This window comes from Papaver somniferum, chromosome 8 (assembly GCF_003573695.1).
Source record: "Papaver somniferum cultivar HN1 chromosome 8, ASM357369v1, whole genome shotgun sequence".
NCBI lineage: Eukaryota > Viridiplantae > Streptophyta > Magnoliopsida > Ranunculales > Papaveraceae > Papaver > Papaver somniferum.
In genome coordinates this window covers 25460268-25532356 of record NC_039365.1, presented here as the reverse complement: position 1 = coordinate 25532356, position 72089 = coordinate 25460268, and the positions used below count along the sequence as shown (strand labels likewise).

Genomic DNA, 72089 nt, shown 5'->3' with positions numbered 1-72089 from the left:
CCAATCCTGCTGAGAGAGAGTGGTACACTCCTCAGAATTTTAACAGTTCTTTTGGGGATTATGTCAACAGCAGAAACCGTAAGCCGTGGAGTGTTAGTCTTCGTAATATTGCTGCTCCCCGTGGTGAAATTCGTCTTTTGAGTGAGGTGAGTGATGCCAAGCTGAAGTATGTTCCTGGTACTGAGGGATCTGCTAAACAGAAACTCTTTCCTTCTCGTGAAAGGATTAAGCGTGACCATGATTATGAATGGCATCCTACTGTTATTGAGGTAGTTGGTCCTTGGGCTTATGGTTGGATTCCGGGTCCGCGCGGTTGGCGTCCTTCTGAAAACAGTAAGCCTCGTGAAACTCCTCCTGCTCGTTATGGAGATTTCTGTCCTTAGCGTCCGAATTTCGCGGGCATGAATTTTCCTTACGCTCTTGATGTCGTTGATGGAGATGAGGAGGAGGGTTCTGGTGCTACCCATCCAACGAAGAGTGCTGCTGCTGCCAAGGTATAGTTTCTTCTTATATTCTCTATTCTATTTGACCCCTTTTACTTGCTTGAAATAATTTTCATTTTTGAAGTGAGGGAAAAAATGAGCCTTTGTGGGGATGTGTACTGGTTTGTAGGTGTCGAAGAAGAAGAAAATTGGACCCAAACAATCTTCTACTGTGGTTAACGGTGAGGCTGAGGTTTGTGAGGAGGTTACGAGTCCTGTAAACGAAGGGTATGCTGAGGATGAAGAAATGTCCGATGGAGAAGAGCGTACCGACACTTCTCACCCTGATGACGAAGGTGGTAATGGTGAAGAAGAAATTGTCGCGGGTGGTGATGGTGAAGAAGGAATTGCCGCAGGTGGTGATGGTGAGTCTGAGGGTAATATTACCGTTGGTGGTATTGGCGGGGGTGGATCTGCCCCTGTTGGCGATAATATTGTTGGTGTGGGTACTCTGCCCGTTATTCCCCTGAATTTTCTTTCGGTAGGATATATTCCGCGGGGGAATCCTTTGATGTGAATGCTGCCATGGGTCTTGCTGAAGACTTCTCATTGCTTTCCCCAAATGATGATTGGGATGTTCTTGGGGATATTGGTAAAGAAGATGCCACCGGTCAGCAGGCTGAAAACGCCGATGGTCATACTGAGGCTGGTGATGTCGAGACTTGCGCGAGTGAGGGGAGAACAGCCAAGGGGAAGTCTGCGATTGAATGTCCTTCAGAGGATTTCCCTTACTCGCTAATGCCTGAAGGCGAAGATGCCATTTTGGCTTGGGTTAAGAAGAAAAATCTGATGTTCGTCCCCAGGGAGCTGAACTGTGTCAAAGACGTTAATATCACAAGGCTTTTACCCACGGGGGTAATTAGGCTTGTCGTATTGACGCGCATTCATATATCCTATAGATGCAATAATACGAAAAATGGTAAGATAGGGTCAACGGGTCAATACGCGAAAACGTAAAGACGTCCTGCGACTCTATCGCACGGCCAATATAATATCCTGAGGGAAAAATAAGTCCTATTAACAGGAAATGCTGATTAAGACCTCTACTTAGGGAGGCTCAATAATACCTCACTAACAAACACCAAGAGACCTAAATAAATGTCCACGTGATTTTACCTCTTAAAGATTCATATTCGCATAAAAACATTTTCTTTAGTAAGTGGACTATATTCGCACGGATAACACAGTGCATGGATTCGCATATACACTGTTTTTGTATTTATAAACCTTGTCTTATATTCGCGTAAGCTATGTTTTGTACTCACATAAAACCTATCTTTCTTACATGAGCTTTTCTCTTTTAACGAATGTTTCGTGAAAAATGATTATCTAGCATGCTAATAATAGAGGCAAATATGGAAAGTGCAAAACGAAAGTATTATTCGCATATCTAGAAAATAACTTTGCATGGAAACAAATTTGTTTCTCTTTTAATGTGCAGCAAAAAATAGATAGAAAGAAATCCAAACAAACACAAAGACAAAAAGAAATTAAGAGTCATTCTGGGGAACTTCATCATACGAGCCAACAACTTCAGTGTCAGCCTCAGCAGCGGGAGTGGTACTTGGAACAGAGGTCTTTGAAGGAGCTTCAATGTGAGGAGTGGCTTGAACTTCAATAAAGGGAATCGCTTCAGAATTTGATGCATTAGGAAGATCATTACCAACTTCATCATCCTAGGGTTTCTCTCCAGGAAGAAAGATTTCTTCGTCACAGCTATTGTAATCATAATCACTATCAGGTTCGGGAATGGCCTCATTGTCAGAGACATAAATAGGTTGCACTTCTTCTCGAGGAAGCGAGTTTGCAATACATATATCATCCGCGAAAGCTTTAGCCTTGAGGTGAGCTTTGCGTGCGACATCCTTTTGAGCATTCTTAACATAAACCCTCATCATATTCTCAAGGTATATGCATCTTCGTCCCCCCCTATCACGCGAGGCCGAAAGTGTGGAGGAGAGATTCTGAAGATCATTGTGAGCTTTGGCAAAGTCAAACCTTAATTTCTGAATCATGAGTTAGTTGGACTTATCAGAAACTGCAAGCACAAAGAATACCAAAACCAATTCAGAAATAATGAAATCGCATGAGGCCTACAATATTCAAGGGAAGCTAAGAGATTAAGTGAGGCAGTCAGCTTGACGTGACTACCTTCTATCTGAGAAAACAAATATCGAGACAAAGCGAGACCACTATTTTTCATACTCTCCAAATGTTTATCAAAATAATCACCTATCATGCCTTTAATACGGGAGCGAATTTTCTTCTCATCTTGAGCGAGAGAGGCGTTTTTCTTCTTTAAAATTTCATGCGAACTGATCAATCGAGTGTGTTGTTCACGAATCTTATTCTTTTCTACAATCATCTTTACCTTGCTATTGACAATCTTATCATTCTCAAATGACAACTTCTTCACATCTATGTCATATTGGTTCCGTAGAACATGAAGGGAATCCTCTTGCTCAGTACAGGTTCGCCGAAGAGCAAGATGTTGCTGAGTAAAATTCGCCTTCTCGCTCAAGAGTGTTTGTTTTTACTCCGTAAGGGTGCGATTTTCCTCTAATAGAGTTTGATTCCTTAAGTCAGCATTATACAACAACCCAGAAAGATTGGATACTTTGGAGTTTAGGAAGTCGTTTTGGGTACTAAGACCATGGTTCTCATTTCTTAAGTTATCTATTTGATCTAGCAAGTACGAGTGGTTATTAATCAATTGATTTAATTGATGTTGCAATTATTTATTCTCCACACAAGCGTCCTCAGCAGAATGCTGATACTCAAATATTTCCATAACTCGCATTTGGTTTAAATTTTTATATTCGTGCGAGCAAAGACAAAGAAGGAAAAATACATGCGAAGAGACACATATAACAAAACTCAAAGGAGGAATGAAAAAGGGAAAAATCACAGAACAATTGTGAAGCAAAAAGGCGTACCTCTAAGCTCTTGATTCTTGTTGTGAAGTTTCTCGGCTAAGACCTCTCCAGCATGAACATCATCTTTCAACTTGGCATTCTGGCGAGCAAGCTCTTGAATGGAAGCACTAGATTCTGAAAAACCGTCGGCTTGAATAAGGAGGCGCCGAGTCTCCAAGCAATCAAAAGAAGCATTGACAGATGGGTCCAGCTGAGTGAAGATATCGTTCCTAGTCAACTTGTTTGGAAGAGAACCGCTCAATATCTTGACGAGAGATTCGCACATGCAAAGTTGAGAGGGATCATTGGAAGCTGAACGCACGAGCTGAATAATATCCAGGAGAGGTCTCGTACCCGAACCAATGACACCGGAGGCACCTTCCTCAGGAGTAGTAATATTCGCCTGAGATGAAGCAGTTGTGCGAAGAGGAGAGGTAGTTAATATTGTACTCATGGAAGGAACAGCTGAGGAAACTCTCAAAGAAGAAGAGATAAAATAATCCATGGATATGGGGATGGTCGAAGAGACATAGAGGGGCATATCTTGCAATGATGCAATAACTTCCTCAGTAGAAAATGTGATAGATTTAGTAGTAGGGCCCAATTCCAGGGAGGCAGAGGTCATTTCTGAAAAACAAGAGAGATTCGGAGAGGCTAAAAGGATAAGGTCTTTACAAGGGTTCTGAATGAAATTATCAAAATAAGCAGCAGGTAACGAGCATGCGAAAATCTCTGCCTGAAAGAAGTAATAGATGGTGAAGAGGTGGTAATGTTCGCTTGATCAGGAGCAGTCACATTCGCTTGAGTAACAGGGCCAGTCCCCCCAGAGGACCCCTGTTGTACGGAGCTGGGTTTCCTTTTGAAACTCGGAAGAGCCATGCGAGTATCAATAGTAGGAGGTTGTTTGCTTTTTCTAGACTTCTTCTCTTTCTCTCTCGCATCATCCTGCGAATAACAACGCATATAAGAAACAGAGGCAACAATATTGCTTAAAGGAGTAGAGTGTTTCTTAATACCTTGTCATGCGAATGCTTCCTCCTGAGAGACTTGTCATCTTTGGACCTCGAAGAGGATTTAGAGTTTTGAACGGTGAAACGAGCTCCAGAGGAGGAAGTTTTGCTGCAACAACACCAGTGTGGGAAGTATCAATAACAACAGCGGAACAATAATGGTGGTATAGGAAGAACAACAACAGTAGAACAATAATGGTGATACAGGAAGAACAACAGCAGCAGAATAACAATGGTGGTGATCAGTTACAAACAAAAATAAAGAGCATAATAGAAGATATAAAGCAAACATGTGGGAAAAACCCATGGAAGATTCAGATGAGACGAAAATTCGAAAGGATTTTGTGAAGAAGAAAAGACTAAAGGAATAGAAATTTATCTCTCTTGAAAAGATTAAATAGGAAAGAAGATGACCGGCTGTACCAGGTGGAAGAGGAGTCGTGTCGGTAAAAAGTGAGAAAATGAGAACGTGTGAACGGTTATGCTAAAAACCCGGAAACCTGTCGGCCAAAGGGGTATGAAAAGTTAATAAAGTGCGGCAAATCACATGAAAGGTGCAAAGAGGATTATAAGAGAATTTTCTCTCATCGCTCTTTCCATAATAAAGACCGCTAAGAGAAGAGGAAAAATGTAAGGGTTAAATATCGCACTCGTAGATAGTATGCGAAGGGATACTATTATAAGGGGGCGAATGTACTCGCACATACTATATCTTAGATGACGGAATCAATGATGTCATGAAGTCAGGAGTAAAGTATGAAGACTGTACGAAGTTAAGGGGGTCGTGCGAGAAGATCCAATATAAACGTCCGAAGACATCGCACGTCAGATCCGAGAATAGGAGCTTTATTAGCTGTCCTCCACTATGTAAAACTCCTATATATAGGCCAACTACCACTGTGTAAAGGGGGAGATCTTTTTGAGAGTGGAGTTAGAACTTTAAGAGAGAAAAAATTGTTTACCCCCAAATTAAGGATTTTACTTTACTTCTTTGTATTGATTTCTAAACTTAATAAAATTCTTGTAAGTGTTCTTCACAATGATTTAAGTTTACTGTATAGATTATCTAAGGGGTGTAGTAGTAGGATTCTCTGCTACTACGGGAAAGGCAGGTTTGTCATACCTATCTTCATTCGGTTATAAGTTTTAGCAAAATGTATGTACGAACAAAAGATCGAAACTGAATAAAATCCCGGAGTACAATTTTGCAGTAAATCTGCGAATATTATCTAAAGTCTTGGTTCAAATTTCTAATTTTTAACGTACATAATGTAAATGTAAATGCAAATACAATAACAATTTCAATACACTAGTACGGCAACTCGCCACGCTCACAACGGGAACAGTCACTTGTAAAAATAAGGTCGACTGTCCGTGGGGCATTCTTCTGTGATTTAAAAACCTTGAAAATCTTAAAAACTAACTCCTCCGGTTAAAGGGAGATTCCTTTTTTCCTTCCATATGCACCATCTTTTCACTAGCGAAAATTTATAGAAGACTTATAAGTCATTCCTGTGTTCCAGTTAGAAGGTGTTACATATGAAGCTGTAATGATTTTTTTAGTACTATAAGATTGAAGCCTAAACGAAAGAGATTGTCCTCCCAATTCTGCAAATGCTTGGTGTGATACACCCCAGTTATGGGTCATACTCATCCATCTGCCTGATCTACTTCTACGCACCCACATTTTTGATATATCTCCTCCTCCACCAACGTTCATAACGAAAACTAATAACCAGTATCCATTTCCTTGGAGCTTGAATCGGATTCCTCCACGTTTCATACATGGCACTCTGCAAAACAGTAACATAACCGTGTTAACTGAGCCAATGTTATAGGAAATACGCAACGGTGAACTGCTAAGATTTCAAATACTAATGCGCCCATATAAGTGTACCTGCGGTATATAACGGGGAGAATGCCGCCTGTCAATTGTGCGAATTTCATAAAAGCGGGTTTGTTCAAGTCGAAATGGGCACCATTATCGCTTGCGCTTGCCCAGCTTGGAGGGCCACGATCTGTGCCAGTAACAGTTATATATGGAGTATCTTTGTAGCACCATTTGGAATTAATACACTTTATCTGATAACATGTTCCACAAGCAAAGCCATTGTTAAACAAAACGGGGCTCAATGCTGCCGTGTTACTCCCATATCCACTGTTAAACAAGTTCTCAAACCCACAAGCTCCACCTGCAATGTTGGGGAAAAAAAAAACGTATAAATATGTTGCTGCTGTGATTTAGATGCAATTGCACAGACATGACAAGCAAAATATGACTCAGTTTCCTACCCATTGTTCCACTTGCAGTTCCATCACCGTAATATGTAACATGTGCATGTTTCCATGTGGTGGGACGGAAGTGAGCGACTGAACCATAAGATGCAGCTAGGGTAACAGTTGATTCCATGGTCATCAAACTGAAAACGATGATGATAGATAAAAAATTGATCAAGTTCCTCGTGTGGAAAGCGAATGAGAAAGCCATGATTAAGTTTTGAGAAAAGATGTTGGAAACTTGAGGATCCTGTAGTGAAGTAGTTTTGATGTGAATTGACTTGCAAATATGGTCTTTATATACAGCTCCGGTGTATACATTTTGGGCTGACTTAAACATACGTGAAGGCAAGGTATTATGCCTTAGTGATACCCACGTATCCTGGTCCATTGTAGATAATTTTGTAACCGTTTCCGTCCGTGGGGCCATGGATACACATATTGGTGATAACTAAGATGGCCAAAACCGATTAAAGACGGCCCAAACCGATTAAATTTTCTTATTCCAATTGTTTTGAAAAGTATTTTCATTTTGATAAATTAACGGTAGTTGACAATTACATGACGTTGTATTTTTTTTTCTAATAAAACATATCATCAATCGACAACAAAAGAGCCCACTTTGGGTTGGTTGAAGACGTGAAGACAACTAAATTGACTTTTCCGGTGTAAATGTTCTAAGTGAGAGCCCACTTTCTAATAATAACATTCGAAAATGTTTTAAACGGATCTTGGAAGAACAGGATCCTGCATCAATAGCATTTTGGCTCACATTGCAAAGTTTAATTAGATCTCATTTTAGTTTTGTAGTATCAGGTCAACAATATTGAGGCCTCGAGGTAGATTTTGGTCACTTGTCAAATTCAACGCTGCTAATGGGATATTATTTTACTTGAGGGTGTACCAATATACATATAGAATTAGATAGTAATTGCCTTGGGATTGGTACAATCCAAAACAAAATGGAGGTGTAAATTGGGTTGTGCCAGCACAAGCACAACCCAACACATCATGCTAAAATTTGAGTCCAGCACAGCCCAACACGTGATTTAGCCCAGCACGTTAGTTTCATGGGTTGTGCTGGGTTAGCCTAATCGGCACAGTAGCACAGCACGCGGCACGGATAAGCACGTGGCCCAACCCAGCACAACACGTGAAGAAAGCACGTCATAGCATGCACAAGTACACCATATAACAAGGCATAATACATCACATTTTTGTGTATATTTCACAAAAGAGTCATTATTCTAGCTAGTTTTTAACATTTTATGTTGGCTTATTTTTATAACAACACATATAATACCTAAATGTTTGGAAAATATATTTATAATATCGATGTTATACTGTCATTACCTATATTTGACTAGAACATTAATTTACATGGCAATGATCCAATTTTATATTTGATGGGCTATTTTGTTTTATTGAATAAACTTGTTAATTTACTTGAAACAATTTCAAATGATATATTGTTTATTTAAATTCTCGTGATAATATCCGACTTAATGTGATTTCAAATTGTTTATAACACGTGTGCCAGCACCGCACAACATGTTTATTCGTGTGTTGTGCCCATGGGCTGTGCTGTGCGTAGCTTTTGACTAGTAAAACACGACACAACACAACATGTTTAAATCATTGGCACAACACGGCACGGCATATGACACGTAAAACACGCGACTTCGTGTGCCGGGATGTGCCGGGCTGGCATGTTTTACATATCTACAAAATGGTACCCATTAGCAGCCTTTGTCAAATTGATGTCGTTGAAAAATTCTTATATCACGAGACTGATTTTGGTTTTTTTTTTTGTTTTTTTCTTTCTCGAAAAAAGAGGTTTCCCTCATTTCATTAAAGACAAGGATCCTTGTTATCCACTGAAGGAGTTTCTGATAACGGTTACATGTTCATTCCAGCTTTGAAAGTTCAGATAGGTTAATAAAGCATCTAGGCTAATGCCTTTCCAATATGATTTTGGTCACAGTGCGTCTATTACACTTCTTATCAGTGAAACTAAATAATCGAAGTATGTGCATCTTGAGGAGTTGAGATGTTTTTCTCGATGTAATACTTGGTTTGCGCGTATATTTCATCTAAACAAACAAGACTATCTATACCAAGCCTAATGCTTGTTTTATTTAATATTAAAAACAGTTTTATCTTATTTGAATTGGTACACCTTAAATTTCATGTCCCCTATTAGCAATCTATGAAATTGATATAATTTTAAAAATTTATAATCGATTTTTATCATTTATGCTAGAATCTTGTTATATCGGACTTTACGGCTGTTTTGCAGGAATTTTATATTACAGAAAACTTAAATTGGAGGTTAAACTATTATTTTATATATCTAGTTTCAAAGAAGGAGGAATCAAGCTCACCAAAGTACTTTAGATTGGACGTCCTCGAAAATGTGTACAAGATTATATCTGAATTGCTCCCTGAAAGGTTGACAATGGTAATGCTCAATTTTGTTTCTGACTTTCAAATTGCTTTCGTTAAAAAGAAACATATACTAGTTGGGGTACTTGTTGCTAGTGAGTATCTGAAGACAAGATTAAAGAAAAAAAAGGCATGATTATTGTGCAAAATAGATACAGACAAGGCATTCGATAATGCCAGGTGGAATTCTCTCTTCAAAATTGAATGCAATTTCGGCAGAAAATAGAGGATGTGGATAAAATGGTGTACAATTACTTCAAACCAATCTCTACCGGTGAATAAGAACTCTTCTCAAAAATTCAAACCAACCAAAGGTCTGAGGCACGAAGATCCTTTTTTTCCCTTTCTATTTTTCTTAGTTGCTAAAATTCGCACTTTAGAGACTGAATGAAGAATTTAGAGTATCACCTATGGAGCATTGCTATCACATCTGCAATTTTTAGGTGATACAATAATTTTCCTAAATGCATATGTTAAAGGAATAAGATCTCTGATGGTGATTTTCATGATATTTGAAGCTCTCAGCCTCTCACTGGTCTTAGACTGAATTTGGAGAAGAGTGCAATGACTAGTATAGGTATATGTCAGGAAATTAATATGCCATCTGGGTTGTAAACAGATTGCTTCCAATCAAGTACCTAGGATTACCACTTGGAGATACACCAAAATCTGTGTGGAAATAAGTTCAAGAGATAATGGAACAAAAGCTATCACAATGAAAAGTAAATACTTAACAAAGGCTGGGAGAATAACCTTAATAATGACACAAGAGGCACTACCATCATAATATATGTCACATCTGATTTTGTTTGTGTAAGTTGAGAAGAAGATGATAGGAATAATGAGAAGTTTTTTCTAGGAAACAATTCTCCAATCATAATATATGTCACAGCTGATTTCGATCAGTTTTATAGGTATTTTGTGGTTGTTATATTCGCTTTAGTTCTCTACCTTGTCAATCTTCAGTCATAATTGTTTTTTTTTTTTTGAAAGGATACTTTTTCCTTCCCTGGTTGAGCTTTGTACCATGTATTCTTTCGGCGGTTTCCTGTCGAGTTCAATAAAACTTCATTTTACTAATAAAAAAAAAGGTTTCTCTAGGAAACAAAAGGAAATAAATTGATGATGTGATGGGTATCATGGGGAAAAATCCGCAAACCAAAAAAAGAAATGTGGAATGGGAACTAATCAAGAACTTGAAAAAAAAGAAAAACAAAGTCTTTCTCTCCAAATGGATATGGAGATAATCAAAAGAGAAGAAACCGTTATGGAGAAGAATAGTGCGGAAAATGACTAGCTAGTAAGAATGAGAAAACATTGAATCCTGTGGATATGAATATTCCACAAAGAAAAAGGACTACACGAACGGAATTTTAAAAACCAAACAAGAGATGAAGGAACATGTCAGTGACAGTGGGTATTGGAAAGAGTTTGTATTTCTGGCATGACAATTGGGTGAAAAGATCTCTTTCCAAAAATTTACAAAAAAAGACAGGTACTAAATAGAATACTCTTGATAAGTGTGTAGACTGGAAGGGTAATTGGGAGTCAAAATATAGGTTTTTACTTTTATCTGAAGCCAATAACAATTATTTTAAGTTGATGAGGAAAATCACATAACCACCATAATTTACAGCTGATGAAGACAAAATCGTATATTTTGGTGTATCAGATGGTAAATTTTCAAATAAAATATGTTATCACAAGTATAAAAACGAATCAACTGGAAGTATTGGTTTTTACGCATAGTTCATATGGCATAAAGACGTCCCACCAAATGTAAATCAGTTCTATTATGGTCTTCTTTTCACAATTCATTATCAACTCTAAAGAACCTTCAGCATAGAAATATCTCGATATTGGATACATGTTTCGGTTATTTGGTACATAGGAGGAATACAGTCACCACATTTATTTCATTGCGATTATATGAGAAAATTCTGGTTTTATTTCATCCAATCATTTAAGATCTCTTTACCCTTGTAAGACAATCTGCTACAAAATTTTCTGGCCCGGAAACAAGATGATTTGGTGGGAGAAAATGCAAGGATTCGGAGATTATTACTGTATGAAGCCATTTGGATGATTTGGAAAGAAATGAATGCATGTGTATTTTCTGGGAAGAAAGACTGAGTGAGTATTTGATCACGAGGCTAAAGTTTTCACAGTCTTGTGATCTTTGAACTCGTACCTTTTCGAATCAATTCATGTTCCAGTTGAAATGACGAGGGTACAAGTACACCACAATCTTTTTGATATCAACTTATAATTCTGATACCTTGTGTGATCTAATATAGAAGGAGACTGCCAAAAAGATGGCGACAACAACATATACACTTTGTATATAATATAAGTCTGAAACTGAAACTTAAACTATACGGATCAACCCCGGTGTTTGGATTACGTTACAAGTGCAATCACTTTATTAAAACTAAAACGATAATTATAATGCGAAAAGTGAAGTAAAATCACACAACAAGTAAACTACCCCTAGTTAAGACTTCAAGCACTCAACTCCTTTGGATCGTATTCCGAAACAGTAAAGAAATACTTTGTTCGGTAACCACTTTTCCAATCTCAAGAAGTAAATCAGATATTATATTATTGAGTTCAACAAAGCTTCTTCTGTTTAATCTAATAAACTCCCCTGTTAGAAAAGATCTACCAAGATCTAGATTATCGAGATACTTTGGCTATACAAAATATTAGATTCAGATGCTGAAGAATACCACCAAATTATAGTTTTTCGATCTACTACGACTAGTCAATCAATTGTCTATCAAATATTTAAAAAAAAGAAAGAAAGACCTACTCGGATCCCAACTGATCAAGTTTATGCACGAAGTTAAATCACAAAGATAGGAAACAATTAGAAATCTTCTTGTCTTCAAATCTTCATGTCTTCTTCTGTATCTGTACAACAAAACTTGATTCCAACTTATGATCAATCACACATAGAACGGAGTCTATTAACAATAGATGATCACAAGTCACTGTCAAATCTAAAAAACAGATCTAAACAACTGTTAATCCTTTGATCTAGCTTGAGTGACCTTATGTCAGAAAAGAAGGCTCTCAAGAATAATCAAACTAGGTGCAATCAAGGTTTAACAACCGTTAGTCAATCAAATCAATAATCGAAAATTAAAATGACAATGTAAATTCTAGCTTCCCTCCAACTCAACTATCTAGACGCTTCTTGATCCCACAGAAGTCTTTAAACTAGCGGACGTAAGAAATTTCGCCTAATTAGGTTACTCTCCTCTCCAAGATTGTATTACAAGTAATATTATAAGCCGGATACAGTAGTGACTAATATGAAGTGCCTTCCTCATGATGAATTTGTAAGAAGAAAAAATTCACTATTTTTAGACCAAGGTAGTTTGGACAAAAAGGAATTTTCATAACCAAAAATATTCTCAATATACGCAATAAACACCTATTTTCGGTTTTGTATGATTCCAACCAATATCCAACTGTCAATACCGAAATCCCTTCTGGATTACAACTCAATATTAGCTAGCATAAAAGATACTTAATTAATATATCTTCCAGAGATATGTTTTTCTTGTTGGAAGAACAAAACATATATATTCGAAAATCTTAAAGAATCAAACATTTCTGTTTGGGATCTCACCTTGAGTGTCAACGAATATCTTTGAAAAATAAAAGATAATATTTATACACATGCTCAAATTACTCACAATGTCGACATATTGAACTTTCCTATTTTGCAAACCCAACTTCCAAAATCACACAAACCCTAAAGAGTAGGTGAGCTCGGAAATAGGTTTTGCCATGGGGATTGGTCCTACTAGAGATCCCTAAAGCATAGGGCTCGATCTTGCTATAGATCCTCAATAGGAACCCGACCACCAATCCATTGATTTCTTTCAACTATGGAACAACTCGTAAGTGTCTCATGTAATCAAACATAGTATCTTGGGCATGAAATCAATCTTAAGTTCATTACACAATCTAGTAACAAGTTACAAAGATTATGTTTATGTCTCAATCACGAATTCCAAAAGATAAAGTGTTATACTTCATAATTCAGTCTACCATAGTTGTAGCACAACTTGTATGTTCTTCCTTGACATTTCGGTCACTATAAGATAATTAAGTCTCTAATACTAGATTTTCATATATATATATGTATATATATATATATATATAACTTCGCATGTTATATTTTTAATCTAAATGACTTGAAGGTAACGTATGTAGAAATAGAATTAAGTCAAGTCTTGTATTACTAACCTCAAGTTGAAGATGATATCTTCGTTGATGTCGACATGTCTTCAGAATCTTCGAGTATACTTATATGTCTCAACATTTCTAGACTTTATAGTCTAATTAACGAAGTTGACTCTAGTAATCTTATCAAGTGACTTTGAGTTTTGATACTAAAATATGAAAACCATCCTTGACATACCAATGCTTGGGGGGTTTAACCGAGCAATGCTATAACACCAGTATATCCTATATAACTGGTTGTTATTGTATTGTACCTTTTTGTAACTGCCTCAGGTGATAACTACTTTTACCCTCTTTTTAAATGAATTTAGCTTTTCCGGTACTAAATATAAAAAGAAAATTATTCACTTTAAAAGTTGAAAGGTTACAAATCTATACCATATATTTGAAAAGGATGAAATTGGAATGACGATCAATATATATACTAAATTACTACCTAATATCTTTTTTAACTCTGGTCAGCTAAGTTGACAAAATATGATCCATAAGTAAATAGTAAAAGGTTAAATTGATTCATATTTATTTTGTTTGAGACCCATCGTAAAAGTTAGAATATAGATATTTCGAAGTAATTCAAAGAGCCCTTATCTAACTACTTTTTAATATTGAATGGCATAGTTTCTATTTACTAATTAGTGTCAGTTAATTGTGTTAGTTGCTTCTTAATTGTGCTAGTTAAGAAATTAACTAATGGTAATAAATATCGAAAACATGAAAGATTTGATTCTCCTTAACAACGTCAAACTAGAATCAGTGGATATGATGGCACGCGTATGCGGATTCTAGTTTGATGTTGGAGAACATCATAAATCGATGGATATTGGTTGATATATAGGCGGATTGTAACCTAAAATCCATCCAGGAAAGAAAAGGTTAACAATTTGATATGAGTGTTTCTATCGACCAACCATAATTTAAAATCTAACATAATAAATTGGCATTTTCTTAACCAGGTATAAGTCGATATGATGTCACAAAGAACGATCGTACCCTAAAGAACCAAACCAAAAACTAAGCCTCTAAACCCACACAATTTGGGATAGGCTTGAAACAAAACCCACCATAGAAACCAAGTTGAATATGTCATGCTTCTGATACGTGGATCGTTGACTTCCACGCACTTCTGTCCAATGATAGCTCTTCGGAAGTTTCGACCCTTGAAGTCCCATTTCACTACTTCCTCTCATGTCAAATTTGGTCGACCTTTACCTCTTTTTGTACCTACTACATGTTTTATGATTCTTGTGCATATTGGTTCCTTGGGAGGCCTTCGTCGGAGATGTTCATACCATCTCAGACGATATTGAATAAGCTTTTCCTCACTCGGTTCCACCCCAAGTTTATTGTTTATATTCATCCTTAATTCGATCTCGTCTCGTCTGGCCACAGGTCCACCACAATATACACATTTTTATTGTATGTATCTCTCGAATGTGTTGACTTTCCAATATTCAGTGTCTTACCACATCGTCGGTCTATCGTCCTAAAGAACTTACCTTTGAACTTTTGCGAAACTTTTATGTGACATGGAATACCAATTGCTTGTCGCAATGTTTTCCACCCCACCCAAATCTTGTGTCTAAAATCCTCGTCAATTTCACCATCACCTTGAAACATACATCCCAAATTTCACAATGAGTTTTTCATACGGAAAATGGGTCATTTGTCCAAATATTTTTTAAACATGGTTCTAATGGACGAGTAAAAATTTGTATGGGTGAAATGGACACCAAAAAAATAGCAAGGATGAAACTGAATTCATCCTGGCTTAAACTTAAAAAATAGCGAGGATGAAACTGGATGCATCCTGATGTAAATTAAAAATAAGAAAAAGTATTTCAAAATGGGTAGAATGAAACTGTTCACATCCTTCCTATTTTTACATTTTTGTCCATTTAAACAGTATCAAAACCTAGATGTCCTTTTCACCCAGAAATTATTGATTTTGGTCTTTTTAACCAATTTTGTCTTTTTCCTATGCATTAATATCCCGTCTAAATAGATATCCTCGTCTTCAGACCTAACATCACTGGATTCGCATTTCATGTACTCAGTTTTACTCATATCAAGTCTCAAGTCCTTCGATTACAATATCCGTCTCCAAAAATCCAATTACCCATCGACCCCAGTCCTACTCTCGTCAATTAGCGCCACATCATCGGCAAAAATTATGCACCAATGAAACGCTCGTTGTATGCCCCTCGTAAATTGATTCATCATTTTATGATGATGGATGAATTTTACATTGGCTCGCCAAGCCTAACACAGTAACACTACCTTCTTTTTTATCCTGACTGAGGACATGCTGTGCAAGAAAATGCTACATAGGCTAGTTAATTCTTGGCGCTTTTCACGCTCTGGGTCGTTTATTTTCGGCATATGTATAGAGGGAGTTAGAAATCTCCTTGACCGAGCATTATTGCAGAGGAGATATCTCCCCTCTTTTCTTACCATTGAGCTTGCATTCATGTATTCCTAGGTTGGGGCCATCTCGATATGTAAGCAATAAAGGAACCAAACGGTTCTTTCCTGAAGGAAAACATGGAATGTGACCGAATAGGCAATTGGGTGTTCCTACACATATTATCCATCAAGCAACAACCGTCCCGATTATAACTAGCAACTCAAAGGCAATTAAGGCAACGAAAGCACGAGCACCAGAAACAACATAAAACCTTTTGCATTTCTTTTAACCAAAATCAGTCGACATGAAATTTTCACATCGAGCGATTATGTATTAAACTACTTTAACCACGAAAAACATGAAACCAGAATCGACCGAGGTGTATGTGCATACCAGCGGATTGTTAGGAATCGGCTTATATGAACATTCATGTCTATCGATTCAAATCCACAAAACAAAATTTTTGGTAATATTTCAATTTTGAATGTAGGAATCAATCAAAAACCAAATTAAATGGAATAGGTTAATCGGAAAGTAGTATGAGAGCGAAATCAGGATATATTTGAGTTCAGTTCTTAAGTATTAATAGTGGGAGTAATTTAGTAATTTTATCCTTTTTAAACACCTCTTACCCTCTACAAGTGTTCTTAAGAGTTTGACGATTTAATTAATCCGTTCCGTCTAATTGAAAATGCTTAAAACCTTCGATCACTCTGTCATCTAGATTTTGAAATTCCATGATTTTGGGTTTTTCACTAGAGTGAGGTGCCAAAAGACCTTGCTCTTGGGTCTTCAGCCTAATTTCCTAGCCACAATGAGGACTTGCTTTGTAAAGAAATATATTTAGATCCCAAGGACAAGGGATGTATGGGAGAAATATTGCACAAGACATAAATCAGCTTCGCCCCAGATAAGACAGCTCCAAATAAGAAGTTATTACGATAATCAAAGATCAAAGAGAATAATATAAGTGCGACAATGAAGAAAGAGTATGAAGAAACAATCATGAAATGAAGACATAGCAAAGATCGATTCAAAAGGAGTTGTGTGAAAGACAGAGCAAATAGCGCGAAGGATAGCGACATCTTCCCAAAGCCTGGTGAATAAGACAAACTGAAATAAGATCATTTAACTAAGATCTTGCATGTGAACCTTAGTTGTCTTCTACTAATATATTTTCCTATATAAGGGTTCAAAAATGATAGAGAAAGAGATCAGTGAAGAGAAAAGTGCTAAGAAAATCATCAAGAGAACCAAGATAAAACTATTAGAACTTAGCATTCATCTTATATTTTTCCATTGTTGTGTATAAGTTCATATTGTGATCATTGTAAGAACTACATAAATTCAATACAAATTGTTTGTGAAGATCATATGAGCATCAAAGTGGTGAATAATACCATTAATATTTAATTTGATACACATGACTTAAGTTTTGTGTTTTTATCATTACAACGGGTGTAGTTGTGGGATTTTCCGCAACTACATTTTGGCACTAGAAACAGGGAGGATTTATCCTCACCTGCTAGTTACCAGCTAGAAAACATCATCTTTCGAAATTTGTTTGTTGTCTACCATCATTCTTTGTCCATCATGAAAACCTGATAGTTGAGTATTTGAAGTCATCATTGTTATTATCATCATCGTTTCTCTACGTAGCTTTCATTTCTTCCGACCCATCATGAAGTTTTGATAAAGCATCAACATTATCTTATTTGGAAATTTTCTATCGAAAAAAAACTTTTACTCCTCAAAGTACCGAGCAATACTCCATCGGATATCTTTCTTAAGATTCATTCTCAGTAACCGAAAACCAAACCAAAGTTCGTTCACCTACACTCTTCGCTAACAGAATGGTGTGAACCGCCTCAAGAGAAGGACATGTCATCGTTAAACGGAGAAGTAACAGAGTGGCAAACAAAGGAGGAACAAGAGATGAAGTTGAAACTTCAGCTGCTGGAGAAAGAAGAGGCTTAGAGCGACAGAACTGTAATCTCGGCTTACTCTCCATCATAGAAACATGCCAGCGGAACAACGATGTTGTCGCCCAAGATCCAACACAACAAAATAACAACGAGAGAGAGTCATCTATGAAGAAGGCGCTGTACACACCACTGACAGCGAAACAATGGAGGAGGAGAATCAAGCGATACAAAATAGAGGCGAAAATCCAAGAAATGAGGACCATTTGACCATTCAGCGGTTAAGAGGACGTCTCACACAACATAGGCGAATTGAAAGAGAACTGAGGCAAGGACTCGAACGAAGCATAGCAAGAGACGCGGAGCTAGCAGAAGAACATGCAAACTTGGAATGACAAAATGCCTTGTTAACAGAAACTCATACGAGTAGGATTTCGTCAAGGCGAAGAAGAGAGCGACATAATGGAAATAGAGAAGTGCAAAACAGCCGTGCAGAATACGAACGAAATGTACGCGTAAGAGAATTCGAAAGAGAAAATGTGTGCGACATATACAAAAGATTGCGAGAACGAAGAAAATGAGAAGGAATCGAGAAAGAAGGGAAATCCCAGGGCACGAAGTGCAGAGATACGATGGAAGAAGAGGAAGCATCTCAGAACGCGAAAGCCAAAGATACGGATGAGAAACAAGTCTGGAGCGAGAAACCAGAAGGAAGATAGAGATAAACATGATAGAATAAAGAGGATTGGAGGCGGTAATAGAACCAAGGAAGAGGGAAACGGGGCAGATCCATGCGAATCAAGTTATACTCCAACAGCTTGAAGAACTCAAAGCAGCGATGAAAAACAATAAAAGGATAGGAGGAGGAAAAATGAAACTAGCAGAAGCTATAGAGGAGGCAGAGCGATCACCCTTTTCACGCGAAATACTACAAGCACTCATTCCTGACAAATATTCATTACCCACGTTCTCCAGCATCTTTGATGGAACAGGAAACACGGTACAACACATGAAAGCCTATAACCTCACACTAATTCCATGGGCCCAACATCAAGCGGTGTTATGCAAATATTTTCCGACCAATCTAACAGGGGAGGCCTCATTATGGTTCGACAATTTGTGCAAAGGATCAATGACTTCATTCGCGCAACTACAAAGGTTGTTCTTGGGAAACTACATAACTAGAAACCAGGCTAAGGCAGGAACTGAAAATGCATTTAACTTAAGGAAGGCGCATGGGGAAAGTCTTTTAAGCCTAACCACACGATGGAGGACCATGTGTAGCGAATCAGCAGTATAAGTATCAGAGCGACACTTGATCCTCGCCTTTGTCAATTCTTTGTATGCAACTGATCTCTTGTACATAGAAATATTTCGACTCAGACACATAATTGATATGCAAGAACTAAGGGAGCATCAGGAAGAGTTTATCGCGTTGGAAGAAAAGTAGAGGTAAATGTATACCAAATTAAACGCCATCACATCCGCAAAAGGAGGAAGTGCGACAATCATGCCACGAATAACGGGAAATGTCGAAAGTACCCTCGATATTGGACAGGGAAAGTCAGCAAAAGAACGTACTGCGAACGAGGTAGCTCTATTAAGCAAGGATGAAGAATGGTTTCGGAGAGAATATGGGGATAGGCTTCACTCATATAATTATCCATCAAGGAGGTACGATAATTAGGGCGGTAGATTCAACAATTATCGAAGAACAGGGTATAACAACAACCAAAGATTTGGTTGAAGGTCATATTATCCACCATTCGAAGATGTGAAACTTCTATACTAAACACCTTAATAGAAAATATCTGGGAAACTGTTGTGCTGACTGAAGAAATACCACTACCATGGAATGTCGGAAGAGAACCCCCACAAAGAGGAAGAAGTGGTGAATTATGTGTGTATCATCGGTTTCACGTTCACAACACCGCAAGTTGCAGGAACGTGCGAAGGTTTTTGTTGGAACTAATCAAGAAAGGAAACTTGAACCATTTTCTGGAGGCAAGCGAATTACCAAGGGAACCACCCCCACCCCACCCCTCAACAATCAGCAGCCATACACCTCATTGAAATCGCACAAAAATCAAGGCATATAAATTCAATTATACATTATTCTAAAGACATCAGCGACTTTCATGATAATGTCTTAATCTGAGTATACAAAAGAGGTCGCAATGGCGAAAAAATACATCAGGTAACGAAAGGTCAACCGCTCGAATAATGGAAAAAGCAGCCAATTTCCTTCACGACAGACGACATGCCAATAAGAAGAGGGATGTATTCCGATCCATTGGTAGTCACCATGACTATGCATCCATACTCTAAATGGGAAGAAGATGAAGAAGATAAAAAGCGACACTGGGTGATAAATAAAATCCTAGTAGACACAGGGATCTCTGTTGATATTTTGTTCTACCACGCGTTCAGGACCATGGGGTACAGTGACTCAGACCTGATCCCTTCCACGTATAAAATCTACGGATTCAACAGTGTCGCGTCAAGACCAAAGAGCGAGATTACCATGGTCATTCCCGCAGGAACTCTGGAAACGATAGTCACATTCTCCATGGAAAACGTAGAATCGCCATACAATGCCATCATTGGGAGGCCCTGGATTCATGGAATAATGGGAGTCGCGTCAACTTACCACAGACGAATCTGATTCCCCATGCCATCTGGCAAATGAGAGATCATAGGGTATTGCACTAGTGCGAAGAGATGTGACTAACTGGACGTGAATCAGTATGAGGGAAAGGCGAAGTTGAAGGAAAAACAGAGATAAAATGTGAAAGATGATAAAAGGACAGAAAAACTAGTGCATATGATAAAGGCATGAGGAAAAGACTATACGAAATAGAAAGAAATCCGGAGAAAAGATCTTGTGCAAAATAAAAAAGGAGAGTAATCAGGCTGAATGCGTTAAGAAGAACGCGAATGTAAATATGCGAAAATTAAGGAAGGTATCTAAACATGGCGAGATAAGAACATTTCGCGGGATTGATCAGTCACGACATTTACCCCCTAAGAAAATGATGGAGCAAGGCGAAGCAGCAAAACACGAACACTCTCAAATGATAAATATTACGTCTTATCCGGAGCTGAAAAATGCATTCATAAGCGTATATGCACAATTAGACTTGATTAAAACAGGAAGAAACACATTATTCAACCTGAGAAGAGAGCAAGGCGAAAGTATGAAAGACTTGGTGTCAAGATGGAAGACCCAATACAAAGGAATCTCTAGGCGCGCCGCAAGATATTACTTTGTTCATAATGAAAGCAAAGGAGAGATCATAGGTCAGCAGTAAGAAACTAAGAATGACCTCGCGAAAGCAATGACTGAAGGCGAAAACAAGGATATGCGTCGCGCACAAGTTACCATCTAAAATACGTATGCAATGATGAAATGATGTAATGAAGAAAGCAAGTTGTGTACTAACCAAAGAAACATTAATGTGAAGCAAATTTCTTTCTATATGCGAGCAAGACAAAGGTGAAACAAAGTCTACTTAATCATCTCGTAAGACCTCAATAGGGGGAAGCAAGTTACTATTTAAAACCTCTAACTAGGGAGGCTGGGTACCCAATTTTGGCGTGTCAACTTAGTTCGCGTGATTGTGCGACGGCGTTTTAGCATGATCATGTAAGAGGCGACCCTAAGCCCTAACGCGCGTCATATTGGGAAAATCCTGGAGAAGTCACTTATATTGGGGCGAAACAAAATCCTATCCGCTGGAGGCCACTGAGAACGAACCACTCAGCGAATAAGTTCTCCGGCACGGGATGTAGAAACATGATCAGTGGAGTAGAAGGAGTTCTTGGCTTGGATACACTCGGTCCAAAGAAACCCACTTATGGTGTGATCTTGTACCCATAAGACACATAGGAGAAAGGCACGGGGTCACGACAATATTGGTTGTTGAATAACTTGATGGGAGGAGTCCAACTGAAATGGTTAGGAATGACCTCCTTGAAAGGGCAATTCAGGGGGAATATAAATGGACGGCACCCTCCATTAGGGAGCTGAATTGTGTTAAAGACGGCAATGTGTTGGGGAATTTTACTCACGGGAGTATCTAAGACCGGGTATATTGTCGCAAATACGACCTGAGGAGGTAAAAATACTAACACAGTTAAGGCGAGATCAATGGCCAATGACTCGCAAGAGCACATGGAAGTAAGATTTCGTCGCCCAACAGGTGGAAGACCCTACCCAAAGCGACTATAAGTCCTTTAAATTCTCTATGTAGGGAAGGAAATAAGACCTTACTTATGAGGCAAATAAGACCTATAAGATCATGCGAATATAAATAATAAAGGATCGCCAAGCAAACTGAGGCAGTGAGAAAGTCACGATGAGGCAGGAAGGAAAGACATTCCTCTTGAGCTAAGTATTATCTAACTTACAAAGTAGGATATTTTAATCACCATAACATGATAGGAAATACTTGAAGTGAAAAATACTATAACCCCCTACTATATAGGTTGAATATAGAGAAGCCCCACAAAATGGATCCTTCTCTATCAACTCCATTATTTTACATTTTGATATTTCTAGGCCCATAACTTTAGAATTCAGGGCCTGTAAATAAAAATTTTACTTCATAATACCAAAACAGCCCTTTAGTATATATAGTTATAAAACTAGACGTAGATTTCATTTTTGGTTTCTTTTTCTTTTTCAGTTTCTCTCTCTAATTTTCTTTAGCGCTCTCTCTCGGATGAAGAACCAGTCCGAGAAACAATTCCTAATCGAAATTCTCAATGAAAAAATGATTTCGAATTTAGATCTAAGATTTTGCAAACAAATATCCTGATTATCCAAACAAAAATTCTACATCAACATCACTTTCTCTCTCTGGTTTTTGCTCCGAAGAGTATTAAGGTTTTCAGTTTCAGATCGTCAACGTTGTAGTTTAACGGAGAAGAAGAAAACGAGTTTAGCTTCATCGATTTCAGATGACGATGCTTATGGATCTTCGTTGATGATTTTGATTGAATAGCTCAATGAACTAATCGATTGAAATAAATAGATTTGATCTACGTCGATTAAATATGGATTTTTCAGTTGATTCGAAGATATCTCAGGAATTGATTTAATCGATTTTTGTTCAATGGATTTACAGATCTGAATGATTTGGTTCAAATTTATTTAACAACTGATCATCAATCTACGAATTCTCAATTGATTCTAGTTTGTTGTTTCAAAGCTACTCCATGTTAGGTTTTCTGATTTGAAGTTGTTGTTGTTTCTTTTGATTTCTGAGATCAAGAAGAATCATCACTGTTTCGGAAGAATAGCAACAGAATCAAGGTACGATTTGTTTTTTAGTTGTTGTTGTTGTTAGTAATTATTCTCGTTTCGGTTTTAGTTTCATTCTCGATTTCAATTTTGATTTAGTTTTATCACAATCTAATTTCCTATGGGAACCAATCTTGATCTGTTTTTGATAATTTAATTTTTGTTTTGTTCATTTTGATTAGGTGATTTTCAGTTGGGTTGAAGAATAATTTAGGAGTATGTGGATTCAATTTTATAAATCAGGTATGTATAGCTGGATTTAGGAGTATGTGTTTTCATATGAACTCAATTTGTATTTAAGATATGTCAAAGTGGTTTAATTAGTATTTGATTGAGAGTAATATTTATTTTTGTTTCAATTGATGTTTGTAGGTAGGAGGACTAGCAGTACCTAATCACATGACATGTTATTCTGGTCTCGGTGGTGCACTCAGTTTTATTATGTACAGTTTTTCCTAACCCTTCAACTGTCTATGAGCTAATAGTAGTGGGGAATACAAATTTTTTATCTCCTATGTTTAGTTAATACTGGACGTGGACTTGTAATGCTTTCAATTTGATATAAATATATGTGAAAATCATCATTGCTTTAGTTTCTAGAAGAAACTACTTTGTGCATCGTTGATTTGCGTATAATATGTTTATATCTGTGATTCATATTCCTAAGAACTGCTGAACTTTAACAACTGTTGAACAATGCTTGTCAGACGCGGGCTTAGAAATGTTATTTAAGCAATTGTGAAAAGATGTGTAATGTTATTTAAGAAATGTTTTTGTTTCATTGAAAGATTTAGGAGAGAGGTCTGAAATAAAGAAGAAAGTGATATGAAGACACCGATTGGTAAGTTTGATGGAGCAACTGCACAAACAACATAATACGTTGATCTATGATCATGGAGTGGGTATGTAACTTCTAGATGTGTAACTTCTAGTTACACAAGTTAAATAGATGTGTAATTTTTAGTTACACATGCTAATTAGATGTGTAACTTCTAGTTACACAACCTGAATAGGTGTGTAATTTGTAGTTACACAACCTGAATAGGTGTGTAATTTGTAGTTACACATGCTAATTAGATGTGTAACTTTTACTTACACATACTGATTTTGATGTAGTTTTTAGAGCAGTTTTATCTTGATTTCGTTATCTTGATTTCAAATTTGTTAACTTTTGCTTGTTGACCAAAATCTGAACTTACTTTTTATTCTTGAATGATTATTTCAGCTTGTATTTCTAGCTCAGCTACTTCATTCCCCTCTTACAATAGTGATGGTGGTGGATCTTACTTGATATGTTAAGGTATTGAACCTTAATCTTTTTATCATTTCTTCACTGCTTGTTATTTCATGATTGCAGACCTTTTTTATACAAATAATCAATTTTTGATTGGTGAAAATATGGGATTTTTCTTGTATAGTTATCTTTCTTCTGCTCATGCTTTTCCTTCTTTCATATAATGATGTTGCCATGTTTCTTAGATTGTTGAATCAAATCTTGGATTTTACTTACTATACAGAATGAGCACTGTTATAACAATTATGGTCAAATATTTTACTATATAGAAGGGTATACATGTTTGTGCATCGACACGGCGACTGACATGGTAAACACAGGTTCAATAAAGTTAGGGTTAGGTTCATGTTATGAACATTCTTATGTTTTGTGATTTCTCCTGTTAGCTAGTTCAATCTAACTAGGCTGCAAAAATGTCAAAATTCGGAAATCGTGTAACTGCTAGTTACACATGCCAATTGGATGTGTAACTGCGAGTTACACATGCCAATTGAATGTGTAACTGCTGGTTACATGTGGTAATTATATGTGTGAAACTTAAGATTTGTATATCTTATGTCATGCATTCATATTTTTTTATGTTCTGGTCTGATACTGGAATACCAGTCAGTCTTTCCATGCATAAATATTGATTTATCCATCTTTTTACAGGTTACCCTCTCTGAGCAGATGAGTTAGGAGGTATGATTGCGTAAGACTTGAGATGACAGAGAAGAATATGATGATCAATTGGTGTTTTGGATTGGTGTGTCAATCTGCAGATGTTGATTATTAATATTACCCTCAATTACACTAGATAGATGCATGTGTAACTCTCAATTACACTAGATAGATGCATATGTAACTCTCGATTACACTAGACAGATGCATGTGTAAATTCTAGTTACACATGCTAAAAAATTGTTGTAAATGAATATTAAAGTAATACATGTATTTTTTTTATGTACTCTTTTTTATGTCTATTTTTTGCATATATATACAAGTGTAACTTTGCATTACACATGCCATAAGGATGTGTAACTTCTGGATACACATGTCATATGCATATGTAACTTATGTTTACACATTCGCACTATACTTTAATAATTTCGGGCCTAGATTTAATAATTTTGGGCCTAGATTTAAATTTTATTTAATTATGGGTTTGGCAATATTCATAAGGGTATCAAGGTCTTTTAATAATTCGGGACCTAGATTTAAACTTCTTTTAATTAAGGGCCTCATATTATGGGTTATCCATGGGTGGGGCCTGAACCTAATTTTCCCATACTTGAATGCCTATGTCATCATGATACCACGCGACGCATATTATATTCAATCATAATAAAGACTTGCTTGGCACATGTATCAAACCCCAAAAACACGCATAACCCCGTACACACGAATGGCATGATGGGAAACAGAGATAAATTTAATTTCCACCTTACCTACTACTCGTATTACTATAGTATTCTCTAAAACCTAACTTCAATGTCGTAGTACTCTAGTATTTGTTAAACAAATATTCTCCCTCAACCGTTGTTGAAGTATCGTTTACATAAACCATATTCGCGTAACATGATAGAATACTAGTCTCCCTTCGGAAGTGGAAAGCAAAGGCAAGTATGGGAATACTAAAATTCATATGCTCTCATCTCCTCAGTCAGATGTCTAGAAACATACTAAGATGCATTTCGAAATTTAAATACATATAACAGATAGCAGTAGAGTTGGGATTACTTGCCCCATTTTTGAACACAGAAATAAAAAGGAGCAATCAAAATCAAATTACTCCCCCCAAGCTTGGGAGCACCCAGATCCAAGAACGAATTATAAAGACGTCCACAAATAGAGAAAGGGAGAAAGAAGAAAAAATCTAAGAAGGAATGCATCAGGAACAGCTGAAGAAGAATCAGTGGTCTCGGGCACAGAATGAGCATCTTTCTCCAAGAATTAACACCATCAGTGGCTTGTTGACTCAAGATATCACCACCACCAGCTTGAGTACGGTCTTCTTCTCTCCTGGTATCGCCAGCTTCAGCAGGATCAGATTCCTCATTCTCAATATGCTCGCCCAGATATGAAGTCGTGTTCAGATCTTCATCCTCTTCGCCATCGCTAACAGGAACCTGAGGATAATTTACATGAGGGAGCCCATGCTTATCACAAACCCAGTTAACTGAGAGCTGAGACTCCTCATTCACACGTCGTTAAGACACCTTGGAATATTTCCGAGCAGCCCCTTCCACGAAAGACTAGAATTCCTGATGTAGAGAAGCATAAGAATGCTCCAGCTCCTCTTTCACCCATCATAAATCGTCGCGCTCCTGCGAGACATGGGCTACCAAACAAGAAACTGTAGATAGTCGCCGAGAGGAACAATCCCGCTCTCTGTGAGCCTTAGACAACTCCTCATGGGAAGCCGCAAGCTTCTTCTTCGGTGCGGCAACCTCTCCTGCGAAAAAGATGTATCAGGACGGCAAAACTTAAACAGAAAAACAACACTGAGGCAGCAATTATGGCAGCCCTTGCGACTACCTTCATTCTTTGAAACAACTACACAATGATCATGTGAAACTACAGGATAATGATTAACATTTTGAAGTATCTGCAGATACTTTAATGCATTGTCTCTACTTTGGCGAGCCTCATCTCTCTCCTCCGACAATTTCGCTAACTTCGAAGCCAAATCATCGGATACATTCTTTTGAGATCGAAGAGAACTCTCTAATAAATTGCGATCTCGGTGAAGCCTATAATACGCGCCATCAAAAGAAAGCTTATTATCCTTCAAACCGTGATTGTCATCCGACAAGGTCCGAGTCTCGTTCAGAAGAGGGCGATTTAGCATATTGGACACCTCTAGAGCCCTGGCAAGTTGACCAGAGGAACAATGTTGATCTGAACGAGCACGCCAGCCAAAATTATCAATCTGAAGTCCCACTGCTCGATTATGAAAGCATAAGCGATCATTCTCTAGTTGAGTAATTTGAGCCTTTAAGGTGACGCATTCGCCTCTGGCATCTTTCGCGGGAAATTCAAACTCATACCGCTCGGATGTACGTTTTCGGTTTAGAGCTTAAGAACGAAAGGCTTAAAATCGAGAAGAGCGATACAAAAGCAAAAATGTACATGGAAAATACTAAAGTTCGCAAAACCTCACCTTTAAACTCCTCATTCTTCGCACGAAATTTGGCAACATCCTTCGCCTCAACTGATAGTCTGGACAGCTGCTCTCTTAGATCATCTATAGTTTTTTCAGACTTGCAAAACTCTTCTGTCTGAACCAAACGACGACGAAATTCCTGCAAAACCAGATCATCAGAGACGAGACCAACAGATAAAGGGAGAAAAGATGATACCAATACGAGAAACTCTTACCTCAAATTCAACAACAATCAGTTTATCGCGCTTGAAAAGTTGGGACGGCTAAGAATCAGTCTTTGGAGGCGACACATCTAGTGTGATAGAAATTAATTCGGACCACTGCGACGCTTCAGCAGCCGCATTAGCCATAACAGAACCAGCGGCCTACTCATCCTTCGCGATAACAACATCAGGAGAAGAGCATGCTATCGCCGCAGAAGAGCCTTCATAAGCACGATCAGGAGCAAGTGTAGAAAGAGGTCAAGGCAAAAGACTAGCAGTCATCTCGCCCTTTGCTTGTGCAACAGAAGCCGATAGCATCAGCGTTAGGAGACTCACAACATGCACGAGGGCCCTACTGCGCGAGTCTCTCTTCTTTTGAGAAGAACCCTCTTTACCCGGAGAAAGCTTCCGTTTTCGAGAATCCTTTTTCGTCACTCTTTTCTGGTCACCAGCAGGATTCACCGGAGGTTTGGATGGGTTATGTCTGAGGAAACAGATTTAAGTATGTGAATACTAAAATTAAACGAAGTACCAAGAACACTAACAGCGGCAGAAAAAAAATCCAGGCAAAAACTCAAGCAAAATACAAATATTTACTGGGGGATGATTCATTAGAAGAAGGGATAGTGGATTGGCTCGACATAGCGGTAAATCTCTCAAACAAACGAACTTTATGAAAATAGGTTTTTTCGAAGCAAAGAGGAAGAAATAAGGTGAAGAAGATGAATCTCTCTCTTCGAAAGTATTTATTGAAACAGATGAACTGAATGAAGCAGTAACCGGTCAAGAATTGAAACTTTAATGTGTAAATCGAGAAAAGGTGAAGTCACTGCACGTGGAAATAATCATACGAAAAAACCGGAGAGATGTCTGGAAAAAGAAGGAAAAAAGTCACAAATGCGAAGCTTGGATTCTCGCATTATTCCACTTGCATAAGAAAAACGCGAGAAGAGGCAAAATGTATGGGCAAAATATCGCACAAGACATAACTCAGCTTCGCCCCAGATAAGACAGCTCCAAATACGAAGTTATTATGATAATCAAAGATCAAGGCGAAGAATATAAGTGCGAAAATGTAGAAAAAGTACGAAGAAACAATCATGCGATGAAGACATAGCGAATATCGGTTCAAAAGGGATGTGCGAAAGACATAGCAAATAGCGTGAAGGATAGCGACATCTTCCCAAAGCCTGGTGAATAAGAAAAACTGAAATAAGATCAGTTAACTAAGATCTTGCATGTGAACCTTAGTTGTCTTCTACTGATATATTTGCCTATATAAGGGTTCAAAAATGATAGAGAAAGAGAGAGATCAATTAAGAGACAAGTGCTAAGAAAATCATCTAGAGAACCAAGAGAAAACTATTAGAACTTAGCATTCATCTTATATTTCTCCATTGTTGTGTATAAGTTCATCCTGTGATCATTGTAAGAACTCCATACATTCAATACAAAGTGTTTGTGAAAATCATATTAGCGTCAAAGTGGTAAATAATATCATTAATGTTTGAGTTGATACACATGACTTAAGCTTTGTGTTAATATCGTTACAACGGAGGTGTAGTTGTGGGATTTTCAGCAACTACAAGGGATTCACAATTTTTTTTTTGTTGCAAACATCCCTTCCCTTATAATCCAGTTTAAAGGAAACCTACAAAATGTAATCATACCACAAAAATCTTAAGGAAATTGAAACAAAAATTGCGCAACAGAGAGAATGCGTATACAAAAATAATCTTATTTCACTAGTACCGCAACTCGCCAAGCTCGCAAACGAACAGTCAGTCTTAAGAATAAGGTCGACTGTCCGTGGGGCATTCATTGTAATTTATAAAAAAAAAAAAAAAAAACCTTGAAAATCGTAAAAACTAACTCCTCTGGTTAAAGGGAGAAATCCTTATTTTCCCTGTCATATGCACCAACTTTCACTAGTGAAAGTTCTCCCAAGACTTAGCCTTATAAGTCATTCCCGTATACCAGTTAGCAGGTGCTACATATGAAGCTGTAACGATTTCTTTAGTACTGTAAGATTGAACCTTGAATGAAAGAGATTGTCCTCCCAAAACTGCAAATGCTTGGTATGATGCACCCCAATTATGACTCATACTGATCCATTTGCCTGATTTACTTCCTTTCACCCACATGTTTGATATATCTCCTCCTCCAGCAACGTTCATTACATATACTAATAACCAATACCCATTTCCTTGGAACTTGAATCGAAGTCCTCCAGGTTTCGCACAGGGTACCCTATAAAACAGTAATATAACCATGTTAAGTAAACAAATGTTGTAATTAAGCAAAATGAGTAAATCTCATTTACCAATGTGCTCGAACTTATGATATAAGTACCTGCGGTATGTAACAGGGACAATGCCAGCTTTCCATTGTGCGAATTTCATGAAAGCAGGTTTGGCCAAGTCGAAATGGGTCCTAGGCGGGTTGCACCATCCACCGTTGTTACTATCTTGATACCAGTTGGGAGGGCAAAGGTTTGTAGCAGTGACAGTTATAGATGGGGAACCTCCATAACACCATTTGGAATTAACACACTTCATTTGGAAACAAGTTCCACATGCATAGCCCTTGTTAAACAATGTTGTGCTCAATGCTGCAGTGTTGGTCCCATATCCACTGTCAAACAAGTTCCCGTACCCACAAGCTCCGCCTGCAATATTGACAAAACGGCACATATAAGATTTAGATGAAATTGCTTAGTTAAGGGTTGCATAATTAATATATATGTGCATCCTTTGTCATAAACGTCATTGTGTTTCATTTATATCGGTTACATACCCATTGTTTCACGAGCAGTTTCATCGCCGTAAAATGTAGCATGTGCATATTTCCATGAGGAGGCACGAAACTTAACGACAGACCCATAAGTTGCAGCTTGGGTAATTGTTGGTTCCGCGATCAGCAAACTTAAGGCGATGCTGATAAGCAAGAAATTAATGGAATTGCAGGAGCTGAAGGAGAAAAAGAAAGCCATTGTTTGAGAGGTATATTTGAACACCCTGCTTTTAGAAGTGGTAAATCGTTTTTGTGTGGACAGTTTAGTTTTGATGTGAACTACACTACGGAATGTACTCTATATATAGGCACCAGGTAAACATTAAGGCATCCGTACTTAGTGGACACCCATGTATGTTAGTCCTTTCTATGTCAACTGAGTACTTTAGGTACACTGGATTTTTTAATAGGAGGAAAATGCGTATTGCATTGATTGAAAAAGTGTACAAAGTGTAGCGACCGGAGGATAAGTGGATGATTAAGAATAACTTAGAATATTAGATGTTCATTAGTGGTTTTTAATCATTTCTTCATTTATTTCTTGATAAAGGCCAAGTTTAGTTGACGATTATTAATTTCAAGTTGACAAAAAAAGTAAGAAAATTGAAATATTCATGGGCCGGTTAATGACGTGAACACAACTAACCTAATGTAGATTGAAAATGGCAATTCCTCCTTGTCAAAGAAATTGTATAATTGCAAGAAAAAATTTCTTGTATACCAATATTTTATTTCGATGTTTTTCTTTCTTCTTGCTCGATCAACATAAGTTTTACAAATGTAAATAGTTACTAAAGGCAATTGGAAATTCATACTAGGATACTACATTTTTTTTTTCAGTTCAATAATGGTAAAGGAAATATATTAGAATACTGTACAAATTTTATGGTTTATCAGATCTCTCTTTTATTAAAAGTAAAAATATTTTTCGCACAAATTTTAATTTATTCAAAAATTGTAAACAAGCCATTTGGAAAACAACTCCTCCAATACAGCATCTCACATATACCTTTTATACTGGGTGACATGGCATTCTGTTTGAGACCCGTCGTTCCCCAAAAAACTCCCCATTTTCTTTTTGAGGGTTATTTTGGGATTAAACGGTTTTTGGGAAGTTTTCTTACTGACAATGTAGTCAATATCGGCCGAGATGGCTGAGATACCGCTGAAAATACCACTTTCAGCACTCAGCCGAGATGGACCACGTTATATCGGCAATACGATATTCAATACGAAATTTCAACCGAAATAAACCCAGACTAATCAGCTGAATTAATCGAAATTAGATGCTCTAGGAAATTTAGCACTCATATGGGGGTAGCTTAGAAAATTTACCTAAAGCAAGTTTAGCACTGACTAATCTGTGTAAATATAATTGTTGTTTAGAGAAATAATCCCCCATTGTGAGGACAATTCATAACTATACTTGCAAGGAGGGGTTATCAAAGATACGTAAGTTCAATAAAATATAAATATATCTCTGTTTTCAATAAGACAGGTATAAAAATAGAAACCACTGATATAAAAATTGTAGGTATAAAATTTAAAACCAAAATTTCACTGAGATTTCAATAATAATCTTCCAGATACAAAACTATAATAGTGTCTTGGTCCCAACCGAGACAGAAAAAGATCTGAGATTCAGTATACTGCTTATTCGTTTATTTACATTTTTGGAATAGGCAAAACTTGGTCCAATATAGCATAAATTTCACTGTCATTCTTGATGCTTCCTTATGATGCATCTGGTTGAGGTAAAAGAGCATGAGATATGTTTAAGCGCACTGGTTATTGATGTATTTATAACATGTTTGGATAATACTTTAGAAGTTAGCTTTCGACTTCAAAAAGTAAAAAAGTGAGAAATTAATTTAGGAACACAATTTCAAAATGAGTATTGTTAGAGCATTGCTCGGTCGAACTCACAAGTGTTCCTATCTCAAGCTTGTTGTCAAATGTAGTTGATCAAAATTATATCTTGATTTCTAGTCTACATATAGTCAAGTCTCGGATAAGGATAAAAGTGTGTAGTTGAGCACCAGACATCATTGCGTTCTACTGTTTGAAGGCGAAGATCAACCGAAGCTTTTGGAGAACTTCTTCAAAAAAAGGTAAGTGAAGACTGAACCACATATTGCTCAAGTTTTCACCTTTCTATCTATGAGACAATGTCGCATAACTAAATTAAACACTACATGCATAATAGAAAATTTGAGTCAAGTTTATCTTGATTATCATTTTTGAAATATGCTGACTAAGCTTAAGAACATTTTGTCATACTTGATGAATTTGGTTAAGAACAATATATTTTTATGACCTAAATTATGATTCAAGATCTAATCATTTGAAGATAGCATGGAACAGTGATATGTGTCGTTGATGTTATTCGGGAATGTTTTGAATTAATTATTAGAGAGATATAGAATTATTGTATATCTGCATACAGGAAAGTATGCATACCAGTTCACATACTGGGACAACTATTATAAGTCCGGAGCCGCAGTACATGTACCCAATACACGTACCCGGTAGCTATAGTTCGGCAGCGACTTTTTGGTATGCATACCCAGTATCCATACCATAAAAAAGTTTGTGGACTCGTGAACCAGGAAGGTACGCATACCTAGTATGCAAACTGGAAAAGATCCTAAACCGGAAAAGGTATGCATACCCAGTATGCAAACCGGAAAAGATATGTAGTTTGCCGAACCGTTTTTGTCTTAAGAATATACAAACCCGATACACGTACTATGACAAAAATAGTCACAAACATGAATACAGTACACGTACTTACCATGTCGAATATTTTCAGATGCATCAGAATTATTTCTATGAAATGATCAACATTTGAACAACTCTGTAAAAACACTATCTATACATGTTTGATCACATGTGTGAGTGAAGATTAAAGTCTTAAAGTATTATATGAAAATGGTTAAGTTTATTGTTCCACTGGCTAGTTTCGGCTAACCTTTCATGAACAAGTCATTGTACACAGTTTGGTTACGGTAATTCATCCTAACTAGAGTGTATATTCTATTATGTTAATCTCAAGTCAAATTTTTCATCTAACGGTGATTATTGATTGCTTAATTCCAAAGCTAACTTAACTTAAATCCAAAGCAACCTTGACCGTGAAAGTCTATATAAGGAGAACCTCAAACAACTGGGATTTTTCAATCCTTGACACTATTATATATTTTGTGTCCTGGTTGTGAACTATAGTCGTCCTCTCCTTTAAACTTTTTTAGTTTTGGCGACTAAAAATACTTCACCCAAGGATTCGTGAAGCCAAATCAACTATTTTTATCTTAATAGTTCACATATCTTGACCTTGCTTTGATTGTTGAGCCATTTTCTCCAACAGGCAAGATAGATAGAAATCACAAAGTTTCTTCATCTCAGATTTTGTGATTCCGCAAGTATCTACTTGTGAGGTGAATAGTAATCTAGGCTGCTCTTCGGGAGTCATAAGACCGAACTTTGAGGTTTCCTATCTCACCTTGATCTTTAATCAGAACTGAAATCACATACATGCTTATCTATGGGAGGCAGATTGGTTTAAAGTCTTCAATTGAGTTGAAGCAACTCTTATGTTGTAAAGAATGTTAGCTAAGGGAATCAATTGGGCGGAGTTCGGCTGGGATTCAAGAGGCGTAAGAAGTGCGACTGTAACTAAATTTCTATGAATGTTTAATTTGGTCTCAACTACATTTCAGTCCGAAGTTTTGATACTATACTAGTGTTTATAGCGGCTTAATACAATTTGGTGTTCAAATATGGACTAGGTCTCCGGGGTTTTCTGTATTTGCGGTTTCCTCGTTAACAAAATTTCTGGTGTCTGTGTTGTTTCTTTTATTACATTATATTGTTTGACTTTATAATTGAAATATCACAAGTTGTACGTAAATCAATCAAAGTAGATATATCCATCTTTGTTTGTTGGATACGACTTGATTGATCTTGGATATTGATCTTTGGAATTGTTCAAGTACTCTCACGAAATAATCAGGTTCACGGACTTGTCTTTGTTTACATTCTGATTCTGAGAGAAGTAGATATAAGCTCTTCTTATAATTTCTGATTGAGATTGATTAAGTTTTAACTCTCGAAATTGTAATTGAGTTTAGTCCATACACGTTGCTTAAGAAAAAGTTTGTGGTGTATTTTGGTACCCCCGCGTTTTCAACTATAAGAAAAAGTTATTTTTTTGTGAATCAAGCTTCCAACTTCTGAGATTGATTTTTGTTTTAATAACTTTTCATTAAGATATCCAAACATGCTATACGAGACTTACAAAGTAACTTACTAGTTACTAGGTAGTTTTGATTAAAGATTTCGGTGTATGGACATTAAACGTAATTGGAGCTTTTTCAATGGAATTTCATCCTACATGGAGAAATTATATTCCATGTTGAAGACTAACTAACTCACAAATAAACTGGTATCCCATTAGCAGTCATGAAAATTCTAACCGAAATAAGTTGTCTGAGGTAATCCATGACATTAGCTCCCCAAATAGAGTTAAAAATTTACAAATTTGATGAAGGAAAAGGATGACCAGTTAGGCAATGATATGGCGTATTCTCGAGTAGATAGAGTAAAATCATGGTAGTCAAATTTTTACTTTTATAAATGAATCGTAACTTTATCTCCTTTAAGAATAGTTGTCCTAAGAGTTCTATAGATTTTAAAGGAATAAGCTTATGTAATACTTTTTTTTTGATGCAAACATTTAAAGATTTTATTGACCATGGAATAAAATATTGTCTGACAGAAGCGAGCTTTCAACTACATCAGGGGGGGTATCAAGCCAAAGCTGAGTTACGCTAAACTTCCTGCTGAACTTAGCCAGTTCATCTGCAGGTTTATTATATTTTCTAGGCATAAAACGACACTTCCAATTTGTAAATAACTTCATGAAATGAATAACATCATGCAGAATGTCTTCGTTTTCCCATTTTATGACTGGTGATGAAGTGTTGATGAAGCTTTCAATATTCTTCAAGTCTGTCTCAAACATTGCATGTGAGATTTGTAGTTCCCTGCACCATACCACAGCTTCATGGATAGCTAAACATTCTGCTCTTTTCGAGTCTGCTACTCCTTCATAATGTTTTGTGAGACATCCCTTCCAGTTTCCTGCAAAATCACGCAAAATCACACATATACCTGTTAGTCCAGTGTTATCATCATAAGAAGCGTCACAATTAACGATAAGATATGGACTATCATAGGGTTTCCATATTGCAGTTGAAGATAAGAGAATTGAAGTGGTATGACTGTAATCTCTTGCTTTGTCAGAGAGAGAGGATAGATATTGCGCAAAGCTAATAGCCTTCTTATTCTGAAAGATCACCTCACATCTTTCATTCCATATACTCCATGCAACAACCATGGCCAGATTTAGCCAATTACTTTGACTTTGCTGTTGAGTTGAATACATAATCCAATCTTCCAAAACTGCAGCAATATTACTAAACCTCCATGTTAGTGCTTAACTTCCTCCTGGTACCTCCATCCATACTGCCCTTGAGAAAGAACAATGAAACAAGATATACATTGTACTTTCTTCATGTTGATTACATAATGCGCAAATTTTATTTATATACCCACATTGTCTTGATAATCTGGCTCTAGTAGGCAAAATATCATTTAAACATTTCCAGAAGAAATGTTTAACTCTTGGTCAAGTATTGACTTTCTAGAATTCCTTCCATTTTATATTGGTACCTTGTATGAAGATTGAGAACTGCCTTGAGCCTAAACTATCTTCAAATAACTTCTTATAAGCAGATTTGAAAGTGGATATTCCATTCTTGTTGAGCTTCCAGATCAACTTATTGGTTGCATAAGTTGATAATCTCATTTTTAGAATCAGTTCAGCTGTATATTGATCAAACAGGTAGTGTTCCAAATCAACATTCCATTCCCTGCCATCTGAAAGAAAGATCTCGCTGACCCAGACAAAATTTTCATTGTCCACAACTTCCAGTCTTGGAGTTGGTGGCACTTCCATGCCTATAATCCAGACATATAACCAAATCATTATATGAGAACCATCACCTACACGCCAGCAACTATGTTGCTTGATGAAATCCATGTTTTTCTGCAATCCTCTCCAAGCCCAAGAGCAATCTTTCTTTGTTGTAGCATGTAACATACTTGTGCTGGGGAAATATTTTGTTGACATACATTTGACCCAAACTTCATCTGAATTTGTACAAATTCTCCATGCAGCTCTTATGAAAAGAGCTTGATTCAAGATATTCATATCCTTGAATCCTTGTCCTCTTATATCCTTATGCAGATTCAGATCTTTCCATGAAGTAATATATGTACCCTTTTTGTCCTCAAAACCCCACTAGAAGTCCCTCTGCACAGCACTATACTCCTTTACAATATCTTTAGAAATTTGAAAGAAGCTCATTGTATAAGAAGGAATGGTATTTGTGACAGTGTTAATCATTAATGATTTACTGCACAGTGCCATAGCTTTGCTTCTACATAAAGATAATCTATTTTTCACCTTATCAAGCAAATGTGTGAAGCATTTTTTCTTACTTTTCCCAATCAACAGTGGCATACCTAAATACTTATCTACAGGATTCATGTAAAGTACTTTCAATATTCTAGTAAGAATTCTCCAAAATCTTTGTGGAACATTAGCACTATAGAAAACACTATACTTTGTGAAATTCACCATTTTTCCAGAGGCAGCACCAAATTCTTCAATAATTTGAAGCAGATTATTGACATTATGAAGATCAACATTTTCAAATAACAAGCAGTCATATGCAAAGAACAAGTGTAAAATAGAAGGAGCACCTGGTGCAATTTCGATGCCTCCAATCTTGTTATTCTGTTCAGCATTAAGAAATTGCCTGGAGAAAGCCTTCATAGAAATAATAAAAATATATGGAGACAAGGGATATCCTTGTCTAATGCCTCTTGTAGGTTTATAAGCAGCACATGGAGCTCCATTTAGAAGAATAGATATCTTAGTGGTGCTAATACACTGCATGATGAGATGACACCATTCACCACAAAAACCCATTTTTTCCATGACATCCATAAGAAAGGACCATTCAATCCTATCAAATGCTTTTGAAATATCTAGCTTAAATGCAAGAAAGTTTTTCTTTTCCTTTTTGTTCCTCATGGTATGAATTATCTTTTGAGCTAGTTGTATATTATCTGAAATCTATCTACCAGGTACATAGGCAGCTTGTAGGGGAGAAATGATCTTGTTCATCATCTGTTAGAGCATTGCTCGGTCGAAATCGCATGGTTTCTATCTCAAGCATGTTTGTCAATGTTAGTGATCAAAACTATAAGTCTTGATTTCTAGTCTACTATATCTAAGTCTCGGACTAGGATAGAAAGTGTATTTGATCTCAAGGACTTCATGGCGATTCATCATACAAGAAGAAGAACTACTCAAGGAACCGGTGGAACTTCTCGACAAAAAGGTATGTGAAGACTTGAACTTATCTGTCACTCAAAGTCTATCTACTCTATATCCTACTTCTTGAGACAAAAAGTCGTATGTTATATATAGACTTAGATTATACACATTTGGTATTTCGAGCCGAGTATACCTCGCCTATCTATATCTCGAAATATGTGTTCGTAAGCGTTTTGCTTCGACCATGTTTATCTTTAACTAGTGACGAAAGTCATGATAAGTTTCAATCACTTTGAAAATTGCTTTGACGAGAAATGGTGTAACAACTATATAACGTCCTCTAAGAATGTTTCAATGGTTGGAATGAGAGTGTAGATTACATAACCAATGATGGACATAAGTATTGTTGTGGAAACACATATGTGCATAAGCCCTATCCCTTGAACCAAAGTTTGCGAACTTTGTTGATCAAGAGAAACCGGAAGAATGGATTGTTGACAAGTCCGCTAAATCAGTCCGCGAACTGCCGAACATCTCATCCCGAGAAATTATGCTGGAGTTGACAAACAAGATGTGTCCGCGAACCCAGTCCACGTACCGGCGGAAAGTCTTTGCCGAGATTTTCTAATGGAGTTTGTAAACTCAGCCAGGTTACTTAAGTCCGTGAACCTAGTGTGCAAACTTAAGAAGGTTATATATCTGAAGATGATTTCTGAACTTAAACTTATAAATACTAAGGAATACAATTTGCAAACCGTGGCTATAAATTTCATGAAACGATTCGAGTGAATCAAATCATCTTTGCTTCAATTGTGCCTTGTGTAGTACATAAGATTTACTTGCAATTGAACAACTCTCTAACTAGTTCATTTGAGTCATTTGAACTAGTTATGGTGAAGAAGAATATGGTTGGTATGAAATGCTCATATGGTTAACCTTTTGGTTAACTATTGTTAAACCAACAATGTACATGTTTGGGTACGGTTAACAAACCTAGAAGCGTGCATTTCATTTGTGTATAACAAGATAAGTTTTTGATCTAACGGTTGAGAAATATTAGCTTGAATCTAAATCAGGTTTTCATCTAACGGTGGATATTGTTTGCTTTATGACCAAGGAGAAACCCTGATTTGAAAGACTATATAAGGGGACATCTAGCAACTATGCAAAACTAATCCCCACACTTCACGTGTGATACTAGTTTGCGATCTAGAGTCATTTCTCCTTTAACCTTTGGTTTTCTTCTTCTAAAACCAGGTTAACGACTTAAAGACTTCATTGGGATTGTGAAGCCAGACCGATACTACTTTTATCGTAGTTGTGTGATCTGATCTTGCATCTTCTATTGTACTATTACAATCAGATTGATTGGCTTGATATTAATATCTCCGATAGGAAAGATATAAAAAGTAGTCACAAACATCTTCGTCTCATTGTTTTTGATTCCGCAACATCTTGTTTCGTTATCATACGATTAAGATTGTTGTGAGGTGATTGATTTATCTAGCATATTCTTCGGGAATATAAGACCGGATTATCAATTGTTTCCTGTTCACCTTGATTATTATAAAAAGACGGAACAAAAACTTTAGGGGTTTTCTGTAGGAGACAGATTGATCCTTTGATATACTTGTCTGTGGGAGACAGATTTGTTTATTGTCAAAACCTGCGATTTTGGGTCGTAGCAACTCTTATTTGTGGGTGAGATCAGCTAAGGGAATCAAGTGCATAGTATCCTGTTGGGATCAGAGGCGTAGGGAGTACAACTGTACCTTGGATCAGTGGGAGACTGATTGGGGTTCAACTACAGTCCAGTCCGAAGTTAGTTTGGAGTAGGCTAGTGTGAAGTTAGATTGGAGTAGGCTAGTGTCTGTTGCGGCTTAATACATTGTGTGTTCAATCTGTACTAGGTCCTGGGGTTTTTCTTCATTTGCGGTTTCCTCGTTAACAAAATTCTGGCGTCTGTGTTATTTCTATTTCCGCATTATATTGTTTTATCTTTATAATTGAAATAATACAGGTCATGCGTTTAGATCATCAATTAGAGTAATCCAACCTTTGGTTGTTGATTGTCATTGATTGATCCTTGTATATTGGTATTTGGTACCATCCAAGTTATTCCTTTTATTTGATTAGAACTCGCAGTTCTTGCTTGAGTAAATCAAATCAAGAAGAGAGATATAAACTCGTTGATATACTTTTAATTGATTGAGTCTTGTTGATTATCTTAAAAGTATATTCGAGTTTATCCATATAGATTGCTAAGCGAAATATTGGGTGGTGTTGTTAGACCCCCGCCTTTTCAATTGGTATCAGAGCAGGCAAACACGTTAAAGACCTTATAAGTCTGTGTTTGTAGTGATCTAATTATGGACGAGTCTATCTCTAATAACGTACCAGTTCAGAAATTACCAGATGATTCTAAAAGCTTGGATTCACCTGAGAGAACTATCACATCTAAGTCAATATCTAAACATTCTCTTGATGTAAAAACTGTTGATTAGGAAACTCTCCTAGAATAACAGCTGGATGAACTTTCTGATGAAGGTGATTCAGATATTGATAGAGATGTTGATGAGGAAGTCTCAGAGTATGTTAAGTTTTTGGATTCGTGGAAGATGAAGAACATTACAACTTCCCATGTCTCACCTCTTCTGCCTCCTGTCTGTCGAGAAAACAAGAAATTGAGAAGATGTTACGCATGTGTTTATTTTTCTAATAGTTCTAACGAATCGATCCTCAAGGATTCTGAGGAAAACCTACGTATGAAGTCACTTGAATGTGATAATCTTTATCAAAAGTACTTTTTGTTGGAAGAGAAACTTGCAGAATATGAAGCAAGGTTTAATTCTCAACAAATTAGTTTTAATGACAGAGAAAGTGCTTGTCTCGCTCGAAAAAAACGCCTTGAGGCTGATTTAGCTGCTGCTCTTGATAAAATCAAGATGTTGGAAGATGAGTTGAAAAAGTTCAATACTAGTTCAAGCAAATTAACCACTATGTTAGGAGCAAGTAAAAATCATCGTGATATACGAGGATTGGGCTATAAGGGAAAAGATGCTCCAAGTATTAGCAAAGAGGTAAAATTTATCAAGGCTAGTGATTCTTCTCAACAAAAGGTTTCCACTGATGGAAAAAGTGAAAACACCTTCACCGGCAATTAAGGTTCGAAAGATCAAAGAATATCAACCTCCAAAGTCAGCACATACGGATCTAGGTAAGAACATTCCTTATGTTTGCCACTATTGCGGAAATAAAGGTCACCTGGAAAGGAGATGTCGTTTTCATATAAGGAATAAGAAACTTCATGATGTTCTTGTTTGGGCATCACAAGAAGTTGTGAAACCAAGATCATATGCTAAGGCTAATCCCCTTAACATTACAGGTTGTAACTTTCCAACCTTTAGGCAAAGGAATCGTTGCTGTCAAAAACCTAGATTTGCCTATAAACGTTATACGAAGCCTTTTCACAATCGTAATGGTTATAAAAAGGATAACTTCTTAAAGACTAAGACAAGATCCGATGCTCCCAATTGGAGAAAGACTAACTTGCAAAATAATAGTCAATCCAATTCTCTTCCGAGAAACCTTGAAGAAATTAATGGGAAAAAAGTTCTGGTTGTTCCTAAACGCACTCAGAAGTGGGTACCAAAGAAAGATAATGATGCTTTGAGTGTGAAAAGGAATGATCTTCCAGAAAATTCCATGACTATGGAGAAGGAAGTATCCATGATGTTGGAACTTAACAAGTTTTTTGGAAAAATGGAATTGGATGTGAAAGTCTCTAAAAGTGATCCCTTTCATGATAATCCAAAGGTCAATTGTGGTGAACAAGACATTGTTCACCCCAACACAACTTGATTGTGTTGTAAGTGCATCCTCACCAAGGAATGCCCTGTTATGTATACAGTGAGGGAAGCACGAAAATTGGGGCGCACAGATTATGTTCGGTAAGACTGTAGAATTCAATTGGATTCATATAAAAAGTTATGTCTATAAACTTGAGCAAGACTTGTGCTTTTATTTGTTTAGAGAACTTATAATGATTCACGTACCTTTCTTATCGTTCTTTTCTACCTAACTTGATCTGTGTTTAAGGTTCTTAAATGTTTAGGCTTGAAAATAGTAGTTTGGGATGTTTGGACTTCATGGTACACCTACCAGGTATGCATAACATCTTTTAAAATAAAATTACAGGGGTTTAAGTTCGCGGACTTGAAAATTTGTTTACAAATCCGTATGCATACTTGTCGTCGATATCCGGTAAACTTGTTTTGGCCGTAACTTCTTCGTCCGAACTCGAAATGACCTCAATATTTTTGCATTCTCTTCCTCTTTGAATTATCTTCAAAATGGATATGAGAATTATTGAATTTGGATGAGTTAAGATTGGTATTTGTCCTGTCTCTTTTTTTTGAGTGTTTTGCTCCGTTTCGTTGCACTTGTTCCACTTCTCTTGGACTTGGGCACCTGATTTCTTGGAGTACTACTCTTCTAAGATCATTGTAGATTTTACAAGAATGTTGTTGGTGAATCACAAAGAAGGAAGTTCAAGAATGGCCAGTAGTACGCATCACTATGGGATTCTTGAATTTCACAATCATTTTATGTGAATTATGGTGCATGGTCCTTAATGACTTTGTATGTTCTTCTTTGTTAAGAAAATCTTTTTATACGCCTTTGGTAGATATTCTTGGGGTAAATCCAAGCGAAAAAGATTGATTCTGCCCTTTAAGGACAAATCATCTAATTTGTGCATTACGAGTTTGTCTTAATTCCTAAGAAACTTCTTATGAGAATTTTTCTTGTTTTTTGAGAAGGATTACTAGAGTTTGGAATAGCAATTATTGTGATTACAAATAGCTATTGCCAAACGTATTCATCTTCATGTTTTTAGGTTTATTGGTTTAAATTCTAAAAACTATTTGAGAGATGATTTTTGCAGTATTAATCTTTATGATTTTATATTTGCAATTTGTTATGGGATACTGGTGTTACGTCCGTGAACTATGTTTGTCCCATACTTTGTCAAAAGTAAAGTCGTTTGCTGTCGATATTCATGTATTGATTAAAGAATGAATGGACTTTTGACAAATACAAAAGTTAAGCCTATATTGTCAATTATTGATGGAAGATAGGTTAAAATCTTTTATGAATAAGAATGATGTCTATTGATTGTCGTTATTGATAAGGACGCAAGTGCTACATCTTATACCCATGTTTATATTAGCTAGGACTCCATATTTTGGCTAATAATACTATTTTAGTGTTTTTGTAGAAAGTACAAGTGAATTCGATCTTCCGGAAGAATAAACGGCTGAAGTGGGAGTTATATTTTGCATTTGCAACTTGCAACACCAAAAGAGCTTAAAATGTGGCTGGCCTGGTATGTTTATATATCAGCACCACTCAAGCCCGGCTCACTAGCAGCTGTAGAGAAATAGAACAGAAGAAATTCATTTCTAAAGAAAGCAACTCGAGTTTTGTCCGAGAGAATGAATCTGAGCTTCATGTTTTCCTCAAGCCGCCGCCGCTGCGACGAGACGGAGGCTTCAACTATTGGAATTTCTCTCATTATATACATAAGCAACTAGTGGTGGTGCGATTTCTTGTCAACTAAAGACGAATTCTAAATGGAGTTGTAGCTAGTGTTGTTTGTGATGGATTTACAGGGTTGCAGTGCACACGGTGGTGACTGAGAAATGAACTGAAGGGCAGATGCGAACGGATATGAATCCGTGGTTAATGGATGGAGATGGAGTGAAGCTTCCAATCGGCTGAGTAATGATGGGTTTGTGGTGAAATTCTTGTCTTGAGCTGAAATTCGATCAGCTGATTTCATATGGGTTTGAGATGTAACGAGGAAGTGGGTCTGTCTGGTGCTGAATCGGCGCAGTTGAGAAAACAGCTGCAAAGAAGAATGGTGTTGGTTGTTGTCGATGGTTGAAGCAGCTGTTGTTACAGGCAGTGGTGATAATGTTCGAGTCTCCTGCATCAGAAGAATTGTGGGGCTTTCGGCATAAATAGTTATGCAAATAGTGATTGAAGATAGAATGAATCCTTGTATTTTCCGCAGTATTGATCATCCCTGACCATATTTTATGTGTATACTGCAGTACTCCATAAGTTTTTTTTCTTGTGTTGAGTATATGGACGATTAAGCTAATCTTTCTCTTATGGTTAACTTAGTCGTAGATCCGTAAGTTATCTTATGTTGAGCATTTTCAATTAAATTGATCACTTTTGTGTTTAATTTGATTGTGTATTCCGATTAAATTAATCATTGGTTTACTTGTGATTAATTTGGTTGAGTTTTTGGATATAGAAAATCATTCTCATGGTTTTTGGTGTCCAATCAAAATCCTTCTTTTCTTTTGAAATTAAGGTCGCTCTTGTTGTTCCCTTGGAATGACATCGAATGGGGGAGAGTTCTTTTGAACTTGTGCTTAATGGTCATATGTTGAACGGTGTGCGGATGTGGAATTTTAAAGGGGTTATCTTGTATCTTTAAACTCCTTGATGTATGTTATTAGCTTCGGCTATATAATTGCATCTAAATTAGATGGTATGTATTTTCTTTTAGTCATGAAATGTCTCTTACGGAAATTTCATTATGATCTTGTTCTTGTACCTTTTCCAATTTTATTGACAAAAAGGGGGAGAATTAATATGTAGTTCACACTAAAAATACATATGGTTTTCGTATCATTGTGTAAGGGGGAGTGGTTTCCATGTGAGATGGAGTATTGACTAAGGGGAGTGATACATATCACCATAGTATTATTGTTGAAGTTGTGATACAATTGGAATTTGACACTGTGTAATAATACTATGACATTGTATAACAATGATCGAGACCGATGCTTTCTCATTGTTATAGCTACGGATCTTCAACAACGGTGATGCTAAACTTACAACCTTTGGGATCATTGGAGTACTTGGAAGTGACGAAGATTTCGAGGAATGTTGAAGATTAGACATGTGGAATAGGAGCTACTAAAGTTTCTTTATCTTTTTTGTATTCCATATGTATTGATAGTTTTGTCATTAAAATTGAAAAAGGGGGAGAGTGTTAGAGCATTGCTCGGTCGAACTCGCATGCGTTACTATCTCAAGCATGTTTTTCAATGTTAGTGATCAAAATTATAAGTCTTGATTTCTAGTCTACTATAGCTAAGTCTCAGACTAGGATAGAAAGTGTATTTGAGCTCAAGGAATTCATGGAGATTCATCATACAAGAAGAAGAACTACTCAAGGAACCGGTGGAACTTCTCGACAAAAAGTTATGTGAAGACTTGAACTTATCTGTCACTCAAAAGTATATCTACTCTATCTCTTACTTCTTGAGACAAAAAGTCGTATGCTATATATAGACTTAGATTATACACATTTGGTATTTCGATCCGAGTATACCTCGCCTATCTATATCTCGAAATATGTGTTGGTAAGCGTTTCTCTTAGACCATGTTTATCTTTACCTAGTGACGAAAGTCATTATATGTTTCAATCACTTTGAAAATTGCTTTGACGAGAAATGGTGTAACAAATATATAACGTCCTCTAATAATGTTTCAAGGTTGGAATGAGACTTCATATTACATAACCAATGATGGACATAAGTGTTGTTGTGGAAACACATATGTGCATAAGTCATATCCCTTGAACCAAAGTTTACGAACTTTGTTGATCAAGAAAAACCGGAAGAATGGCTTGTTTCCAAGTCTGCGAACTCAGTCCGTGAACTGCCGAACTTCTCATCCCGAGAAATTCTGCTGGAGTTGACAAACTAGCTGCGTCCGCAAACCGGCGGAAAGTCTTTGCCGAGATTTTCTGCTGGAGTTGTAAACTCTGCCCGGTTGCTTAAGTCCGCGAACCTAGTGTGCGAACTTAAGAAGGTTATATATCTGAAGATGATTTTTGAACTTAAACTTATAAAGACAAAGAAATGTAATTTACAAACTGTGGCTATAAAGTTCATGAACCGATTCGAGTAAATCAAATCATCTTTACTTCAATTGTGTCTTGTGTAGTACATAAGATTTCCTTGCAATTGAATAACTATCTAACTAGTTCATTTGAGTCATTTGAACTAGTTATGGTGAAGAAGAATATGGTTGGTATGAAATGCTCATATGGATAACCTTTTGGTTAACTATTGTTGAACCAACAATGTACAGGTTTGGGTACGGTTAACAAACCTAGAAGCGTGCATTTCACTTGTGTATTACAAGCTAAGTTTTCGATCTAACGGTTGAGAAATATTATCTTGAATCTAAATCAGGTTTTCATCTTGATGGGTGTCGTAGGCTCAACAAATTAATAATCTTATTTCCACACAATTAGCTGGTAATATAATGGAAGCAAGGATCGTTCCCACGAATAACAGGGAGTTTAATTGTCAAAAATGTCACAAATGGGGGTTTTTGTTTTAGATTCAAAAGCTAAATAAATAATAAAGCAATGAGAAGTAATTAAGATTGCAAGAAAAATGGAGTGAAATGATCGAGGAATCCTTCTTCGTAACTAAATATTCATCAAAGTAGTATATTTATCCATTCATCATTAATCATAGATTATTACTAACCGTAAGATAACAAATACGCTTAGCTATCTCCAAAATCCCTTAAGCCACTGGACAACAAGTACGCTTAGTCGCCAGAGTCTATCCGTCTGAACCACCTTGAGGTACGCTTACAAGATGTAATTCAATCGAATGCTTTATGGTCTGTGAATTTAGGTTTAATCCTAGCAGTTAGACTCAGTACGCTTAGTCTACTTTCTAGTGTTGTGTTTACACGCGATTGCTTTACGGAATCCCTCTGCAAAGTCTCACGTTCTCTACTTGTGTAAGAAATTATTCAACAATTACGGATTTTCTAACCCTTATTAGCATTATATTGAGTTAGCAAATATATTCAGTTGGCCACCTAAACAATCTATCAATCAATCATATTCATTTTTAATAATAAACACAAACAATAATCATATGAATAAATCAGAACAAATTCATATACCAAATCAAATCATATATAGTACTTAGAATTCATCCTCAATCAAATAAGTAAATTAGCTAGACATAATGGAGTTTATAGAAAGCAAAATGTAGATGTAGAAGAACTCTAGGTACTGCTGCTTTTGTTGCAGGAGATCAGCCATTGTCACCTTGTTGCAAGAAAACTTTAGCTACTACTGCCTCTGTTGCAAAAGATCAGCCACTGTCTCCTTGTTGCTATAACCTTTCTTCTACTAGTGCATATGTGAAGTCTTTATGCTTCTGTTCTTCTCTGGAGAATTTTATCGATCAGTTTGTGGGCGTGAAAGTGAGGGTGATGAGATGAGTTCTGCTGGCTGTTCGACCCTCTATTTATAACTTTTGGAAGCTGAAAATTTCGAATCTGATAAACACCCAGCTCTCCTTAGCCGACTCAAACCCTATACTCGTGTTTATCATCCACCGTTCATCTTCAAAATCAACGGCAAAAGTCTCAATTGATGACTGTTTTCCAACGAGAAAACTTATCAAAACTCTGAATTCTCGCCCAAGCTTTGAATTCTAAATATTACCCAATCTTCACCAGCGCGTAGCAATGATTCCTTGTTTATCCGATCTCCAGAACCACCGCTTAATCATCTTCATCCAACCTATTCAATCAACGGAAGCAATATCAGTTTCCGAGCTGATTTCTCTCTCAAGTTTCGAGCAACTACACCTCCTCGAACTCCATGTTTTATCTATAACCACTCTTCCAATCAAACTAGGATTCCAAAGTCACAATCCGAGTCATTTGCTAACCACCAGAACCAATGGCAGAAGCCATCTTGCTTCACCTGATATCGAGCCCAACACCAGCTCAACCTAAACTCGAACTCAACACTTCTTCCTCGTCACTGCCAGCATCACCAGTAGTCAGCCGCAAACCACCTATCCATGGCATAGTCTCGACATTAACTCCATTGCTTGATCATCATGATCACTACCATAATGGTAGCAATATTAAAAACCCTAGTACCTCTCGAGATCCATCAACACCATCGAGTTCTTCTTAACTATCACAGACGACCAGCTCCATTACTGGTTCTCACAGTCAACAACGGCAGCAACTCAGAATCGCGCCATCTCCTCATTACTGCCAATGGTAGCAGCACCACTGCTTTTCTTCATAGTAGACAAAACTTAAACCCATCACCAATGACTATGGACCAACAATGGCAGCAACGTTTACTGCCAGGCTTGAGGTCTTCTTCTCTAGTCGTCTTTCATCAATCACCGAACCCTCCTCATCACTGCCAATCGTAGCATCTCGAGCAACACTGTAACAGATATCCATGCAGAAGAAACTGCATGCGGGATTTCTAGTTTTGAATAACGAAGATGGATATGGCATCCCTGAGTTAAACAACGTCTTCCTTTAATAATATTTAAATTCCAGCTTTACCCCTTGTAAAATGCCGGACTGCCATTAGTAATTCTTTTGAAATTTGATTGTCCCTTAGTAGAATGGATACCCCTTAACGCATAATGGGCGCCAATAACACTTGTCCCGGAAACAACCATTTTTCCCTTTTGTGTTCTGAGTTCTTGTTTTGCTCATAACTTCTTCATGTGAACTCGGAATTACTTGAACAAGTTCCATTGGTCTTTGGCCATTCTCCATTTGTATCTAGCTTCTTTTATTGCACAATTAAGTGTCAGTTCACTTCTTTTGGATGATTCACCTAATAAAACATAAAATAAGAGAAAACAAGCGTAATATACAATAATTTGCAAGAATATAAACAATTACTAGCATGGAATTGACACTAAATATATGTAAAATATGCACTCATCAAATTCCCCCACACTTGGCTTTTGCTAGTCCTCGAGCAAACTACCTAACTTAAAACAAAATACAACAACTCCATTTCGCCGAGGATACGGTTACACTTAGCATGTGCAACAAGCCTTTAAACCCCTAGGTGTCCCTAGTGGACGAGTTATAGTCTCGTGAGGGCTTACGAGAGGTATACCCACAAAACCTACTCCAACTTCTAAGCGTTCCAGCGTCCCAAGCATCCAAAGAGGTATGAGGACATAGAGTTTCTGCATGCTAGTAATAAGAAGTTATAAATACCAAAGAACATATTCATTCTTAAATCTTGAGTGAGAAATAACCACACCATAATGAGAGAATGTGTGTTTGAGAGCGATCAATAAGCATTTCGCCTCGACTTCTGCCTCACTTAAAAGGATTTTATGATAATTGCACTCAATAAGACAGCTTTTTTATGGGTCTCACATGTGTGCAGGTAGGAATGAAGAGAGAATCCTACACACGTTGAATAGTGGGAAGGAAACCTTCCGAATTATTTATGGAGACCCCACAAGATCGAGGGAAATAAAAATATTTTCTGATGATCTCTAAGAAAGGAAATCAACCACTATAGCAAGGATGGGAGTACTTACCACCTTCACATCCGATCGGCAGTGACGAAAGCATCACTCTCATATCATCCAATAGAAACGTAGTCTTCAGCTCGTCTTCTTCATCTTCTCGGTCTTCGTCTTTGCTTTCAACTGTTGATGATAAACTCTTGAACTTCGCAGAACTTTGATAATTTGTAACTCTTTTCCTAAATTTCCTTGTTGTTTGAAACTTCTTTATATGTTTTTCTTCCACATGGCCTTATTGATGAAATAACAACCTAAATGCAAATCTCTTTGTATTATTATTATTATTATTTATTTATTTTTTTGAGAAGAGATTGCAACTAAAACAATAAATATGAAATACAATTAACATGGCCATGTGAGAAGTATGTTACCACTTTGATCTTCACAACTTGTAATGTCTTTGTATCATAAACTTCAATAATTCTCATCTTTTGATTTTCTTTGCTCTTGTAATAAGTCTTCAACATGTATATAAAAATCCGCTCATTATATGTTGTTTTTACTTGGATATGAAATTTTTTCTCTTCCTTGAATTGTTGCTTGTAAACCTCAAACGTCTTCAACTTCCCTTGTAGATTCTGATGTCGCTCCACTTGTTGATGATGATGCTGTGTTTCTATGGAGCTGTCGTTGGCGAGAGAGAATGGTGCTAACTGCAAATCAAACTACAAGAAGGTGGTTTTCATCTATAGACGTCACCCTCATGATTGACAAAATTAGCACTCAAGAGATCAAAAGTAGTGCTTCTATTGGTGGGAGGTTGGGTAGCTCAACATTCTACCCGGAATTAACGTGCGGTGACACACACTCAGAAGAAAGCTCTTTAGTCATTTATAAAAAAGAAATCTGGTCTGGTGCCTCGGTTGATAAGAAAATGGGTAGTTTCCACTAATGATTGATCAGCAATTCTAATAATGCATTTCTCACTGCACCTCATTTGCATCACCGGCATGATTAAATCCATTATTTAACACTCCAATTCGTAAGAAATCCGAACGTACTTCCCTAACACTTCCAAATTCAGTTATGTCGGTCAGAATTCTCTATGTAAACATACCTAGAAGTATGCTAGTGACTCTAAAATTTCTACAAGTTGAAAGTTTTATGCAAAAAAAAATGAAAAATCTATATGCAAAATACTCCCCCACACTTAAACTTCACATTGTCCTCAATGTGTTAAACCGAAAATTCTGCATCAGATAAAACGCAAAAACTGTGAAAATTGGTGAGGAATTTGGAAAAACTCTGTTTCACAAAAGTTGTTCATCTAAGTGTTTTCTACAGAGTGTCAAAAGGGCACAGTGTTTCGACGAAAAGGTATTCGTCGTAATTCTCTTCTAAGATAGATTCCGGATTCAATGAAATTAAACATGGGGATGAAAATATGATATGAAAATAATAAAAAAATAAAATAAAAGGGTTTAAGATACAAAACCTATGGGTTGCCTCCCATTAGCGCTTGGTTTAAAGTCGTCTGCACGACAGGGAAGTCTCCTTACTACTCCTCCAGAGGGAGTAAATCTTGAAGTCTAATTGCTTCCACCTTCTCAGTAGAGAAGTTTTCGTAATATGGCTTCAATCTATGGCCGTTGACCTTGGATGTTATCCCGGTTTTACTACTAGTAATCTCAACTGCACCATGAGGAAAAACATTACTAACAATAAAAGGTCCAATCCATCGGGACCTTAGCTTACCAGGAAATAAACGAAGACGAGAATTAAATAAAAGAACTTTTTGTCCCACAACAAAATTCTTTCGAGAAATCATCTTGTCATGGAAAAGCTTAGTCTTTTCCTTGTATATACGAGCACTCTCGTAAGCATCGTTACGTATCTCCTCTAGCTCATTGATTTGTAGTTGCCTTTGTTTCCCCGCTTTGTCATACTCCATGTGGCACATCTTTACTGCCCATAAAGCCTTGTGCTCAAGTTCAACTAGGAGATGGAAAGATTTTCCATAAACCAATCGATACGGAGACATACCAATCGGCGTCTTGTATGTTGTTCTATACGCCCATAATGCATCGTTTAGTCTAAAACTCCAATCCTTTCGTGTGGTGTTAACGGTTTTCTCAAGGATGGACTTAATCTCACGATTTGAAATTTCAGCTTGCCCACTAGTTTGTGGATGATACGGCGTACCAATCTTGTGTGTAATGTTGTACTTCTTGAGGAGAGCGTGAAAGGATTTCTTGAAGTGCGAGCCTCCATCACTGATAACCACTCTTGGTTTACCATGTCTAGAGAAAATATATTCCTTCACAAACTCACATACAACTTGAGAATCATTAGTAGGGGTGGCTTTTGCTTCCACCCATTTAGAAACATAATCCACAGCAAGAAGTATATAAAATTTTCCATTCGAATTAACAAAAGGACCCATAAAATCAATGCCCCACACATCAAAAATCTCGACAGTGAGAATAGGATTGAGGGGCATTTGATTTAGAGCACCTAGATTGCCTGTTCGTTGACATCTATCACAAGATTTGCAAAAAGCATATGCATCCTCAAATAGGGTAGGCCAATAAAAGCCACTCTCAAGGACTTTGAGAGCGGTACGTTTTGCACCAAAGTGACCACCACAAGCATAAGAATGACAAAAAGATAAAATAGATTGAAATTCAGTGTTAGGTACGCACCTGCGAATAATCTGATCATCACCACATTTCCACAAGTAGGGCTCATCCCACACATACTGCTTGGATATTTTATTAATCTTTAACTTTTTAAAGTTAGACATCGTACTAGGTACTTTCCTTGTAACCAAATAGTTTACTATATCATCATACCAAGGTGTTGATTCTTCAATTGAGAAAAGTTGTTCGTCTGGAAAACGATCTTGTAACGGAAGTGCTTCTTCGGAAACAACAAGTCTACTACGATGATCGGCAACTGTATTCTCAACACCTTTCTTATCTCTGATTTCCATATTGAATTCTTGCAGCAAAAGAATCCAACGTATGAGTCTTGGCTTGGCCTCCTTCTTTTTTAATAGGTATCGTGGTGCTGCATGATCAGAATATACAATCACATTGGTACCCACCAAATAAGCTCTAAATTTTTCTAATGCAAATACTATATCCAACAACTCCTTCTCAGTATTAGAATAGTTGATTTGAGCATCGTTTAGGGTCCTTGATGCATAATAAATCACATGTGACCTCTTGTCTACTTTCTGAACCAAAACAGCTCTGACTGCATAATCACTTGCATCACACATTAACTCGAACGGCAAACTCCAGTCAGGTGACTTAATAATTGGTGCAGTAGTCAACAATTCCTTCAATTTATTAAAGGAATCCTTGCACTCCTGGTTGAAGTTAAAGGAAACCTCCTTTTGCAACAATTTGCACATCGGCATTGATATTTTGGAGAAATCTTTGATAAACCTCCTATAAAAACTTGCATGACCAAGAAACGAGTGAATTTCCCTCAACGAAGTGGGGTATTGTAAGTTCCTAATCAAGTCTATCTTTGCCTTGTCTACCTCGAGCCCTTGAGAGGAAACGATGTGGCCAAGTAAAATTCCATGGTTTACCATAAAGTGGCATTTCTCCCAGTTTAAAACCAAATTAGTTTTTATGCATCTTTTAAGCACAAGTTCAAGATTATTTAAACAAATATCAAATGAATCTCCATAAACACTAAAGTCGCCCATAAACACCTCAATGATGTTTTCCACGTAATCAGAAAATATACTAACCATACATCTTTGAAAAGTGGCAGGCGCATTGCAAAGACCAAATGGCATTCTTCTGTATGCAAATGTATCGAAAGGACAAGTAAAGGTAGTCTTCTCTTGATCCTCCGGTGCAATAACAATTTGATTGTAGCCCGAATAACCATCCAAAAAGCAATAATGAGAATGTCCCGCTAACCTCTCTAACATCTGATCAATGAAAGGCAAAGGAAAGTAATCCTTGCGGGTAGCCGAATTGAGCTTTATGTAGTCTATGCACACTCGCCATCCTGTTTGAACTCTTGTTGGAATGAGTTCATCATCTTAATTTCTAACAACAGTGACACCTGATTTCTTAGGCACCACTTGCACAGGACTAACCCATTTGCTGTCAGAAATTGGGTAAATCACCCCCACACTTAGTAATTTGAGGATCTCTTTCTTCACGACCTCCATCATTGGGGGGTTAAGCCTACGCTGAGCATCACGTACTGGATTTACATCATCTTCCATTAGGATTCTATGCATGCACATGGCTGGACTAATTCCTTTGATATCAGCAATTGTCCAACCAATAGTCGTTTTGTACTCTTTCAGAATCCGAAGAAGGCGTTCTTCCTGTACTGCTGTGAGATTCTTTGAATTAATGACTGGAAGCTCTTCCCCATCACCCAAGTAAGCGTACATTAAGTGATCTGGTAGAGGTTTCAGCTCTAATTTAGGTGCCTTCACAACAGAAGGTAAAGGAACTTCATCAGTTACAGGTAAGGAGATATATGAAATATTACCTCTGGTAACTTTTTGTGATGCCGTTAAAGCACCACATGTTTCAACAAATTCTTTGGGAATATCAACATCCAAGTTAGGCATGCCATGGACGTCCATATCTATGCTATTTTGTAGCACAAATTCAAGTTCATCTTCGTTGTGCAAATCAAACATCTGTTGTGCTAATGAACCAATAACATCAACAGAAAATGCGGAATGGATATCACTTGGATAACGCATGGCTTCAAAAATATTGAAGCGTATAACCTCTTTGTCAAACTCCATAGTGAGTGTCCTAGTATCACAATCAATCTTCGTCTTAGCAGTCTTCATAAATGGTCTCCCAAGAAGTAATGAAGTAGACGAACAATTGTCCCCATTTTGCATATCCACAACAAATAAATCAACCGGAAAGATTAGTTCATTCACTTGCACCAACACGTCTTCCACGAGTCCCTTAGAATATATGTTAGACTTATTAGCCGATTGAATGATAATCCATGTCTCCTTTAAAGACCCAAGATTCAATGAATCATAAACGTCGGCTGACATCACACTTATGGAAGCTCCCAAATCAAGCAAAGCACGCTCAAAACGTTTTTCACCAATAGTAATTGGCACTGTAAAACCACCAGGATATTTACACTTTGCAGGCATCTTCTTCAACAACATAGCTGAAGAACTTTCTCCCACCTGAGTGATCTCGTTAGCAATTAACCTCTCCTTCCTTGTGCACAAATCCTTCAAAACCTTGGCATACCTAGGTATCGTTCTGATGGCCTCAATAAATGGAATGTTGATATGCACCTTGCTGAAAATATCCATAATCTCCTTGTCTAGAGCTTGCTTCTTTGACTTGGCAAAACGACTAGGAAAAGGAGGTGGTATGGTAAAGGTATGAACTTTGTCCTTAAGGTTGGCTTTTCCTCTTCCAAGTCGTGACTAAACTTTTCTTGTTGTTTGGCTCTTCTGTTTTCTTCCCACTTCTTAGAGTTACAGCATTAACGTTCGCTCTTGGATTCACGAAAGGTTGTGATGACAACTTTTCCGAATTTTGTTCTTTTATTTCATTCATGTCTGTAGCCAATTGTACAATTTGAGTTTGCAAGTCCTTTATAGCCATATCTTGCTTCTGCAGAATTGTATCTTGACGCTGAGCATTTGCATCTTGCTTTTGCATCATCATTTTCATCATCTCCTCTAAACTAGAATTCTGAGTTTGTTGTTGAGGTGGAGGTTGTGGTCGGAACTGTGGTTGTTGAAAACCATTTTGTCGCCCATACGGATTAGGAGCTGCAGCTTGCTGATTTGCATAACTAAAATTTGGATGATCTTTCCAACCTGGATTATAAGTATTAGAGTAGGGATCATACTTTGGCCTCTGATTAGGGAACATAGCATTCACCTGTTCAGACTCTTCTTCATAAGTAGGAATAATCACTGCCGCCATTCGTTGTAGTACCTTATCTATGTTGTTCATCCGTTGCTCTGACTGTGCAGACTCTCCTATCTCGCTAACTCTTCTGACATTAGAGTTGTTTCTGGTGTAGAATTGTTGAGAATTGGAAGCCATACTCTCAATCAAACTGGTTGCCTGCGAGATTGTCTTCTCAGTAAGTGAACCACCGGCAGCCGTATCAATCAAATTCCTCTATTCTGGAAGTAATCCTTCGTAGAAGTATTGAATGATAAGTATTGAGGATATATTATGGTGTGGGCAGCTTTCCAACAACTTCTTATACCTCTCCCAGTATTCATATAGAGACTCCCCAGACATCTGTAGAATGCCACTACTCTCCTTATGAACGGATGCCGCTTTCGAAGCAGGAAAATATTTCTCCAGAAATAGCTTTTTTATCTCAGTCCATGTTGTAACACTCCCTGGAGGAAGACAATACAACCATTCTTATGCTAAGTCTGTCAATGAGAACAGGAAGGCTTGTAGCATAGCCATATCTCTGTCTGCGGTTGCATGCCTCAGACTTGTCATTGTGTTCTGGAACTGTTGAAGGTGTCGATTTGGATTTTCACCTGGATGTCCCTTGAACTTTGGTATATGATGAAGTAGATTCGACTTCAGCTCCACTGGGTTAGTGATTGTAATGCACAGTGGTTGCGAATCTAAGCATGGAGATGTCAACTCTCATAACTTCCTCTCCACGGGTGGAGGTGGTGGAGGATTTCCCCCGTCGTATGTATTAACCATCTTTACTGCAGAAGGTTCTTGTTGCAACTTTGGACGTGCTTTTAATACCGTTCTCTTTCGAGTTTGAATTCCGCACCTGGGGTAATCCCAATCCTTTGATGCCAGAGATTAAGTACCTAAAACAAAAATTTAGAAAACATAGTTAGAAACTAAAAAGAAAATCTAAAAGAAAAAAAAAAGAAACAAAAACAAAACTAAAAGAAACAACTAAAGCTACCGACTGCTCCCCGGCAGCGGCGCCAAAATTTGATGGGTGTCGTAGGCTCAACAAATTAATAATCTTATTTCCACACAATTAGCTGGTAATATAATGGAAGCAAGGATCGTTCCCACGAAGAGCAGGGAGTTTAGTTGTCAAAAATGTCACAAATGGGGGTTTTTGTTTTAGATTCAAAAGCTAAATAAATAATAAAGCAATGAGAAGTAATTAAGATTGCAAGCAAAATGGAGTGAGATGATCGAGGAATCCTTCTTCGTAACTAAATATTCATCAAATTAGTATATTCATCCATTCATCATTAATCATAGATTATTACTAACCGTAAGATAACAAATACGCTTAGCTATCTCCAAAATCCCTTAAGCCACTGGACAACAGGTACGCTTAGTCGCCAGAGTCTATCCGTCTGAACCACCTTGAGGTACGCTTACAAGATGTAATTCAGTCGAATGCTTTATGGTCTGTGAATTTAGGTTTAATCCTAGTAGTTAGACTCAGTACGCTCGGTCTACTTTCTAGTGTTGTGTTTACACGCGATTGCTTTACGGAATCCCTCCGCAAGGTCTCACGTTCTCTACTTGTGTAAGAATTATTCAACAATTACGGATTTCCTAACCCTTATTAGCATTAGATTGAGTTAACAAATATATTCAGTTTGCCACCTAAACAATCTATCAATCAATCATATTCATTTTTAATAATAAACACAAACAATAATCATATGAAGAAATCAGAACAGATTCATATACTAAATCAAATCATATATAGTACTTAGAATTCATCCTCAATCAAATAAGTAAATTAGCTAGACATAATGGAGTTTATAGAAAGCAAACTGTATTTGTAGAAGAACTCTAGCTACTGCTGCTTCTGTTGCAGGAGATCATCCACTGTCGCTTTGTTGCAAGAAAACTTTAGCTACTACTGCCTCTGTTGCAAAAGATCAGCCACTGTCTCCTTGTTGCTATAACCTTTCTGCTACTAGTGCATATGTGAAGTCTTTATGCTTCTGTTCTTCTCTGGAGAATTTTATCGAGCAGTTTGTGGGCGTGAAAGTGAAGGTGAGGATATGAGTTCTGCTGGCTATTCGACCCTCTATTTATAGCTTTTTGTAGATGAAATTTCGAATATGATAAACACCGAGCTCTCCTTAGCCGACTCAATCCCTATACTCGTGTTTATCATCCACCGTTCATCTTCAAAATCAACGGCAAAAGTCTCACCTGATGACTTTTTTCCAGCGAGAAAACTTATCAAAAATCTGAATTCTCGCCCAAGCTTTGACTTCTAAATATTACCCAATCTTCACCAGCGCGTAGCAATGATTCCTTGTTTATCCGATCTCCAAAACCACCGCTTAATCATCTCCATCCAACCTATTCAATCAACGGCAGCAATACCAGTTTCCGAGTTGATTTCTCTCTCAAGTTTCGAGCAGCTACACCTCCTCGAACTCCATGTTTTATCTATAACCACTCTTCCAATCAAACTAGGATTCCAAAGTCACAATCCCAGTCATTTGCTAACCACCAGAACCAATGGCAGAAGCCATCTTGCTTCACCTGATATCGAGCCCAACACCATCTCAACCTAAACTCGAACTCAACACTTCTTCCTCATCACTGCCAGCATCACCAGTAGTCAGCCGCAAACCACCTATCCATGGCATAGTCACGAAATTAACTTCATTGCCTGATCATCATGATCACTACCGTAATGGTAGCAATCTTAAAAACCCCAGTACCTCTCGAGCTCCATCAACACCATCGAGTTCTTCTTAACTATCACAGACGACCAGCTCCATTACTGGTTCTCACATTCAATAACGGCAGCAACTCAGAATCGCGTCATCTCCTAATTACTGCCAACGGTAGCAGCACCACTACTTTTCTTCATAGTAGACAAAACTTAAACCCATCACCAATGACTACGGACCAACAATGGAAGCAACGTTCACTACCAGGCTTGAGGTCTTCTTCTCTACTCGTCTTCCATCAATCACCGAACCCTCCTCATCACTGCCAATCGTAGCATCTCGAGCAACATTGTAACAGATATCCATGCAGAAGAAACTGCATGCTGGATTTCTAGTTTTGAATAACGAAGATGGATATGGCAGCCCTGAGTGAAACAACGTCTTCCTTTAACAATATTTAAATTCCAGCTTTACCCCTTGTAAAATGCCGGACTGCCATTAGTAATTCCTTTGAAAGTTGACTGTCCCTTAGTAGGATGGATACCCCTTAACGCATAAGGGGTGCCAATAGCACTCGTCCCAGAAACAACCATTTTGCCCTTTTGTGTTCTGAGTTCTTGTTTTGCTCATAACTTCTTCATGCGAACTCGGAATTACTTCATCCTTTCGTCGTTGTACTTGAACAAGTTCCATTGGTCTTTGTCCATTCTCCGTTTGTAGCTAGCTTCTTTTATTGCACAATTAAGTGCCAATTCACTTCTTTTGGATGATTCACCTAATAAAACATAAAATAAGAGAAAACAAGCGTAATATACAATAATTTGCAAGAATATAAACAATTACTAGCATGGAATTGACACTAAATATATGTAAAATATGCACTCATTACATCTAACGGTGGATATTGTTCGCTTTGTGACCAAAGCGAAACCCTGATTTGAAAGACTATATAAGGGGACATCTAGCAACTCTGCAAAACTAATCCCCACACTTCACGTGTGGTACTAGTTTTTGTTCTAGAGTCATTTCTCCTTTAACCTTTGGTTTTCTTCTTCTAAAACCAGGTTAACGACTTAAAGACTTCATCGGGATTGTGAAGCCAGACCGATACTACTTTTATCGTAGTTGTGTGATCTGATCTTGCATCTTCTATTGTACTAGTACAATCAGATTGATTGGCTTGAGATTAATATCTCCGATAGGCAAGATATAAAAAGTAGTTACAAACATCTTCGTCTCATTGTTTTTGATTCAGCAACATCTTGTTTCGCAACCATACGATTAAGATTGTTGTGAGGTGATTGATTTATCTAGGATGTTCTTCGGGAATATAAGACCGGATTATCAATTGGTTCATGTTCACCTTGATTATTATCAAAAGACGGAACAAAAACTTTAGGGTTTTTCTGTAGGAGACAGATTGATCCTTTGATAGACTTTTCTGTGGGAGACAGATTTGTTTATTGTCAAAGCCTGCGATTTTGGGTCGTAGCAAATCTTAGTTGTGGGTGAGATCAGCTAAGGGAATCAAGCGCACAATATCATGTTGGGATCATAGGCGTAGGGAGTACAACTGTACCTTGGTTCAGTGGGAGACTGATTGGGGTTCAACTACAGTCCAGTCCGAAGTTATCTTGGAGTAGGCTAGTGTCTGTAGTGGCTTAATATAGTGTGTGTTTAATCTAGACTAGGTCCAGGGGTTTTTCTGCATTTGCGGTTTCCTCGTTAACAAAATTTTGGTGTGTGTGTTATTTCTATTTCCATATTATATTGTTTTATCTTTATAATTGAAATAATACAGGTCGTGCGTTTAGATCATCAATTAGAGTAATCCAACCTTTGGTTGTTGATTGTCATTGATTGATCCTTGGATATTGGTCTTTGGTACCATCCAAGTTATTCCTTGTATTTGATTAGAACTCGCAGTTCTTGCTTGAGTAAATCAAATCAAGGAGAGAGATATAAACTCGTTGATATACTTTTAATTGATTGAGTCTTGTTGATTCTCTTAAAAGTATATTCGAGTTTGTCCATAAAAAATGCTAAGCGAAATATTGGGTGGTATTGTTAGACCCCCGCTTTTTCATCATCTTCTTCAATCTTGTAGAGAAATTTTTTTGAAATAATCTTGTAAGAAGTATTGCACAGAGCTATGGGCCTCAAATCAGATGGAAATTGCTTATTTTTAATCTTTGGAATAAGAGAAATATTTGTGTTGCTTAACTCCTTGAATATGAATCCATATTGAAAAAATTGCTTCACCATTTGAATAACATCTAAACCCACAATGTCCCAATGAGAATGGAAAAAACCAGGTGGAAATCCATCTGGTCCTGGAGCTTTCCACGGTTTCATTTCTTTGAGTGCTTTCCATATTTCAGCATCTTCAGGTACCTTGATTAATTCAAAATTATCAGCTGCAGTGATGACTTGAGGAATGTTTTATAATAAAGTTTCATTTTTACCAGGAGAAGTAGTTGTATGGAGTGCACTATAATGTTGTGTGAGTAAATTTTCCAAATCTTCTCTACTTGAACACCAATTGACATGATTATCTTTCAATGCTTCAATTTTGTTCCTTTCCCTCTTTATATTAGCATTTGTATGATGATATTTAGTGTTTATTTCCATCTCCAAGTAATATTGATCTCTAGACTTTTTTCCCCAGAATTCACTTTGTATTTGATGCCAATGCTTAATTTCTTGTTCCAACTTTTGAACTTGCAGAGTACTATTGTCTTGAGGCTGTGAATGTTGTTGTACAGATTTCATTTATTGATGAAGAAGATTTATATTACTTTGAATATCACCAAACTTGAGTCTATTCCATTTTGAGATATAATTTCTAGCTGTGTGCAGTTTTCTTGTGACTTGGTAACCATGAGAACCTTGTATTCTATTGTTCCAAGCAGTAGCAACTTCAGATTTAAGTGACTCATCTCTTTCATAACACTGAAAATATTTCCAATTCCTTTTCTTATCACTTTTAGATGAGGCAGTATCCAACAATATGGGACAATGATCTGAGCCAATCTGAGGAAGATGTAGAACTTTGGAGTCGGGTAAATGAAGTATCCATTCAGCATTACTGAGTACCCTGTCTAGTCTTGATCTTCTTACACCAGTTCCATAGACATTACTAGAACAAGTGAATGATCTACCTGAATAGCCCATATCTTCTAAACCAGCATCACTTATCATTTTAATATAAGGGGAATCCCGTGAAGCAGAAGTAACATGGTTTGAAGTAGAATAAGCATTATGGAAGTAAGCTATATTTTTATTATTGAAAACCGGATTCAGATCTCCAATGATAACCCAAGGTTGAGTTATACTCTGACTTATATCTCTAATGTAAGACCATTGTTTTTCCTTGTCGTGTGGATAAGAAGATCCATACATACAAGTAAGAATCCATTCAGGCTTAGAGGGATCATCATGAATTATACAGTTTATGATACAACTATCTGCATTCACAATTTTAAACTAGAAACCATCTTTCTATAAGAGTATTATACCACCAGCTAAACCTAAAGAAAAGATAAGTTTATTATTTGGGAATTTAAAAGGGTTAATCAGCTTATTCATTTTATTTATCCCTAGTTTGGTATCTGAGAGAAAGATGATATCTGGATCATATCTATTTATTAAATCTCTAAGATGGTCTCTAGTGGTTTTACTAGAAAAATCTTGACAGTTCCAAGCTAGTACCCTCATATTCAGAGTTTCAGAATGATAAATATGATAATCAGATCAATACAAGATGCAAAAACACTTTAAAGGATCAAAAGAAACTAGATGTTTATAACTAACAAAATTAGATGAAAGTAATAGATAAGGATAGTTTCTTACACTGAAAGCAGTGCTTCCTTGATCCTGTATGATATCCAACTCTGAGTTAGAAGTGGGTTCCTTCTGAACATCCATATCAACCGCTTCCATAAAAATAACTTGGGTATTATTGTTTCCAGTATGATCATTACCAATATTGATACCAGCATGGTCAGCATGAATAGGCTGGTTAAGAGAAGGTTTATTTCCAGAGGTTTGAACAGTTTGGTTCCTAGATCTTTTAGTTGTTCTACTATCATCACCATCTTGTTGAATCTCCTCCAAATAATCCACAATTACAAACTGAGTATCAGTATTCTTATTTTGTTCATCAATAGTTCCATCTTCATTCTTTTTCCTACAATGCTCTTCATATTCCTCCTGAGTCATTTTTCTCTCTTTAAGAGTCATTGCAACCTGTGTGCACATTTCTTTGTTATGATCAACAGTATAGAATTTCTTACAAAGGCTATGTGGTTGTTTGACCCAATGATATTTAATCCAAACAGCTTCTTCAGAATAGGTGTTCCACCATTCTCCTCTTTTTAAAGGTGTTGTCAGATCCATCTCAACTCGAGCAGTTATCATATTTCCAGCTCTTGGTCTGCATTTTTTCGGATTCGTTGGTATTTTTCTACCCAAATCTTCAATTGCTTCATTAATAACAGCCTGATGATGATGTTCAAGAAGTAACCCTTTGAACTGCACATTCCACGCTTGTCTGGTGAAAGTCCAATCTTGATAGGGTATTGCAGTGGTGTACTCCTTAAGAACTAGAAGACATCTATGGACATTCCAAGGAGATTTCTTCAAAACGTCATTCATGTCTCTTTCAGAGCCAAACTTATAGACATATAGATGATTACCCACAACGTGTATCTCTTTCTTTTTGTAAGCCTTCCAAAGTATGTTCAACTCTTCTTTGACACTCCCAGTTTCGACTTCCAAGTCATTAACTTTCAGTTTTCCAATCAAACTGTTTGACCATTCATCAGCAGCGGCACTTATGTTTTTTGGAAAACCAATAGCATATGTAACTCTAATGGCCGTAGTCTTCATCTTTTCAGTGAGATCAGAGACTTTGTTACTGTTACTGGAGATCATTCTGGTTTTAACACTCTCTAGGGTTTCTAGGTTTTTGGGAGTTGGAATAAAGAAAATGTTAAGCAGACTGTCTATTTTTATAGAGAGGAAAGGAGAGATTATTCTTTTCCGAAAAAAGGAAATAGATGTGATACGTATAAAAGATTTTCAAGGTTCTGTTATAGAAAGGATATCCGAAAATAATCTTGTCCTGATTATTGCTAAACAGAATAACAGAAAAAGAGAAATTATTTATATTGTTATTAATATTCGGCATGGATTCTGAGAGATACGTACCATTCCTATAATCACGGCAAGAAATGTGGGAAGTACTGAAACTTGAATACTTTTGTGGGTCAACGAGTAGCAAATCGTTGTGTTTCTTTGAGTTGTAAGGGTTTCTAGATCCTGACAAGGTAAGGAAGGATGATCATACTGGCTAATACACAAATCTTTAATGGTGTTTTTCGGTAACACTACCTGTTTATGCAATACTGCAATGTTGTGCAAAACTGCCGAGGATGGCAATACTGCTATCAGAATAAAACTAATGTTGAATATAGAGATCCAAAACTGAATGGATACCATTTTATCAATCAAGGAAGTCCTGCAACTGAGTTAGCAACTCATAATATATGATACTCATCATAATGATATTAATAAGAAAGTAAAATTGCAAAGAAAACAAATGTATTAAAAAATAAAAATTTACCTAGAAAGCAATAATCAATGAGATAAGAAAGAAACAAAATGATAAATCTATTAAGCATTAAGGATCAAGAACATTTCAGAAATCAGAGAAGAAAACATCACAATCATTATCTAATTATTATTTGAAGAAGATGTGATTAGATTTAGTATCAAAATCAATGAGATTTAACAACTGAGTTGACTCACAATCGCCCAATTTGCAGAGCCTTTTTTTTTTGGGAGATAATTCATTACACTATCTAACAACAGCTTATGTAATACTTATTACATAGTTATTTCTAAGATCTTTGCCTCTAGAATCAAAGTTATCTTAGAGAAAACTATTATCCATTATCAAACTGCTTTTATTGCTGGTAGATGCATTACTGATAATACAGTGATTGCTCATGAATTTGTTGATTCTATGAAAAAAAAACAAAGCTAAGAAAGGATGGATGGCCATCTAGTTGGATATGTCAAAATCATTTGACATGGTTGAATGGCCTTTCCTCCTTAACACCCTTAAGAGGCTGTGTTTTTGTGATGATTTTTGTATTATGGTAGATCAATGTATAAGTACGGTTTCTAGTTTCATCCTTTTGAATGTATCTCAAGGTGAATTGTTTACTCCTCAAAGAGGTCTAAGACAAGGGGATCCATTTTCCCCTTGCCTTTTCGTTCTCTGTATGGAAGCTTTTTTTAGAGCCTTACTCTCTACTGAAAATGATAATCTTATTCATGGTATAAAAATCAATGAACATTGTCCTGCAGTTTCTCACCTTTTCTTTGCAGATGATTTTCTTATTTTTGATAGATCTAATTGACGAGGTGTCAACTCGCAAATAATATTTCTCTACTTCTCTTTACACTAGCAAGTAATATAATAAAAGCAAGTTCGTCCCAAGGGAGAGTTAAGCTAAAGTTGTCAATTCAATTTCTGAATGGGAATAATGCAAGACAAATACTAATGCAAATATGAATATGAGAATGATCAAAGACTCTTTCTCGGTCACAAAACATGAATCTTATTGATATAGCTAGTTTTTGCAAAGTATCTCATTACTAACAACCCTAGAATAATTAGTATGCTAAACTATTCCGTTATTATCTCCTAAGTTCACCGTATACGGAAGCGCTCGACTACCGGATTCTACTTGTCAAGTTTCCTAGAAGTACGCTCTCTAGGTGACTTAAACAAATGCATTAAGTTTTATGAGATAATATTGTTCCTAGTGATAAAACCAAAAGCATGAATTACCTACTAGTGTCAATTTATACATATGGGTACTTAACAAAGTCTCATCATCAATACCCATATATCACTACTTGTACTCGGAACATCTAGACAATTACGGGTCGAAGAAGTCTCGAATTAGCAATAGAATCATCAAACAACCATTCAATTTTCAACTTAAACGATTGAGAATAAATTCTTAAACACTTTTAGCATAGTAGAGAATAAGCAATAACAATATAATTGCAAGAAAACAGGTAGTTTAAATATCAATTGTGAACTCAAGTTCGGACGTCATAATCATCCCTAATCAAGATGCTTAGCTACTGGAGTTCATGGCAAATAAAGAAGCAAATAGAAAACAGAAATACAAAACCAAACAGCTGCGGTTGAAATTGAATATGGACTGATGGTGTTGGCGAAGGTATGGCATGTTGATAATAAAGTGGTGGTGCCGTATGCGAACTGCTGCTGCTTTGGGGTTGTATTGTCTGTGCTCCCTGCTGCATGTATGCTGGTGATGGTGTGGATTGCACAGGAAACTCCTCTCACTGTTGTGTTGATGGATGCGAACAGGTAACTCCTCCCTGCTGGTGGTAATATGGACTGTATGGTGGTGCTGGAGGTAAGATGAACTGGTGGTGTAGCTTGAGTGGGATTCACTGCTGTTGTGCGGATGGATGTTATGGATATGCAAGGAGGTGATGATGTTGTGCAGGTGGAGTGTATTGGATATGCAGGTAGGTGTATTTTGATGAAGATGGTATGCAGTATGAGATGGAGATGCAGCTGGTAAGGGGTTGGAGAGGAGCAAAAGCTCCTCTCTGTTGGAGGTAGATGCAGTCGTGAAGGAAGGGTATGATATGATCCTCTTCTGCTGTAGCTTTCAGCTTTTATAGCTTTCCCTTCTTCAATATTTTGTATTCTCGCACAAGAAAACTCTCATAAAATCTAAGCCATATTCATTCAACTAAAAAATCAGCTACAACAACCGCCTTCTTTGCTATCTTCTTGCTGGAAATTTAGCCCCAGATCTCTTTCCAGTTATTATTACAAACTCCGTGCACTTCTTAGTCTCTTCCCCTGTCTTTTCGATGCTAGTTTCAGTCACAAGACAACCCAAATCAACCAACCAGTCGAGCTACTTGTAACCATCTAAATCAAGTCCTAACTGCTGCCAAATAAACCCTGCACTTAGCCATTGAGCCAATGCCAGGAGCTGCACAGAATCACGGCAGAACAGGTGGTTTCTTCACTGCTTTCTCGCTGCCAGAATTGCACCCATTACCCTTGTAGTTTGAGCCCTGAAGTTCATGACCCAGACTCATGGTTAGGTGTTGCACCTCTTTCACTGCCATTCATTGCCAAGACTCGACAAACCTGATGATACCAAACTGGCAGTGGTTAGGTTGAAGAAGAGATAGTGGTTCAAGCCATTTAGCGAACAGCTGATATGCGTCTTGAAGAGTGTAGATGGATAGAACTTTGTTGGTTTTGTAATTTTCCACAACTCCTTCCCTGCATTCATATATTCATATAAACACATTCTTTTATAATCATCATATACCCTTATAAGCTATCTTATTCTTCTCTGTTCATCTCTATTATGAGCAGTAGTCACCACTTCTTCCTCCATGTGTTCGTGCTTGAAATCCTGTCCAAACACAATATAAATTGTATCACAAGTTCTGTGCATGTCTCAGTTTCCTAACCTCTGAAATCCTCTCCTGATTCTTTCTTCACTGAATTCTCGATTGATATTTCGAATTCAGAAAAACCCGTTCATCCTAACCCAATGACGGACTAGAATACCTTCATAGCCTCCTCCATTAGTTCACACAAGTTCAGCATAGTTCTCGGCTTATAAATTCTTTTACCAGCCCATCTCCCAAACTCGTTCAGACCCACGACTTGCCTGCTAGGACTTGGTGCAGATACGAGTTCAGGTCGAGTTCTGGAGGAAAAGAAGTGAAGCTTGCGTTTGTTGGTTATGACCTAGCTTTGTAGTTGAAGGAAGATGGTGGCCCTTAGTAGATAGGTATGACTGCTCCAGTAATATCTATGTGTGAGACTTTGAAGCCATGGTGCTTGTGTGAGACTTTGAAGCCATGGTGCTTCTGTCATTCTCTGTTTGCACTCTTTTAAGAGACTAGTCTCTTTCTAACTTCTTGTACAGCAACTCACATTGTTGCCGATCAATGCTTTGAGCTCCAACTTGCCTCCTTTTATGCTACATGACTCCAAAGTACCTATAAAGTGCAAAAGAAACATAATATACAAAAATACAAGAGAAATAGCTAAGAAAAGCATACGAAACTGATACTCAAAAGATGTATTTTAGGCACCTATCACAAATGTTAAAGAATCAAGAAATCTGATTAATAGCATTCAGCATTTAAGCTGTTTTTCAGGTCAGTCTATCAATTACACTAAATCTGGTATTGCTTTTAGTAGTGGTGTTCCTAATAATATTAGGAATGAGGTATCTAATATTCTGAAGATCAAGAAACTTTCCCTGAATGACAAGTATCTTAGAGTTCCTCCACTTCTACAAAAAAGTAAAGTGCAATAATTTTCTCTCCTTCTTGATAGATATGGTGATACGCTTGCTGCTTGGATACCTAAATTTCCTAAGCTTCCAGGTAAAACTATTCTAACTCAATATGTGTTAGGAAGTTTGGCTTCACATCATATGTCTGTTTTTCCTATTCCCAAAACTCTGAATGATAAAATGGATGCTATCAAAATGAGGTTTTGGTGGAACAAATAGAGAGGAAAAAAAGGTGGTTATCTCAAAAAGTGGAAAGCTATTGCTCAGCCTAGAGTCTTAGGAGGTTTTAACATCAAACAAAATGACAAAATTAATATGGCTTTATTAGCTAAATTGGCATGGAGAATATTACATTCTATAGATGCTTTATGGGTGCAAATATTAGATGAAAAATTATTTCATAAGTCTGATCCTTTGAATGATAGTTTAACTACCAATGGGTCTTGGATTTGGAAAGGCATTCGTAGAGGTCTTGAAATAGTTAAGAAATATGCATGCTAGAAAGTTGGTGATGGAAACTATATCAATATCTGTAAGGATACATGGATTCCATCAATCAGTTTCACTGTAAGTTCGTAATTTTTTTCCTCTGATATGATTCACGTATCCAGTTGATTAATTCTGAAACTAAACAATGGAATTTTCTAATTATTAATGCCTTGTTTGATGCTAATACCATTAGTAAAATCCAATACATTAGAATCCCCCTTGATGGCCAAGATTACCTCAGCAACCTAATTATAATGGTTCTTTCACTGCCAAGTCTGCTTATAAAGCTATTTTAAATGATAGGAATCAAGAGATGGGTTTTGTTAATGTTGTACAAATCTATTGGAACTCATTCTGGAAAACCAACCACCTTGGTAATATTAGGTTTTTTATTTGGAAATGTTTACAAAATTGTCTCCTTGTTAGTGAAAATTTAGTTAGGTTTCGTAATAATATCGATGCTAATTTCCCACTCTGTAATAATCATATTGAAAGTATGCAACATCTTTTTATTGATTGTTTCTTTTCCCAGAATGTTTGGAATGTTGTGATAAATAATGCTAGCAGTGATATGGAAAATGATTAGTTTAATGATTGGTTATGTAGCATGTTTCAGGTTAATAACCAAGGAAGGAACAAAGTAAGTGTTGTAGAATGGTTTGGATTTGTAATGTAGCGGGTATGAAAGTATATATGCAAAAAGGTGTCTGAGAATATCTAACCTAAAACTCAAAATGTGTTCAATCTGATAAAATATGACTATGCTGAGCTGCACGGGATAAGAAATGCAAACTGTGTATCTGTTGCCAATAATCATGCTCCTATTAATCTACAATGGGAACACCTGTTCAACCTTTTACAAAGCTTAACTTTGATGCATCCTATGAGGAAGCAACACATATTATGGGAAGTGGACTGATATTAAGAAATTTTGCAGGTATAACAGATGGAATTAGATACAGCAGGAATAGAGCACTAGATCCCGAACAGGCTGAAGCTAAAGCTCTTCTAGATGTTCTACTATGGGCCAAAGATAAAGGTGTAGCAGCTTTGCACCTTGAGGGAGATTGTCAAAGTGTCATCAACGCTGTTGATGGAAATTTTGAAGCAATAAAATGGACAACCAGAAACATAGTCATGGATGTTTTAAAGATTTTATCTTCTTTTAGTAATTGAAAATGTACTTATGTGCAAAGAGATGTAAACCATGTGGCTCATGCATTAGCAAAACATGATATCTTAGGTTATCAAATTCTAGAAATGTCTTCTAATTTCCCTGCTTAGATAGCAGTATATATTTATGCGGATGAACAAGTGTAACCTTTTCTGTTAGCAATAAATCACCTTTCATATTAAAAAAGAAAAAGATAAATGAAAAGGTAAAGGTAAAGGTAAATGTAAATGTAATTGCTGAATTAAAGTAAAAACTAAGGTACCCGAATGAAAAGGAAGAAATTGATGTGCACGAAGCTCATGAGATACACTAATTTTTTCTACTTTCCTAGCCGTTGCTATCGGAATGTAAATCGAAATGCATAAACGACTACGGGAGGAATGCAACTCATGGATGGGGTTTCAAGTTGGAAGAGTACATAATTTAATAAATTAGCATGACAATTTCACTGTTTTATTTTATTTATCTAAAACAATTATTAGGATTATCAAAAATATAACAATTTATTCTTAATCTCATTAAAATAAAAAGTAAGATAAAATATTTGTAAAATGTTCAACAAATAAGATTTCTCCGAGTTTAATGTTCGAGAAATTCTAATTCTGATCAAACTATTGATTTTCTTCCGCTTTCTTCTCGGGTATTGCCTGTTGATGATTTCCTTTTTCCTTCTCTTTCTCATCACAATACCACTCCATTGGCACTTTTTGGTGCCTTAAAAGTGCTCTAAGCATTTTCAACTCTTGCTCATTACGGTATTTCTGAAAATTTCCCAAAAATGAAAAAAAAAATGAGAAAAATTTATTTCCCAAAAAAATCAGTAACAAGTGGTTGGATAGAACTTTCGACCATGAATACTTAGTTTATGCTCAAAGCTCTGCTTCTGGAGAGTATAAAAATCATAAGCTGTAATGAATCCAAAAATTATTGCAAGATTTCAAGCACTATTGCATATGACTAACAAGCTCTTCTCCACCTGTTAGATCTTTTTTTTCTTTTTCTTGATAGAAACCAACGTTCGGAACTTTATTGTAGAGTAATTCATCGTTTGCATTGATACGCTGCTTATAATCCAAGGACATTGAATGAATCATTGATTTCGTGTTTTCTTTTTCTGAAAGCTAATATTCATCCAACTAACTAATTACTGTTAAGAAATATTCAACCGATTAGTTTTTCTTTAGATTCTCCGTTAAATAAGTTTGAGTCAGTGTTTGACCATGTGTGGAAATGATTTTTGTTTTCCTTATATTTTTCCTAGCGAGAATGTTTTTGTTTTCAGATTGAGCGTTTGTTTTCCAATCCGCTGACTCAACTTGGCTAACCCCAGGGGGGAGGGGTGTGGGACCGTGGGTGTAATCTTAGGGCAACTTCTATGGCACAGTCATTTTGTAAACATTTGATAATCCCATATATGTGGGTGTTTGTTCACTCTTTCTATTATTAATTAAAAAATTTCTAATGAAACACTTTTTCCAATATGGAGTTCGCAAGTTAATATCTACACTCAAATATTTTTTTAGGTATATTTTGGTTTTGGGTCTCAACTTTGTGTACATTGTCGCATTTGGATCCTAAAAAGTTTCAAATTAGAGTTTGGGTCCCATGACTCAAGTTGACTGTCTTGACCATCCATAAAGGAGTTAAATAATGGAAATGACTAACTTAAACTTAACTTTTCATTTATTTACTAACTACACCCTCATGTATTTGTAATTTTGTATGCCATTATTTCTAACTTTCTACTATTTTTTGTGGCATTTTATCAAACAGCTGACTTGCCAATTTTTAAGCTCGAAAATGTGTATTCAACTGGTTTTATGTGGCTCCTTTTATAGCATTTCAACCCTGCAAAGTGCAAACTCGATTTTGAATACAATTTAAAGCTCTAAACATTCATAAACACCGAAGTCTCTGATATCTCAACCATTCAACACCATATAACCACATAAATCAACGGAAAACAACACATTCTTCCCTCTAAGATATCTCTGATTTTAATTTGCTTGAATCAGTAAGCATTTAACATTCATCAAGTTAATTTCCGTGAACTTAAAAGAGCCTCTGTAGTTGAAAAGTGACTTGTTTATTAAATGAGAAAAGTGAGTTGTTTATAAGTTTTTCGCGCAGCTCCAGTGTTAACTGGCAACTAACGGCTTAAGTAAATGTAAACTAAAGAAAAAAAAAGGGGGTTTTAATAAAATGCCAATGTGGGGAAATGTTATTAAGAAAATTTCGTATGTTGAAGTCTATTTCAAACAAATTCATCTAGCCTAGAGAATCCAAAAAATTCTGCTAGCCATAAAAGCTTGCGATTTAGAGTCTAACTGAATAATCACCTTGCATATAATAACTGCAATCAATTCTGTAATGTACTTAGGATCCGCCAGCAACCAACAAGCTTCAGCTATGAGTCACATGTATGATCTCTCGTAACAAACCCATGATCAAATGAACCAAAATTGCATTTAGAGGCTCTATCACATTAAAACAGAACAAAATATTCACAAGGCAGCCTAAAAACCATTTACTCGTTCTCACAACCTTCACCATTCTACTAGATGTATTGAAATGTTAAAATATTCAAATCAAAACAATTATTCAACATATTACCCTTCATCCTGACCTCACAGTCATGAGTCACATTCATAATTCTCAACTTAGATCTTTCAAACCTTGGAATGATCTTTCCAAAGCAAACCTTATTATTATAAACAAAATACACTAAATAGTACGAGAAACAGTTACTGACCAAGGGGAGTTTTGACAAAATACACCCAATATATTGATAATCTGTTTACAAATAAACACTTGTTTATTTTCTTGTGATTGATAAAAATACGCCCACTATCCACCATGTCGCTAAGGCCCATTATCACTTGATCTAACCGTATATTATGCTTTTTTAATCAACGGTTAAGGTTCATTCCAAATGTTAGGAATACCGATATAATCTTAGGTGGAAAAGAAAAGTGTTGGAAGAAAGTAAGGTTTCGTTTTGTTTAATTTCCTTCCTCTATTTCTGTCTGTCTTTCTAAAAATCGTTTGAAACATTTTAGCATTTATTACTGATAATAAGACGAAATAAAAACGCGATGAAAACAAAAGTAAAGAAGCAAAAGATGAAAGAAAATATAAAACGGAGGTAAGATTTGTAAACCATAATTTTGAAA

General features: G+C 36.8%; 2 protein-coding genes and 1 long non-coding RNA gene across 3 annotated transcripts; 1 reads left to right on the top strand and 2 right to left on the bottom strand.

The window, feature by feature from the left end:
- Nucleotides 1–5788: 5788 nt before the first annotated feature.
- Nucleotides 5789–6924, bottom strand: LOC113302706 (putative expansin-A30). The gene is made up of 3 exons (XM_026551652.1): nucleotides 6700–6924; nucleotides 6305–6599; nucleotides 5789–6200 (listed from the first exon to the last, which is right to left on the bottom strand). The coding sequence occupies exons 1-3, from the start codon at nucleotides 6893–6895 to the stop codon at nucleotides 5885–5887; spliced, it is 807 nt and encodes a 268-aa protein (XP_026407437.1). The 5' UTR covers nucleotides 6896–6924; the 3' UTR covers nucleotides 5789–5884.
- A 16006-nt stretch (nucleotides 6925–22930) lies between these two features.
- LOC113304306 lies at nucleotides 22931–23472 on the top strand. The gene is made up of 3 exons (XR_003338138.1): nucleotides 22931–23029; nucleotides 23200–23260; nucleotides 23390–23472. It is a non-coding gene; the product is annotated as an uncharacterized LOC113304306 (long non-coding RNA).
- Nucleotides 23473–29564: 6092 nt separating this feature from the next.
- LOC113301374 (putative expansin-A30) lies at nucleotides 29565–30699 on the bottom strand. The gene is made up of 3 exons (XM_026550146.1): nucleotides 30456–30699; nucleotides 30012–30327; nucleotides 29565–29909 (listed from the first exon to the last, which is right to left on the bottom strand). The coding sequence occupies exons 1-3, from the start codon at nucleotides 30649–30651 to the stop codon at nucleotides 29588–29590; spliced, it is 834 nt and encodes a 277-aa protein (XP_026405931.1). The 5' UTR covers nucleotides 30652–30699; the 3' UTR covers nucleotides 29565–29587.
- Between the last annotated feature and the right edge of the window lie 41390 nt (nucleotides 30700–72089).

Excerpts from the sequence above, each read along its gene's own strand:
- LOC113302706 (XM_026551652.1), bottom strand. The coding sequence starts at position 6,895 with ATGGCTTTCTCATTCGCTTTCCACACGAGGAACTTGATCAATTTTTTA. Across the intron at positions 6,600-6,699 it reads AACTGCAAGTGGAACAATGG|GTGGAGCTTGTGGGTTTGAG; the intron begins GTAGGAAACTGA and ends CCAACATTGCAG. Across the intron at positions 6,201-6,304 it reads CTCCCCGTTATATACCGCAG|AGTGCCATGTATGAAACGTG; the intron begins GTACACTTATAT and ends ACTGTTTTGCAG.
- LOC113301374 (XM_026550146.1), bottom strand. The coding sequence starts at position 30,651 with ATGGCTTTCTTTTTCTCCTTCAGCTCCTGCAATTCCATTAATTTCTTG. Across the intron at positions 30,328-30,455 it reads AACTGCTCGTGAAACAATGG|GCGGAGCTTGTGGGTACGGG; the intron begins GTATGTAACCGA and ends TCAATATTGCAG. Across the intron at positions 29,910-30,011 it reads GTCCCTGTTACATACCGCAG|GGTACCCTGTGCGAAACCTG; the intron begins GTACTTATATCA and ends ACTGTTTTATAG.